Here is a 72,089-nt window from a genome sequence, read left to right on the forward strand (position 1 = left end):
CCTGAGCCTGGATGAGCCCTCACTTGCTCCCCACCAGCCAGACACTGAGGTCCTGCATGCCCTGAGGCTGACCGGCTAGAGTATGGCAATCTGTCTTGTTTCCTCAGTTATTAATGTCCCAATTAAATGTAATTGTTATTGATTTGTACTTTCCAGCAAATAGAACTCCTTTTGCTTCTGTAAAGCTCCTTCTTAGAGGGCAGAAAATAGGGATGAGGGAGTCACAAATCTTTCTTAAGAGAGAAAGCGTTACCCTAATCCCTCCTCTCCAGCCTCTTCTCATGACTTATTTTTTTCCTGTCTGGAACTCACACATTTCAATCCAAGTTAGATACTCATTTAAAATCATTTCGGGATTGCTAGGCAAGTGTCGCTATCAGAACTTCAGCAAGAAAATAATCAAGCGTGCTCTCTCAATAGATTTTCATATTTTAGGTCAGCATATTTCCTCTCATTTGGATGTGTGGAACTACTGTGGCATTTAGTGTGCAAAATAGGCCATTCACTACGACGGTAATGTAGACAGAAAGTCCTGTGCGACAACAGCTCGAGGAAGCAAGTGACTATCTGCCAAGCTCACTGCAGGCACCCAAGCGTGGCCCAGTTCTGCACTGGAGGAGAAATCACAATTCTCTAACCCTGTGCCCCCTTCTTTTGTTATTATGCACGAAACTGCACCCCCAACTGTTGCCCTGCACCTCCTCTTCCCCCACCCCTGCATTTCCAGGGCATGACCATGCTGTTTGATCTCACTTGTCTAAAAATACATCAGGCATATTCCAAAATTCTGAGAAGGGAAAAACACTATTCCATTAGGACATGTTATTTTCTGTTGTCACTTGTAACGAATCATTTACAGGTTCAAAGTGTTTTTTGTCATAGATCTTAGAGAGAAAAAATGCAGTTGCTTGTTAGGAAGCATTTCAGAGAGAATTTTATCCCCACAAATCACTAGTCATGTTTTATTGCTCTGACAGAACAAATGAATAAGAAGGATTCATTCCCACAAGCACACAACCCCTATTGCAAGAATGTTGAAATTTGACTTGATTCTTAGTGGAGGGTCTCAGCCCTAAAGTGGAAGGATTAGGTATATCTTTGAATTCTAGAAGTTTGGACAGTGTGCTCAAAGGAATTAAGAGGTGAATGTTTTTGTTTTTGTTCTTTTAAAGCAAGCTTTGGAAAACTGAAAAGGCTTATCCTGAGTTATTTTACTATTTGCTGGGTCACCCTTTATTGCTATGTAGCCTTTGGGGGGTTATAGTACTGACTAGTGTTCCAATTCACAGTTCCCACAGAAAGGTGAGGTTTCTTTTTTTGTTTTAAAGCTGATTTTTTTAAGTAGGGAGAGGGGGATACCCAACTCACTTTGCTGAGCCTTCATACATACATAAAAATACATATCCTCAGTTGGAGGGGGGAAATCTATTTTATATATTGATCAAAATCTGGTAACACCCCATAAAAACTCGTGGGACACCACTGCTCCACGCACCCAGGTACAGAATAACTGCCTTGGGTCTGGCTTAAAAACACAGCTTTCCAGGGCGCCTGGGTGGTTCAGTCAGTTAAGTGTGGGACTTCAGCTCAGGTCATGATCTCGGTGTTTGTGAGTTCGAGCCCGATTGGGGCTCTGTGCTAACAGCTCAGAGCCTGGAGCCTGCTTCAGATTCTGTGTCTCCCTCTCTCTCTGCCCCTTTCCTGCTCTCTCTCTCTCTTTCTCAAAATAAATAAACATTAAAAGCCGAAACAAAAAAGTGCACAGCTTTCCTTGGCTGAGGAGCACTGAGCTGTATTTGTGGGTAAGGGTCTTAGCTGACAAGCAAGAGGTGAATGTTAGTAGTGCATGGATGCAGCAGTAACTAAAATGGAATCACGTGATTCCTTTTTCAGTTCTCTTTAATCCTGATGACATCAAAGAGAAAATTCCAGTTTGGTACCAGTAAAGTTTCACCACCTCTCAGGAGTGCCGCAGAGAGGAGCAGGGAGTCTTAGCCTCAGAGCTTTGGGTGGGCAATCTCTCTAGTCTTGTTAGGATGAACATAATTGTTTTGTTTTCCTTGTGATTGTTTTTACGATTGCCTTCTATTTCTGACAAATGGCACTGGCTGTGTAGCACGGTGCTGAAGCAGGTGCAGCGGCTTCCCCTAAAGCAGGGGGAGAGGGAGAGAGGATGGAGGGAGACAGAAGCCAGTCTGTTTATCACCTAATCTCCGCAGTGACAGCCCACTGCTCTGCCATATTTTCTGTTTGTTAGAAGCAAATCACTGAATCCAGGCAACACTCAGGAGAGGGGATTATACAAGGGCATTTAGCAGGAGGCAGGGATTATCTGGGCGATCTCACAGGTGCCTAGCACAGGGACATATTGCAGCTGCCTCTTTTTCTTCTTTTCCCTAATGGATAAAATGCTCCATGGGGGTAGAGAGAGTATCTTATTTATTGTGGTATTCCTAGCACAGGGTACGGTGCCTGAAACTTAAAAGTATTCAGCGTTTCTTTTAAGGAAATAGGGAAGGAAGGGAGAGGAAAGAAGGAAGAAAGGAAGAAGAGAGGGAGGGAGAACCAAAGTGAGAGGATCAGAGTGTTCTGCTAATCCCTAGAGAGCAGGAGGGAAGGAAAACTCACCTAAAGGGACTCTGGGAATGGAGTTTGTACTTCCACCTCTTCCCTGGTCCTGAGCAGAAATAAGCCTCAAGGGAAATGGAGCATAGCTTCTGTGGATGGGGAACAGCTAAGCTATAAAATAGACTGAGTTCCCCGTGGAAGGCCAGCCCTAATTGGAGTCCTAATAGCACACATACAGGCTCTGCTGAAGGGGCTGTGATCACTGGAGGGTAGACAGGAAGAACTCCGAGGTACTTTTTCCCACTTGCAGAGAGCAGTGAGAAGTTACACTGAATGTGTATAGGCTGCTCTGTCATTTCACCTTAGAAAATAGAGATACTGCTTAGTTACAGATGCTTGGTAAGCGTAACGTACGGTACAGCTATAACTAAGCTCTTCAGCCACGACAGTGCTGTTGCATTTATGGGTTGTTCCCATTTGTCCGCTGTTACACACAAAGCTGTAATGAAGGTTTTTGTAAATCTGTCTTTTCCACAATTGTGAATATCTCTAGGTCAAATTCCTAGTGGGAATTGTAGGTAATGTATATGTACACTGTGTGTGTGTGTGTGTGTGTGTGTGTGTGTGTGTGTACCATCAAATTTCCCTCAGAAATGGTACACAAACTTTCATTCCTGATGTATGAGAGCACCGGCTACCACACACTTGCTGAGACCAGGTTTTATTTATTTTTATAAAGTTACCAAGCTGACAGCCGACAAATAATGGTTCATTACTGTTTTGGCTACCTGTTGTAGTTGTTAATGCTGCACACCAAATATTTCTGACTTCCCACCCCCTGATCACATAGTAGGATTGAATTGCGTGGCCTTTGAGGTTAGGTGACCTGTTCTGGTCACTGAGCTGTGACTAGACATGATATATATCATTCTGGACCGAGTATTTCATTGCCAGCGCAAGACCCTACAGAGCCCTCTTTCGATTGGGCTATTGGTTACCAGCAGTAACATCCCAGAAACTGGCCTCCTTCGAATAACTGATTAATATGGACAGGCCAATGTAATCAATTGCATGGAACAAAGCCTCCAGCTAAACCATGAAAAATATGAGCAAAAAATAAACCTCTGCTGTTTTAAGCCACTGTGATTTGGGGTTGACGAGCATTACCTAGGCCATCATGACTGATGTGTTAAACATCTTTATCTTACTGAAATGAAACACATTTTCCTAGGCTTCTTGACCACTTGTGCTTCCTTTTTTTGTGAATTCTCTGTTCGTGTCTGAGCGTGTTAACTTTTTAAGCTTAGGAAACTCAACCAGACATCTGTCAAGGGTGAACATGATCCCCACTGAGAATGAAGGGAGAAAAATGAAGTCTGAAATACAACATAAAGTACAGGTCTACCACAACAGCCTTTTTAAAGTGTTTTCAGTGATGTGCTTTCCTTGCAATGATAATGTCAAAAAATGAATACAAACATATTCTGGATCATTTGAATGGCCGCTTTATAACTGAGGGATGCCATTTACTTTTATGATCCAAATGGTTTCGTATGGTGTCAATAGACTAATCAATGAAGAACAAATGTGCACTCAAAACATAAATGATGTGTTTGCGCCAAGTGAGGAATAAGTGATGTCCCAATACATCGTCCACTTAAGATCAGAGGTGTCATAGCAGAATACGTGGAGAAAACAGAATATGTGGACGCACTGAGTCATTACACAGCCTGCATCAACACAAGCAGGATCACTTCAAGAGAATCTGGCACAGCACCCAGTACCATTTTTATGTTGTCATTTGACAACATAACATTATGATCCTTTGCTTGCAAACAGCAGAAACAGATGCTGGCTAACTCGAGCAATAAAGAACTGATTGGAGTAATACAGGAAAATGCAGACTTGAAAAAGAAAACCAGTCTCAGAAAGAAACAAACCGGGACAGCCCCAAGGATCGCAGTACCAGGAATTCCTGGAATAGGGACATTGTGGAGGCTGCCAGCAAAATGACTCAGCCCCGGGCACCTTCCAACTGTGTGTCTTTGTGTTCTGGATTCAAATTCCCCGGGTTCATTTGGGTCATATGCTCATCATTTTCTGGGGTCAGGGAAGGGAAGTCGTTTGGGACTCGGATGCCTGATGAAAATGAAAGGTTGTATACTCTCAAACTAAATGTGAGATGTCAAGGGCCCTTCCTAGAGGGCTTGAGGGATTTAATCCTCCCTGGGCAGGGGAGTACATGAGGCCTCTTCCTTATAAAGGCTTTTCCTTGTAAAGGAAAGGAAACAAATGAATATCCAGAGAGGCATTCAGGAAGAACATAAATTACAAAAGGACAAAAGAACGATCTGTAGACCTGAGGAGAATGTAAAAGAAGGAAGAGTGCTGCTTGGTAAAATGGATGAAGGAGAGGAGGGTGGCCTATTTCTGGCCGTACCGGGCCTCGTGAGGTCCTGTCTCAGAGTCACATTCAATGAAACAGCCGGTTTCAGAAAAATAAAGTCAAACGAAATTTAAATCTTTGCTTAGTCTTTTGATAAAACATTGAAGTTAGGGTATACTTTTAACATACATCAAAACTCTTTGAAATACACTTCAGAGACCTTTTTAATCACCAAATTCTCTTATGTGCTCTACAGAGACTTCCCCCAGATTCATGTTCTCCATTGTCTCTATTTCAGAAAACTCTACTTGATAAAAAAAATAAAATAAATAAGTAAGATAAATTAAAAAAAACAGAACTCGGGGCGCCTGGGTGGCGCAGTCGGTTAAGCGTCCGACTTCAGCCAGGTCACGATCTCGCGGTCCGTGAGTTCGAGCCCCGCGTCAGGCTCCGGGCTGATGGCTCAGAGCCTGGAGCCTGTTTCCGATTCTGTGTCTCCCTCTCTCTCTGCCCCTCCCCCGTTCATGCTCTGTCTCTCTCTGTCCCAAAAATAAATTAAAAACGTTGAAAAAAAAAATTAAAAAAAAAAAAAAAAACAGAACTCTACTTGACACTTTCCTTCATTTGTGCCTCAGTTCACTATCGTGGCTATCAACCAAGTGTTTTTGGATTTTTTTTTTAGGGTTTTGTTGTTGTTGCTTGTTTTTTGTTTTTTGTTTTTACTTTACCCTATTTCTTAGATTCTCTACCACAAAGAAGCATCTAGGCAGTGACCTAGAAACCAACCGAGGGGTGGGGTGGTGGTGGTGGCGGTGTGTGTGTGTGTGTGTGTATGTGTGTGCGCGTGTGGCCAGAAAATGGGTGGGATGTACAATTTAATCATTCCCCTATACCACTAACTGTATGTCACTAACATTTTTCATTTTCATTTAACTCAAAATATTTTGTAATTTCCCTTATCACTTCCTTTTTCAGGCTTATTATTGCAGTTATTTAGAAGTGTGTTGTTTAACCTGGCACTAATATAACACTATGTTAATTACACTGAAATTAAAATTCAAAAAATAGAGAAACACGCGATTTTTTTAAATTTAAAAAGCTTTGGGCGCGCCTGGGTGGCTCAGTCGGTTAAGCGTCCGACTTCGGCTCAGGTCACAATCTCGCAGTATGTGAGTTCGAGCCCCGCTTTGGGCTCTGTGCTGACTGCTCAGAGCCTGGAGCCTGTTTCAGATTCTGTGTCTCCCTCTCTCTCTGACCCTCCCCCGTTCGTGCTCTGTCTCTCTCTGTCTCAAAAATAAATAAACGTTAAAAAAATTTTTTTTTAATTTAAAAAGCTTTTTTTTTTTTTTTTAAGGAGCGTGTTGTTTAATTTCCAAATATTTGTAAAGGATCTTTCTGTTATTAATATCTGGTTTATTTCTGTTATGGCTGAAAGGTATTCTCTTTTGAAAGTGTTTTACAAAGTCATTTAGGTCAATTTGGTTGATCTTTAATTAACTGCACTAACTTCAAATAATATTATGTCCTATAACAACATACTCTGGATTCATGCCTCCCACCTTCTGTGCTACCATCATGCTTCATATTACTTTACATGTGCTGTATACAATTGTATGGTGATACTAATTTTTCTTCAGTAAACTGCTACAATTTTTGAGAAAATAGAACTTAAATTTTCATATTCACTTCATTTCTAGCACTATTTCTCTGTGTAGATCCAAGTTCCTGGCTGATATAATATCACTTCTATCTGAAGAACCTCCTTTAAGATTTCTTAGGAGCATAGGACTGCTTATAACTCATTCTCTTGGTTTTTTGTTTGTTGGAAAAAAGCCTTCATCTTTCATTTTTGAAAGATATTTTTGACAGTTTCGTTCTCTCGGCACATTAAAGATGTCGCTGTGCTGTGTTCTGGCTTGTATAGCTTCTGACAAGACGACTGTTGTAATTCTTCTCTTTGATCCCCTGTAAAATGTCTCCTTTCTCTGGCTGCCTTGGAGATTTCGCTTTATCCTTGGTTTTCGGTCGTTTGGGAGAATGTGTCTATATGCTGGTATTGTTTTGTTTATGGGACAGCTATGTCTTCCGGCAACACTTTTCAAATGTTGGTGTGCATATGAATCTCCCAGGGATCTTGTTAAAATACAGACTCGATTCCATAGGTCTGCTGCATTTCTAACAAGCTACCAGGTGAAGGCAATGTAGGCAAGGCATTAGAAGGCGAGCAGGGTAAGAGAGGAATTTACGTAGCAGCGATTTCTGATTTTTTGCCTCTCACTGGTGGTCAAAATCTTCCAGTGGGCTATTAATACTTCCCCATATTTCCCAGTGGTTATTACTGCCCTTTCAGGCAGCCACTGAGGAAGCCTTGCCCATCTCAAACCTGGGTGTGAAAGATGCTCCCACAGCTAGGGAGGCAGCAGAGAAAAGGCTTGATGCGGCCATCGGTGTTAGCAAAAGAGAAAAGGGTGACGAGAGCCACCACAGGAGTGAAACACAGCCAAGGCAAGCAAACAGCAAGGTCAGAGTCCTCATCACTCTCTGAAAGAAGCATCTCTTTTCAAAGTCAATCTTACTCATCTCGTTATTGGAATGTAAGCTTCATGAAAGCAGGGATCTCTCTGTGCTAGAGCCTTTAAGGGTGGTGAGCACCCAGTAGACAGTAAAAATATTGCCGAGTGAATATACTGTAATGGGACTTGGAGACCATGAGCTTCTCAAAATAAATTGGGGGCAGGACAGACAAAAAGAGGGGTGGAGAAAGAGACTATCTATTTAACCTCATCTTTCTTCCCCGATTGAAGTGTCGCTGCTTCAGGTAAAGGGAAGCAGCCACCAGACTGAAAGAGAGACAAAATAACCAGGTTTTCTTGGCCTTTATGCCGGCTGATAATCTCAGGGATTTTCACGGATAATTTTGACAAAGGCAATTTTTTTTTTTTTTTTTTTTTGCTTTAGGCACCGGCAGTAGAAACAGAACACTCCATTGTCAGATGTGGTTTCTCATGCTTATGAAAAGACTGGCCTATAGAGGGTGCCAGTTCACTTCAAAAAACCAAAGTTAGTGCCTAAACTTTCATTGGGTCCTGGAAAGAGTTTACAAAGCAAGCAGAGAGGCAGCTTAGCCAGAGCTAATGAAACACCTAAATTTGCAACATTTTGCTCCATAACCAAAGTTTAAGAAAAGAAGGAAAGCAAATCTGTGAAAATGCCGGACGCATTTAAAGACCTCCCCTGGGAGAAAGAAGTGGCATCATTTTCCAAAAGCAAAGAAGAGAAGCCTGGCCAGGAGAAGCATCTAGAAGAGAATATCATATGTATTGTGAAAGAGAAACCCGAGGCTGGAAGAAGCTGCAAGTCAGGGAGGCCAGGTGGGCAGGCCTCTGCCAAATCCCACCCTGCACTTCGGGCCAAGAAATGGGGCCTTGAAGGCCTGGTGTGAGGTGTCTGTAGACTCTGAATGGTGGGCAGGGGGGTGTTCTTCTGACGGCTGTTTAACTAAGTGCATCATTCTTGAAACTGACACTGGTGTCAGTGTTCAGCAAGCATTAGGGGGAGGAAGAACCACTTGAGAATTTTGAAATACGCAGTTGGTCACAGTAGGCTTAGTAGGAAGCACAAGCGAGCCGGGTAGGAGAGAGAAGCCTCTTCAAGGTTTGGATCTGCAAAGAAATCTCCAGGGAAGGAAATGGAACCTGCAAGTGAGTTCTTGTGAAAACTTTTCAGCCCTCTAGATGAACAGCATCAATTGAGGCAGCTTTGATGGCCCAGAGCTAAAGTCAAGATAGAGATGTTAGCCTTCATATTCCAGTGAACAGACGCAAATTTTCAAGGAAAAGTTGGACTCAAAACTCCGTGAGAGTGAGAGCTGTGACGCATCTTATTATGCATGGTCCTTTCAACTGGTGACTGTCTTTGGCTTTGTCAGTTCAAGGTGGATTAGTCGCTTTACTGTAATGTTCGATGGCTAAAATTTAAGCCAAATCAATAAAGGACAAGGAATGAGTTTGCAAAAATAATCAGCTACCTCCCTCAATTTAATTGTAAAATCAATCAAATCAGATATTTGGCACAGTGTAGGGAAAACATCTATTCTACCAATGAACAATCTCATGGATTCAATGATTCATTTGGAAGATATAACTACAGTCCAAGATTTAAATCTTAAAAAAAAAAAAGTTTCTAACAAATTTTCAAGATTCTGAAGTCAGCTTCTTTTCTCCTAAGGATTTGCTTCCTCTCAGATGCGCTTCTAACCTCTTTTGTGGTTATTTGTAACCATTAGCCATGTATTCAAAGCAGAAAATCTGTTTAAATGCTGAAAAGTCAGTGTAAGCCCACAAGCCTAAATACCAGCAAGTAAAGATGGAGAGGCACCAGTTACCGAGGCCTTACTGGGAGACACGTTATGTTCTATCTTATTTTGACCTCCAAACAACTAAATGAGAGTAGTACCGTTTGCTCCATGCCATGACGAGGGTTAAAAATTCAAGGCCACAGACCAGGTTGGCAATGTAAATGAGTGAATAAGCAGGTGGGTTAAGAAGACTTGTTGCCTTTTGGACAGGTGCAAACGTTTCCAGCTCCTATTTTTCAAGAGAAGCTAGAAGATTTATATGAGTCTCCTGATTTTCAAAAAATGGTGGTAACTAATTAAAAGAGATATTTCCAATGCTACACAGAGCAGATAAAGGAAATCTGAGGCTAAATCTCACCCAGGGACTACCATTTGGTTACATCTGGTATTGGGGTGAAAATAAGGCTTGGGAAGGTGATGATGTCACCATGCTGCACAGCTGTGGCAGGTGACAGGCAAGTTTCCCAGAGCCCAGGATTTCCTGACTGCACCGTTCTTAGCTACAGACACATGCTGCTGATGAGTTACATCTATGAAGTCCTTTTAATGTATGCAAATGTAGCAAAATCCTTGTTTTTTAATCACAATACATTGATCCAACTTAATAGGAGGTAAACAAAGGCAAGTAACCACTGGTTTCTGAAGGGAGTCAGCGTCAGGGCTGGGCCTCCTCTGAGGTATATCCTTCCTCCACCTGTAAAAGCTGGCAAACAAAAAACAAATTCGGGTTTGGGAAGGAGAGGCTTCCCAAACCTCAAAAGGATTCATTCAAAAGTATTATTGCAAAGGGGCAGGCAGGGACCATTGCAATAGGGAGAAAGCTCTGACCATAAGATCTGCAAGTGTCTCAAGAGTTAGTCCAAAAGTGTTTCTCTCTTACTGGGAGAAGGGTAAACAAGAGCTGGGTGTGGGGAAGTGAAGGGTAAGGGAGGGCTAGCGGGTCAGAGAATGTCCCACCCTGAGGCCAGCCTAGTTTAAGGAGGGGCCCTCAAGGAAGGGCTGCAGGATGGGCCACGATTCAGGGACCTGGGACTGGGAGGGAAGCTTAACCAAAGTTTGGTTGACAAACACTTTGTCCTGATTGATCAGTGGGAACAAGCTCAACTAATCATTTCTGAGGCAAAGAGTAAGAATTTGGGGGCTCTATGTCTGGCCTTGTGATAGGGAAGCAAGGGGGAGCTTCAGAAGTCTCATGCAAGTCACATGGGGAGGGGTGTTTCTTGTGAAAACCATTTCCTGACACAAAAGGGTGAGGGTCTTTCTTAACCTCCAGGTAAAACTCAACATTGTCAAAACATAAGCATAAGATGGACAAAGACTCATGGTAGGATCAGGCTTGTTGCCCAGGCTCAAGCTAGTTAAGCCCAAGCAAGGTCAGTGTTCCCCACAGGAAAGAGGGAAGGAAAGAAACTAGGAAGGTTTTAGTTTCTTGTGCAGAGGGGTGAGCTGTGGTAGGCTCAAGATTGCGGGCCCCGGGGAACACAGAAGCTGTTAAGGTTTGCTGAGGGCAGAGCTATGGCAGGTGACATCAGCTCCACCAATGTCCTATGAGCAGGTGCAGAACTGGAGGTGACAGGTCATTGGTCTCTGGTCCCCAAAATCCCTGGAAATGATTGGGAGCCATTTCAGAATCAAGGAGCCAAGAGAAAATGTGGGACAAAAAGTCTCCTTGGGTTTCATTCACAGCCATCTCCATGGCCATCTTGAGCCATTGAGAAAGACTCCCCCAAATTCCAGGAATTGGTGACAATGGGGGCCTGTGCAAAATAATAGTTTTCTTTTCGTTACCATTATCTTGTGCCCTCACTCTGTCTCAGGTTGATGTGATCTGGGACATCATGTTTGCTGTGTTATGTTTGTATAAATGGTCACATTCCTTGTATGAAAGTTGGCCACTCGGGAATAGCCCTTAAATCAACTTTTATTTCATCAGATTCTCCTCCTGTTTAACTTGGTTTCATCCCTACCATTCAACTCAGGATTTACTGTCCTTGTCTGATGTTCTAAAGAATGGACGGCTGTCTTTGAAGTGGACATGGGAAGTGTCACCCCAAATAGACTACCTATATATCATTGAAAGTTTAAAACAACAAACACAACAAAAATGCTCTCCGCTGTTCTAAACATCCTAGGAGGTCTTCCCATTGTTTAAGTGAGTATAAATTGTTGTCATTCTAGTAAATAAGTTAACATCTGCTGTCTGTCTGGCAATAAAGGCCACTCTCTTAAAATCCAAGTACACCCTAAACTTGACGTCCAGGGCAGCACTGTCTCATAGTAACATGATGCAAAACCCATGTCATTTTAAATGTTGTAGTAGTAACCACATTACAAAAAAAATAGAAACAGATGAAATTAAATTATTAATTTAATGATACATTTCATTTAGCCAAGTATATAAAAAATACTATCATTTTAGCAGGTCATTGATATAAAAATTATTAATGAGATATCTTACATTCTCTTTTTCTTCGGGCTAAGTCTCTGGTAGTATTTTACATTTATGGTACATCTGGATTCAGATTTGCTACTGAAGGGAATCAGGATATGCTATCCCCAAATATGCCACTTTGGTATAACGATTATTTGAACGAAAGGCTCTTGGGAATCAACAGATGCAGGAAGAGTTTTCTGTTCTCCTTTATCTGCCTAAAAGCAAGGGTATACATTTCCTTTTGTAAAGATGGGCACCTCCCTGTGCCAGGAAGGGAAGAGCCACTGTTATCACTGGAGATACAGAGATGAATTCACAACAACAGGCCTTACAAAGATAATCCTTATCTTCCATTAGTTCCCCCGTATATTTCCTAGCCATTTCTCCGTGACTTATGGTCCCTCAAGTCCAAACCCCCTTTCCTTTGTTAAAATGGTATATGAGCTCCCAAGTCTAACCCCTTCTTTGAATTTCACTTCCTTTATGGGAACTCTTGTGCACATAAACCATAATGCAAATTCGGTTGCTTTTTATCCTGCTAACTTGTCTTTAGTTAATTTATTCTGCAGGTCCCCAGTCACTGAACCTAAGCGGGTGGAGAAGATTTTTCCTTCTCAACACTACATTTCAAGCACTCAATAGCCACATATAGCTGGTGCCTACAGTTTCAGACAGAGCAGGTCAAGGAGAATGATACATAGCATTGTTCTAATCTATACCCCATTTCCAATATATACTTTTTTTTCTTACATAAAACCTCTTCTTGTCAGGACTTCCCATGTTTGCAGAAATTCAACATAAACAGTATCACAGTTTAGCAACTGTTAACAATTAGCTTAATTGAGACTATAACATCTCACTTTTACATTTTTAAAGGTTCTAGAGAAGGAGAAAAAGGTCAGTCCTTTCTTAGATTCCTTCATATTTTGGTTCTGAAAAAGCTCTTCCTAATAGCTTTCCAAAATGGAAAAAAAAAAAAAAAAGTTAGTCTTAATTTAAGAATTGTATGTGGTTTTAATTTAAAGACAAACAAAACAAGACTAAATCAAAGTCAGGATCAGATTCGTACCTTGCTGGGATTTTCTATTATGTAATCATATGTCAAGCAACTGTGGGTTCTCGCAGTGCTTTGTTCTGCATCCAAGGTAGGCAAACTCTTCAGAGCCCAAATAAAATAACCACACGTTCTAAAGTTAATTTAAAGTATAAATCATTACGTTATAAATAGTAGGATATCCCATTCAATGGCTTTAATTATTTCAGATCTTTGAAGCAACAAATGGATTTGATTCAAGTATAATTTGCTTTATTAAAATTGAATTGAGGGCATATGTCTTGGCACTTCTATTATGTTTCCCCAAATGAAAGATGTGCCCTTTTCTGCTTGTATATTTTTTGGTTTCATTTTAAAATGTATACAAGCCTTCAATATCTAAAATCTAAGCTTAGGATCAGGTATAAAATCACTATGTCCTTGTCATTTTATTCTTCCCACCACAACGCACGTCAGACATAAAAATTAATTGCCAGACCTTTCATCTTACTTTTCTCCCTTGCTCTGCTCTGCTCCAGAACATGTTTCCTCCTCTGCATGAAGACTCACGCTGTGGCAGTGAAATGAAAATAATACTCCTTTTTCTTTAATCTTCACCCCAAAGGATATCTTTTTTCATTGTACATTTCCTGGCAAAGGAGAAGATGAAAATTCACCAGGAATGGGCCTGGTTGGGTTTATGGTGGTATCAACTGAATATTTGTAAATGAACGACCATATGAATGAGCAGATGCATGAATGTGTCCATAACCCAGGATGTAACAAATGGCCAGGAAACTGGTGTCAGAATCAATACCCAGTTCTGGGAAGGCTCTGAGTGTCATCCACTGCCCTTGCCGAGCCTTCCAGGAGTACTTCGTGATGACTATACCCTAGAAGCTTTGTACAAAAGTAAATCTGCAAAAGGTTATGCGTGGTTTTGGCTGTTAGCACAATTTCTCAAAGGGCTTAAAGGCCCGATAAGATCTTGCACACCTCTGCACTCCTTAGACTCCACCACACCACAAACACAAAATCCCTGGCAAGCTGCTACTCAGTTTAGCTGTCACGTGAACTGCTTGCCTACAAAACTGGAACTGTCAAGAAAATGAGCGTTTCCCTTGAGTGACTCTTTTGAAAGTCAAGTCAACCACACTGTGATGTTTCTGGCCTTTTTTTTTTTTTTTTTTTCCTCCCCTATTCTGGCTCTATCTCAAGAGTTTTCACCTATAGACCACAGACTCCTACTCAAACCATGGCTTTGAAATCATGGCTGTGAACTTCTGGAAGTAATCTGCCTCTTTTCTTTTTTTCATTTTTTTCTGGAAAGAGTTTCTAGCGGATTCTTGAAAGAATCCCTGCCCCAAGCAGATACTCATAAACTGGGGATAGAGGAGAAGCACTGTCACAGTCAATCAACAGAGAAGAACCGATGGATGCTGACTTGCAAGCACCTTGCTCAGATGCTTTGCGCCAAGAACACAGACAATCCTGGCCTTGGTGTGTTACACATCAGGGGACCTCAGTCCACTCCATATGTAACTATAAAGCACACTGGGCTTTATTAATCAGAAATTTTAGCTACAAAGATCTTGCAGGAGCAGTATATAAAATGGCTGTGGCTGGGACTTTTGTGTACCTACACAGTGTTGGTCATTGAAGTTATGGGCATCATCTTTTGATACAAAGAGTGAAGGAGGAACTTGACCACAAGGTAACCACTCTGTCACATGGTGGAATTAGCCGCATGCAACAGATGGGTGAGGACATTCAACCATAGATTAAATGCAAAGTTTATCCAGGTTATGAAACCAAACCATGGAGGAAAAAAAAAGCAACAATTGTATTCATTCTTTTATTCCAAATGTTTACTGACTTCACAAACAAGAGCAATTTATCTCCATGAGAAGTTTTATGTGTCTGTCTTGGCCCATGTTCTTTTGATTAAAGAGGCAGAGAATGAGAACATACTTTTTCAGCAAAATTCAGTTCCGTTGCACTTTTACTCCTATAATTTAATTAATATGAAAAGCTACATGCTTTATTCTACATGACCTAATAAAACAGAGAGTGTTGAAGGGTGAATTATAACAGTGTATGATTTATTCCAGGAATGTAAGGATGGTTCTAAGACAGAAATAGCAATGTGACTCATGTTAATGGACCAAAGGACAAAAATCACATGCTTTTCTCTTATACATGCAGAAAACAATATTTAAATCAATTGTGAAATTTTGAAAAAGGTTGTCTAGAAAACTAGGAATAGAGAAAAGTTCCATCACCTGATAAATCTATCCAGTAAAACTCAGCAGTGAATTTAATATTTATTGAAGAAATATTAGAAGCATTTCCTTTAGGGTTGAGAATGAAACTAGGGTGCCTTTTCTCACCCTTACTTTACATGTGATATTACAAGTCTTGGCCAATAAAATAAATCAAGAGAAAGGAAAAGGAATAAAGATATAAAGGTCAGACAGTCAAGAGATTTAGTTGTCCTTATTTACAGATGATATAAATATTCACAGAAAACCAAAAAGAGATTAGATAGAAAAACTACTGAAAATTGTTAATAGAACTCAGCAAAAGGTCTTGCTATCTTTCTGACGGTATTAACCTAGGAACTAACCCAACAAATATGCACAAAATTTTGGAGAAATCTTTAAAAAGTACTTTCTACAAAAGTACTATTTTAAAAACATTTTTTAAGAAGTTTATTTTGAGAGAGAGAGAGAGAGAGAGCATGAGCAGGGAAGGGGCAGAGAGAGAGGGAGAGAGAGAATCCCAAGCAGGCTCCATGCTGTCAGCACAGAGCACAAGGTGGGGCTTCAACTCACTAACCGTGGGATTATGACCAGAGCTGAAACCAAGAATCAGTCGCTTAACTGACTGAGCCACCCAGGCGTTCCTGAAAGTATTATTTTTAACACTTTAATGTACATGCAAATCACCTGGGGATCTTGTTTAAAAAGCAGATCCTGATTCTCTAGTTTGGGGGCAGGGCCTAAGAGCTGGCATTTCAGAACCTCACAGGTGAGGCTCAAGCAGCTGGGCCACGGACCACACACTGAGTAGCACAGTACTGTAACAGTTAAAGGATAAAGGGAAATAGAAGGTATGCTCATGTGGGGAAACCTAACCATTACAAAGATTCTAATTCTCTCCAAACCAGTCTATGATTTTAATATCATTCCCACCAAAATCTCAATAAAATTTGGGGTTAGAGGGTATTTGCTCAATTTACATGAAAAAAAAAAATTCAATTTTTCCCAGAAAAAAAGAGCAGAGTGGGGGGGGAAGGGAAATTCCCCTACCATATATTAAAATATATTATAAAACCAAGGTAATTAACATGCAATTTAGTAATGGCACAGGAACAGATAATAAAACAATGGGAGAGAATAGAGTCCAGAAACAGATCCCAGGATCTTGATCTATGAAAGAGGAGGTATCAACACTTAATAGGGAGAAGATAAATTGGCTGGTAAATGATGTGGAGAAAACTGGCTCACCATATGGAGAGGATAAAAATTTAAACTCTGCCACACACACACACACACACACACACACACACACACAGAGCAAAACCCTGCAATGGTCTATGTTTCTGGTTGGAATTGATCTGGGGCTTCTGATCCAGAGCCAGAAGCAGAAGCAAGACAAACCCTTTCAGGCAACTTGGGTCCCCACACGAGCACATGATATTTACACTTCCCTCCTTCATTTACTTTGTTTTGGCCTCACAACTCACGGAAATTCCTCTGGGTACCCACATTGAGTCAGTCCTTGTATATGGTCCCACTACACTATATTGTGACTTTTCAAGTTTTCTTTTGTCTTCATAAGTATTTTATTATGAAGTTGAAAAAGCCACATCAGGAGCTACTAAACCAGATGCAGGTTTAACTACTACACTCAACTTTTTGATTATTGAGTCCAATATATTAGTACTTTTCCTCAACTTTGTATTGTCTACAAATTTGATTTTCATATCTTCTTTGTTTTCACTCAAGTTCATGATAAAAACATTTGAATAGATCAGGGTCATGGAGAAAGTTCTCAGACAAATAGTTACGAGATTTCACACAAAGCCAATATGAATCCATTGATTAATCAACAATGTTTGGGGAAAGCAACTTCCTGTTTCCTTCCCCTTGTATCTCTACTCTCTCTATAGCTGAGGCTTATAGACTTATTTCACTTCTATATGTGGGCTTGGCCTCCCCATACGTGTAGGAACACTCCTAGGAAGGTCTCCAGACCAAAACTCTGGAACTCAGCATGGGTCATGTTTTCTCCTAGTACTAGCCCTCACCCAAGGTGTAACAAGTAGGCTTCTGCCATGTGGCCTATTCTTAAAGTACTGCCTTGATAAGCTGCTTTTTAATTCCTATTATCCTATGAGTGGAGACCTGTTTAAAAAAAAAAAAAAAGTTAAACTTGCGATCTTTTCACCTACTTGCCACCTAAATCCCCATACAAAGATATACCCCTCCACCCCGTCTCAAGCTCCAACACAAAAATGGGAACCCTGTAACCTGTCAATTTTTCAGTGGTGCCGGCTCTTGCCTACTTAGGTTTCCAATTGTCACTTGTACCTGATTCCCACACACTGCCCATCTTTTAGTATGCCCTGCCATTTGTATTAGACACTTGACGCTTGTCAATCTCCTCCATGCTGATTGCCTGTATCATCACCTATTTGTTATCTATCACAGTACCTTTAATTTTTTTAAGTTTATTATTTTTTTTTAGGAATCTCTACACCCAACGTGGGCCTCAAACTCATGATCCTGAGATCTAGAGTCACATGTTCTTCCTACTGAGCCAGCCAGGTGTCCTGTCACCATACCCTTAAAATGCCATGACCTGCTGACCAGTCTTGTCTTCCTTCAGCATCTTGTCTTTCTTCAACATCTGTGTCTTCCCCCAATATTTTCCCAACTTGTTGATCAAAATATTATAAGCAATTTTATCTACTGTTTGCTGATATCAAGTATTTGATGTCCATGACTTTCTCTGATATGTAATCTACTAATTCTATCCAAAAAAAAAAAAAAGACTTTAGTTTGGCACACTCAGTCTTGTGAAGTCCAAAGTAGGTCCTACTGTTCACCATTCCTTTTTCTGAATGCTTCATATAAATGTTGTTCCATACTCTGGGACGATTTTATATGAATATGGAGATTTGAATGTCAGACTTCAGCAAAATTCTGGACACCAAAAACACCAATTTATAGTCATCAATGTAAACAATAGGAAAATATACTATCTCATATAGCAAGAAATCTAGGTAGTTTAGCTGCAAGCTGACTGATTCAGTGGCTCAGTAATATTATCAAAGATACAGATTCTTCCCAGATCTCTCTTCTCCCATCATCACTGTATGGATTTATCTTTGGCTGGGTCCCCTCATGGATGCAAGGGAGCTTCCGCAGCTCAAGTATCATGCCCAGCCAGAAATAAGGACTACTTTTCCTATAAGTTTCCTTCCAGGAGCAAGGAAACCTTACCCAGAAACTCCAACTGACATCTCATTGCATTTTATTGCATAGAACTGGGTCACTGGCCCTTTACAAACCAATCACTGGCAAGCTCAGACTGACCAGAATTTAATCCTGACAAGTAGGGAAGAGATAGAGACAAGCCCCTCAAACTGGTTCTTAACAAGACAGGAGAAATCGGGCAAAGGCTCTTGGCGAGGCAACCATACTGTCTTCTCCAGACAGAAGGAATTACTCCCTACTTTGAAGGACAGGGATATTTGAAGGCATTTAGTGATGAAGACCTATTAAAATAGAGTGGACTTTTATCTATTCAAAAGAGTTGAAAACAGGATCGTGTCCAAAACAAAGGGGGAGATTAAGTTATCTCTAAAATTTCCTGCCAACAGTTTAGTGCTGTGATTCTGTTTTCATTGTTTCCACTGGGAAACTGCTTGCAATTTGGAATTGTGCACATCAGCAATGTTTGTGCTGCCAACAAAAGTACACAGTTGCTGATCTGTGAGCATTTCCCCTAACAGAACATTTGTGGAAAACTGAATCATGGAGATTCTAGACACCGTGAATCCATTGCCCGAACAATTTTCTGAATGCCTTACATCTTAGATACCAGCAGCTTCCCTCTATGTACATAAACTATAAGGAAACAATTGACTTGCAATGAGGAGTTGGGCAAAGCAGGTTCCACTGACTGGTTTTTACTGGCAATGTGCCTTTTCATTTATTTGGAGCTGAAAGCAGATTGTGTTATATAAGGCAACAGATTAAATGTGGATGTCAGTGCTGAGATGGAAGAAAACTTGCAGAAAAGTTGACCTGACTCATTCACTCATGTGCAGAGTCATTACTGTGCTACATGGTGAGCTATTCATGTGAAACGCAATCCGTATGACTTCCACTGGGGCAATCTGAGCGCTAATTAGAGGAAGGGAGGGGAAAAATGGATGGGGAAGAAAGTTATTTCTGTGGCAGTCAAGGTATGATTACTTGTAGATCCATAAATTATCAGCCAAGGTTCTCTCTTCTCTGGCAATACGAATCAAGAGGAGTAGTTGAATGCAAGTGATACCGTATGGGGGGAGTGATCAGAACTCTACAACTGCCTGGATTTGGGGAACAAGAAAGAAGAGTTGAAGATAATGTCGAGCTCTCTCATTGGGAGATTTTAGCAATATCGTTGACTGATTGCTGCATGAGGGGTACTATGCTAAGTGTCAAATATGATTATTACGTCTCTTCTCCCAATAGTTCCATTAAATTAGTACTATTGTCATTCCCATTTTACAACTAAGGAGACTGAGGCTTCAGGGGGTTAACTTCATAAACGGCAGAGGTGAGATTAAAGTCAAGATCCTAATTCATCACTACCCTCTGCCTTTCTGAGTGAGGAGGAGGAAAATGAAAAATTTCCATACAGGCATACTGAGTTTTAAGCATTGGCACATTCAGTTGAAGATGTCCAGCAGGACATGTGAAACTAAGTTTAGAAAAGGGTTTAGGATGGATGCTACATCTGCCAGCCATTTGCTGAGAGGTACAAACTAGAGGCATGAGCTTGCCCTTGGAGACCCTGAGGCTTACTAACTCAGTTTTGTTGTGCGGGTATCTTTATGCACATCAAACATCAGGCATTAAAAAAAAACCTGATTGACCCATAGGCTCCACTTATTGCTATGACTGGCCCACTCACTGTCTGTGTGACTTTGGTTAAGTCGCTTGACCATTCTGAGCCTCTGTAAAATGAGGTCTCTTCCAGGACAAATGTGTGAGAGAAAAAGATGAATATATGTTACAATAAAGACAATTAATTGGATGCCAAAATGTGAGAGCAAAGGAGAGATAGTCTAGAGTTTAGGACAATTAGCACCATTAACCAAGGCAGGAGGGGAGTGGTACCACAGATTTTTGGAGAGATGATAATACCCTTTGTTTGGGATATGAAAAATTTGAGGGGTTGTCCACATGGCATTTCTTTGGGTGCTCATAAGAGAACTGCTGGGCTAGAAATATTTATTATATATACACTGAACACAGATTTGGAGTAAGAGGATGGAGTCAGGCGACTTATTAAATAAGCTTTCAGATCTCTTCCATCTCTCTGCCTCTCCAACCATAGTCTCCATAGCAACGTGACTTGCTGCCCATGCTGGATTACCTCACCGTGGATCAGCTGGTTTCTGTGTTGTTTGACAAAGGACAAAGCACCCTCAATATTTATGAACGAGTGGCAATGTGGTTCAGGGTATGTCAGCTATTTTCCCGTACCCTAGTTTATTACATCTTCCTATTGTCTTTATACCCCTTTCTAATAAGCCTTGCCTTTAACTTTTCCAATCATTATCTGCCTTCCCTTAATTTTTCACTTCCCCTCCCCCCGCCTCAGGTGCTTGCTTCTTTCATGGGTAGCTCTTCACTTTTTTGTGCATCTTTTTTCTCCGTTGCCTCCAGTTTCATTCATGCCCTTTCTCAATCCCCAGGAAAAGCCTCCTGCCTCCTTAATTACCAACCAAAGTTATCCTACCCGTCAGCTTCTCACATCCTCATCCTTAGCTTGCATCCTTATCATCATCTTTAGTAGCTAATATGTCCCAGGCCTTGAATTCATGTTCTGCATGCCTTAGCTCATTTAATTGTTATAATAATTCTATGTGGTAGGTACTCCATCCTGTTGTACAAGAAAAGGAACTGAGTTTCCTTTTACATTACTTGCTGAAGACCCACATGAATGAGGGAGCAAGAATGGACCCAGATGGTTTAATGCCAAAGCCCAGCGGTGACCACCATGTGTCCCAGCCTTCTCCAGCCAAGCTCATGTTTTTTCTTTCTTACCTTTTTCATTCCACTTTTCTTAAGTGTTTTTAGTATTTCCATTAAGGTAATTAATACAAAAATTATTTAAGCAACTACTCCTTAAATGTGGTTCTGTAAAAATCCTTTACGGTTTCTGTTTCTCTTTACTGTTCCCAAACCAACCAAACCTACACATCATATTCTCAGAAACATGTACACATGAGGCATTCACATGCTTTTATGAAATTTCTTTTCCTGCTTACCTCATTCTGATGAGGTTAACAAGAAGATTTTACCTAGTAGGGGAGGGAAGTGTTACAACAGATGAGATCCAATTTTGTTACCAAAACAAAGCAAAACAAAACAAAACAAACAACAATTTGTATGAGATAGAAGATGTACACACATAGAACAATTAAATAAAAGTAAATAAAAGTGAATGATTAAGTGCTCCAGTGAGAAATAAAAGCAGTAAACACTGCAGGAATCCATGGAAGAAGACCTTAAAGATGAGTGGGATTTTGTGCTTGGAGGGCAGGAACCAGAATGAAGACAGAAATTGGCATCTTCACCACTGATAACTATTTATCAAGCACCTCCATGGATTGAACATTAAAATTATCAGGATAAAGAGACTTATAAGTCTCCCAAATATTTGGTTTTTGAAGAAGGCCTAACAGATAGTGAAATAAACAGACAACCAAGAGGCACATCATACACAGAACAAGAGCTGAAACAATTCTGAAAATGAAGGGAAACTTACATCCATGAAAATGATAAGTCCAGGACTGAGGGTAAACTGGTTTGCGTGGAGCAAAGGGTTCGCTCATTATGAGAGCCTTCTCTAAGCCAGGCAGTGAACACAATGGATGCTAAGAGCTCAGAGCCAAAAGGAGGAACCAGGAACTCTAATGTGACACATGGGGGCATGCTATGAGGGGAGAGGAGGCATCAGAGAAGGCTTCTTGGTGGAGAGAAGTGGCAGTGGGGGTCAGTGGGGCCAGAATGGGCAAGCTGGGTGGGAAGATGACACTTAGGAGCAAAAGTTCAGGTTAGAAGATGTACTCAGTGTGTAGAAATAAAAAACAGAAGCTACAGGTCATTCAGTGGTGCTGAAGTACAAGTGAGAGCATGGAGTACAAGGCCAGGAGGGGTGAGATGACATGGGAGCCACGGGAGAGGCTGGATTGGAAGGGCCTGGTGGTGAGTTTGTTACAATCACTCTTCCTGCAGGTTAGAAAATAACTGGGCACTGGATATTCCAAGAAGAGAGCCCAATTCGAAGCAGAGCTGCAGAATTATCAGCACTGAAGAGCAAAGGATGCTGTTAATGGATGACTCAGTATTTAAAAAAAATTTTTTTTAATGTTTATTTATTTTTGAGAGAGACAGAGACAGCGCTCGAGTGGGGGAAGGGCAGAGAGAGAGGGAGACACAGAATATGAAGCAGGATCCAGGCTCTGAGCTGTCAGCACAGAGCCCGATACAGGGCTCAAACCCACAGACAGTGAGATCATGACCTGAGCCGAAGTTGGACGCCCATCCAACTGGGCCACCTGGGCAACCCGTGGATGACTCAGTATTTTAAAGAGCTGTTAAAAAGGTAAGATGGCTCTGAAGTCCAATTTCAAAACCTAGACTGTCTCTCCATCTGTATCTCCCACTTACCACTAATTGTGAATAGGTCTAGAGAATTCTTCAGTTCCTCCTCTTCTCCCACTTTTTCTTCTCCATCACCAACCTTTTAGCTCCCCTTGGGTCTTTGTCCTTGGTCCCTCCTGATGTATCATGACTATTGGGTCATAATATGGAGAATGCAGAGTTGAATACCATTACTACCCACTGTGTGCCTGCTGTGTCCCAGGCATTGTTTGGGGCACTTTAAAGCATTATCTCATTTAATCCTCATAACAGCAGTAAAAGGTGAGGGCCATTGTACAGATGAAGAACAAAGGGCACAGATAGGATATATAAGTTGTCCAAATTCACACAAGTAGTAATGGACAGAGGTAGGAGTCAAATTCATGTATGAATTTGAATACGCCCTTCTGTTTCAAATACTGGGTTTGAAATGATTTCCCAATGCTGTTAGGATTCAACACAAAGTCTTTGACATAATTTCCAAAGATTTGCATGGTGATTCCTCTCTCATCTTACAACCAAAGCCTGGCAGCTGGCAGCCAGGATCTGAGGTCCTGACCACTCAGGTACCTATCTCTGGGTGCCGAAGCAGTCCATTTAAATTCCTTTATATACTACAAGTTACAAATCATACCCTGGGAGCTTCTGATTTAAGTTCTTTCTTACCAAGGAGATGTTCAACAAACAGAAAAGAGCCTTTCAAAGAATGATTCAGTCTGATCTGGGTTCCCCACCCAGGTGTATTGGAGTTCTTCATTGTGTCTCTCCCTCCTCTGAGGCTATCCTGGTCTATGGCAGAAAGCTGCCTCCCCAAATGGGGGCTCTAACTTCCCACTTGCAGAAAGCTTATGGTCTTTCTCTCTGCTGAATTTCGCTTTATCATTAAGTGGCTCTGAGCTCTTCACATGGTCTAGTGTTCTTAGCCTCCGCTTCCTCATGTGTGCCCAACACCGCAATCAGACTGTCACTTTCAAAGTGTTGCCCACTTGAAAAGCTTCGACTTTCATGCAAATAGTAGAAAAGAGAATTCTCAAGTGCATTAACTAGGACCCTACTTGTGCTATTGCCCAGTATAATTTCTTAAACTTTCTCTCTCTATGACGTTTATCATTACTTCTTGTAAATGATGACTGATGTGAAGGTCACAAGTTATTTAGTGCCTTTAGATCTCATCCAAAGGTACTTTCCAGCTGAAAAATTCCATGATTCCACTGTGTATCAGTTTCATGTCAGGCAGGATCAGAGGCTTGGTCAATATTATTTTTTCCACACTGAAACTGGGTAAGGCAGGACATCTTACTTAAGTTAACAAATGTGTATCCTTCAAGTGGAAGAACAAATAAAACTATAATTTATGAATCTGCTAAAGGTTCCTTCCTGCTAGAAAATATTAACCTTTTCTCTTCTTTAGCAAGAACTTGATACATATACATAGTTTAAGATCAACATGTTTGGGGGGTGCCTGGGTGGCTCAGTCAGTTAAGTGTCTGACTTCCGCTCTAGTCATGATTTCATGGCCCGTGGTTTTGAGCCCCATGTCGGGCTCTGTGCTGACAGTTCAGGCCCTGGAGCCTGCTTCAAATTCTGTGTCTCCTTCTCTCTCTGCCCCTCTCCTGCTGGCGCTCTGTCCCTCTCTCTCAAAAATAAATAAACATTAAAAAAAAATGTTTGGGAATGTTGGTGTCTTACAGTGATTTTCTACAAGCGTATTTCCCATCTCCAAACTCAATATTCCTTCTCCAAATGTTCTTGAGGCAATATTTGCATGTATTCATCATCATGGAGATCTCAGCTTCCTTTCTGCTCTTCTCTGACCTCACCAGTATTTCTGTATTTCCTAAGTCATTATTTTCTACAGAGAAATCTCCACCAGATATGTCAGTATTTGAAAGTAGCTGACACCAATAGAGAATTTGCTTTCTGTTTACTTGATAAAAGGATCTACCCCAAAGTAAGACCTGACATATTTTTATCTCCTTACTTGTGGGGGAAAAAAATCAAATTGTAATTAAGTTGCGATAACTGCAGCATATTGTATCTCATATGTTGCCGTAACCAAATTGTTTCTAAACATTAACAGGAAAAACTATAGTACAAGTAACTTTTGGAATACCCAAGTAATCCAAAGAGGAATGACTTCTCAAAAAATATAGGGCGCAACACCACACATTTCAGTCTTCAGGCTGGGCAGGGAAACATTCACAAATTACCCCTTCCAATTTTGCTATTAACACAGATTGATGTAAAACTACCTGCTGTGGGTGAAACACTCAGCCTCAGCAAATGGTCTCATTTTGAAACTATAGGTGTCATGGAAATTATGCTTTCCTTCTACAGCTCATTGAAATGGAGATGGGATGGAATGGAGCGCAGGGATCTGCTTTCTAATGAGGCAAAATGAGATGCATCTGAATTGGGGCATGGACTGAAATGAAGGGAAAATTCAATCAGTGCCTCATTTTTATATCCTTCGAAAGGCTTTGAGCAGCTGGGCAGAGCAAAAAGACACCCATGCTCAAAATGTCCCAAGTAGGATACAAAATTCATGAGGAAATTATTTTCAACTTTCACGCAATGGCTCTATTGCATATATTATCAGTGTAAAGGAGAAAAACGTCTAACCTCAGAGGCACATTTTCATATTTTTCATCAACTTAGTTTCTTTGATACAAACATAAGAAATCACTCCAATCATCCTAGAGTCCATTTGCCATCTCTACTATCCATAAGATTTATCTGACAGAAGCAAAAATATCAGAGCAAACACACACACACCAAATGAAAACAACTACAACAACAAAATCTTTATAATAATCAATGAAAAATATGTATTCTAAAGAATTGTGATATTTGATACTATGCAGCTAGACTATATTCTCATTTCTACCATTGGTGTTTATAAATTAACCTACTATTGCAGAAGGAAGTGAAATTTTACACAATGGATTATGTGAAACACAAACTAATGAAACCAGCCAAATGTTGAGTCCTTTTTTTTTTTTTTTTTTTTTGAGAGAGAGAGAGAGATGGAGAGGGTGCAGGTGAGTGAAGGCCAGAGAGAGACAGAGAGAGAGAGAGAGAGAGAGAGAGAGAGAGAGAGGGAGAGAGGGAGAGAGGGAGAGGCCAATGTGGGACTCACGAACTATCAGATCATGACCTGAGCTGAAGTCAGATGCTTAAGGGACTGAGCCACCCAGAGGCCCCTGAGTCCTTAATTTACGTAGAATTCCTCTTAATTTTGTCTATTTCATCATCTTAAATTTCAGAATGATAGCATTCTTAGGTTAGTGGTTCATAGACTTAAGTTTTTTTAGGACAGTAAAACTCCCAAAGCAATGGAGAGAGCTAATGAACAGTTGACTTGCCAAATTGTTCATTTTGCCAACATCAACAATAACAAAAAGCTACCATTTCCAACATTTCAGAAAGGAAAGGATATTTCAACACCAAAAGCGTAGGAAGTTCATAATTTCAGAACAAAAGAGAGCTCTTCCCAAGAAACACTATTGTTAACCAGAGATAATTTTAAAGGATACATTTATGATTTTCTGTAAATACAGAAACATTTACAACATTAAATTTTATTTTATAATACCATGTATGTTGTGTTTCCCTGGTGCAGGTTTTCCTTTAATCAGGTAGCACTGTCTGTATGTATTTGATACATTTGTGTGCGATTGTATTATGAGGACAGGCTATATCATGCAGCTTGTTTTGGTGTTTCATTTTTATACCAGTCACTATCAAAAAATTCCCTTCTATATTGAGCACTAGTGAAAATATCAGTCTGAATACTGTTGTGATTAATTTGAAATAGTCTAGGCAAACCCTGATGCTAAGGAACAAGAGCCCCCATGTTCCCAAGCCCTTTTTTCTTCCACTTTGCCCACTGTAGACAGGTAGGAAAGCTGCTGAGTGGCTGGGGCCCAAAGGAAGCAAGCTGAGGGTGCTCTCCACTCACTGCTCCTCATTTTAGGACAGAACCATTTTGGCCCTCCCTGCCATTATGGAGGGAAGATGGACATTTCTTCAATCTGGGTTCTAAGGACTCCAGGTTCAAAGGAGTATAAACTTTGTCCCTGCCAGGGGTTGGGAACCCCTGCTGTGGGTGGGTAGTCTTGGAATCTGTCAATGTCACATGGTCTGAAACAGCCCAAGGGTCAGTGTGGTTGTAGGTTGAGTTCACATCCATCAGAAAGCATCTTTGCATTTGCAAATTAAGCACAATGGAAACTGGTGGTGAGAATGCCACTGTGCTTAATTTGCAAATGCAAAGGTGCTTTCTGATGGATGTGAACTCAATCTACAACCACACTGACCCTTGGGCTGTTTCAGACCATGTGACATTGACAGATTCCAAGACTACCCACTCTGGAAAACAGTGTGGAGGTTCCTCAAAAAATTAAAAATAGACCTACCCCATGACCCAGCAATAGCACCACTAGGAATTTACCCAAGGGATACAGGAGTGCTGATGCGTAGGGGCACTTGTACCCCAATGTTTATAGCAGCACTTTCAACAATAGCCAAATTATGGAAAGAGCCTAAATGTCCATCAACTGATGAATGGATAAAGAAGATGTGGTTTATATATACAATGGAATACTAGTTGGCAATGAGAAAGAATGAAATCTGGCCATTTGCAGCAACGTGGATGGAACTGGAAGGTATTATGCTAAGTGAAATAAGCCAGGCAGAGAAAGACCGATACCATATGTTTTTACTGATATGTGGATCCTGAGAAACTTAACAGAAGACCATGGGGGAGGGGAAGAAGAAAAAAAAAGTTACAGAGAGGGAGGGAGGCAAACCATAAGAGACTCTTGAATGTTGAGAAGCAACTGAGGGTTGATGGGGGGGGGGGTGGGGGAGAGGGGAAAGTGGGTGATGGGCATTGAGGAGGGCACCTGCTGGGATGAGCACTGGGTGTTGTATGGAAACCAACTTGACAATAAATTATATTTAATGTAAAAAATAAATAAATATCGGGTAGAAAAAATTAAATTAAAAAAATTTTTAAGCACAGTGGAAAAAGCACTGGCTTTAGGGACAGAAATGTTGCCTTCCAGTCTCTATTCAACATTTACTTGATTTCTTGATGTTTTTTGATGTTTTTCTCATGCCTGAGCCTGGGGGTGTGGAGTTTTGGTAGGAAGAGCACAGCAGTATAGGGCTATTTTCATCACATCCTATCAAGGATACATACTATCAACACAACTTTATCACTGTTGATATTGACCTTGATCACCTGGTTGAAGTTGTGTTTGTTAGATTTCTCCTTTGTAAAGTTATTCTTTTTTCTCCCTTTCCATATTGTGCTCTCTGGAAGAAGTCACCCTGTGTAGCCCACACTTACGTGAAGACATATGCACCCAGAGGGTGGAGTACCAAATATAAATTATTTGGAATTCTGTGTGAAAGATTTGTCTATTCCCCTCCATTTATTAACTGATTCATCCATTTATTTATGTCAGTATGTTGTCACTCTTTTAATTTTAACTGTTCTAACTGTTCTAATATGTATACAGTGATAGTCTTAAGTTGCATTTCCCTTAATGACTAATGATACTGAACATGTTTTCAAGTGCTTATTAGCCATCCACAAATCCTCTCTGGTGAAGTCTCTGCATGTTTTTTGGCAGTTTTCCAGTTATAACTTTCTGTTTTGAGATTAGAGATTTCTTTATATATTGTAGATACTAGTCCTTTGTCCGATATGTGATTTGCAAATATTTCTCCAGTATTTTGCTTGTCTTTTCATAACAGTGTCTTTTGCAGAGCAAAACTTTTAAAGTGTGAGGAAGTCCCACTTTTCAGGTTTTTTTCTTTTATGGATTGCACTTTTGGTGTCATATCTAAGAACACATCACCAAGACCTATGTCCTGAAGACTTTCTCCTATGTCATCTTTTGAAAGTTTTATAGTTTTACATTTAAATCTATAAGCCATTTTGAATTAATTTTTTTATAAGATGTGAGATTTAGGTGAACATTTATTTTTTACTATCAATATCCATGGAGCCAAGAATGTTTTTAAGGAAGTGATATCAATGGATATGGACTCTAAGCTAGACAAGGAAGAAAATTAAGATGAGAGGAGGCTTGTAGATCATTCTTTTTAAAAGGCAGAATTTAGGGGTGCCCAGGTGGCTCAGTCGGTTGAACATCTGACTCTTAATTTTGGCTCAGGTCATGATCTCACAGTTTGTGGGATCAAGTCCTGCATTGGGCTCTGTGCTGATAGTACTGAGCCTGCTTGGAATTCTCTCTCTCCCTTTTTCTCTGTCCCTGCTCTGCTCATGTATGCTCTCTTTCCCTCTCTCAAAGTAAATAAATAAACATTAAAAAAGAAAAAGCAAAACAAAAAAACATCCTACCCTTCAAGAAGCTGTGGGGAAAGAAATATCCTCTGGAGATCTCTGGGTTTCTGTTAAGGTTACAGAAAATATTGCATTAGCTGATCACCAAGTGAGGGGCAGGGGGCAGCTTCAGAGTCCCAGAGGTGCTGTCAGCAGGGAGCAGGCTTTGTGTCCGATTGCAGTGACTTGAGTGTCATAAAACTTGGGGGGACACAGTTGTTGAACAAGGTCTGGAAGTCAAGGGAGGCAGTTTGGCGGGGGGGGGGGGGGGGGTCCTGAGAGAAGAGGGTGAGCAAGTGTTCAGGCCACTCAGTGAGTCAACTCTGTGAAAGCACTTTGTAAAATTATATCTTACGAAGCTGGAAATTACCAGCCATAGTTAGGTGGTGAAAGACGCTGTACAAAGCAAGTTAATATGTTTGATTCTCGTTGTCTAGAAATTACTTATGATTACATTTACATGCACGACAGTATTTTAGAATATTCATTGGCCTAGACATGATGATCCTACAGTTAGTCATAGAAGATAAATATATGAACACATACACAGACACAAACACAATCTAGCCAAAAACAGTAAGTTCCACAGCTATAAAATGAACAATCAGATATTTCACAGATTGTGTTTTAAGGCCCTAGTTGGATCAGCCCATCTTCTCATTGGTTCCTGCCTCTTCCTCCTTTGTTCCATTTCCATTTTCCATTATGTTTTGACAGGTGAGGTTGTTCGTGCAAAGGGATCCAACAAAAATACAGGAATGCCACCTTGGCCTCCTTATCCAGGATGGAGCAACCCTCCCTTTCCTCCTTGCAACAAAGCAGGCTAAACACACACTCTGTCAGCACCCCTCAACTGAGCGCGATGACGAAAGACGGTGGCACAATTGTTTTGCTTGCGGGGAGGGGATTTGTTTGCAGTCAATAGGTCACCCGCCCTCTCTGCTCAGGATCAGCTCTCCGCCCAAACCCCTGTGCCCTTCAGTCTTAGAATGCTTCAGGCTTCAGCCAGCACAAACATGTCACAGCAAGAGGAACAGGGATTGTATTTGCACATGCAGTTGGTTTAAGCACAGGCTTTCTTTGATCCTTCTCTATATAAAAAAAGCTTTATTATCATATTATAGCCAAAGGAATTTAACCTTTAACCTGTAGTTTCCCTACACTTAGTAATAGAAAGCCTTCTTTTCTGACAACAGCTGAGGTCTGGAATAATTTTCTTCTTTCCCCTCGTTCCTGGGGGTGAGGGAATTAACAACTGTTTTCTATCAATGAACATAATAGAAAGGGGTCTTTGGTAACATGGAGGGAAGAAAGAGAATCTTCTGGCAGAGCAATGCAGAGAAATACACAATACAAGTGACGAATATCTGTAAAAGGAAGATGTTTATCGTGTAGATGCTTTACCCTGAGACCATACCAGGTGAGCCATTTTCCTTTTCGGCCCTCCAGCAGGCAGAGTGGCTCAAGGGGAGCCCTCCCTCCACAGCCCATCTTCACTGAGGGCTTGGGAGCTAGGACTCCAGAGACCACTGAGAGGCAGAGGGCCAGCTGGAGAACAGGGGGAGGCAGAACAGAAAGTTGTACCCCATTCCTACCCCTGCTGCCCCATTACTCACTGAGGAGGAGGTTCTTATGAACTAATTGCCACCAATGGAAAAAGCCTGAAAATGGCTTTGCACCATCCTCTGGACCCTAGGTATACGTCTGCCTAATCATCCAATAGCAGGGTTTTGTTTTGTTTTCTCCAAGCAATGATTTCTGTATTAGTTTTCTATGATGTGTATCAAATGACCACAAGCTTCGTGACTTAAAACAACACATATTATCTCATAGTTCCTATGGGTTAGGGTCTCACAAAGTTGCTGTCAAGGTGTTGGCCAGAGCTGGGGTCTCATCAGAGGCTTGAATGGAGAAAGCTCTGTCTCCAAACTCCCTCAAGCTGTTGAGTTTACTCCCTTGCCACTGTAGGAACCGTGGTAAATTGCTTCTTCAAAGTTAGCAACGAATATAGAGACTCTAGTGTGAGTCTACTGGCAAGATGGTATCTTACACAACCTAACATAATCACGGAGTGACACTCTGTGGTCTTTGCCACATTCCATCGGTTAGCTGCACGTCACAGGTCCTGCCTACACTCAAGGGGAAGGGATTATACGAGGGTGTGAACCCCACGAGGCAGAGTTCATGGGGGCCACCTTAAAGCTTGTCTGCCTCAGTCTGTGTCCCCCAGCCTCAGAAATGTAAGGGTGTGGCTAGGGAGTAATGGAAGCAACATGTGTAGGGGAACCATGGAATGAGGAAAGATATTTTATACTTACACACATATACTCACGCATCCTCACCTAAAAATAAAATGAACTTAGGAAATTTTCTTGGTGGTTGATGGCGTGAGACTTTGCCACCATACAGCCTTGGATTCGAACCCCTGATCTATGGCTTAGTAGTTGGCAAACCCTCGTAAGCCTCAGTCCCCATCTTTAAAAATGGGAATAGTGGTACCCGCCTTTGGGTTATTCTGAGAATTAAGTTAGACAAAGTAGATAAAACACTTAGCACAAGAGAAGGGCTCAGAAAATGCTCACTACCGTATCCAGGTAAGAGCCTTGGGTACCTTAAACCAGGTAGAGTTTTCACAACATGCTCTAAACACGGAGAACTTAATCCTCCAAGTGGGGGCATCCTTCTGAGGCTTGAAAGGATTTGGCACCAGCTGGCTTTCAGGCTTCCCACAAAGCTGTGGGTGTCCCCTAACCTCCTGGGTGGTTGTGCCTGCTGTTCTTACCCCTTCTCCTGCATCTTCATCAGTGGAACGAGTAAAGTTTTGCAGAGCTGGACACAAGGTCCCTGCAGACCTCCAAACTTCACAACTGAAATGCCTCAGTAGGGGCCGGCCTCACTACAGATGCCTCCATCCACACTGTCCCTGGGCAGAAACTCTGGTCATAGTCTACCGTTCTGTCACAAGCTTCCCAGCTGCTAGTCCCACTTAGTCCTCGCAACCTGGCTCCCAAGGTGGGTTTACTTAATTACTCACTCACTGAGCCCTTACTCAATACCTACCACATGCCAGGCACGGGGCTAGTTTGGGGGAGGGGTAGCAGTGAGTACCGAACCCTTGGCCCATCAGCCAATGCAGAGGCAAGCCAACAAACTAAAGCTGACTCTTGACTCTGGACAGGGATATACCTGATGCCTTATATCAGTCCCTCGGTCTACAAATATAGGATGTTCAAACTGGCCCCTCACTTCCTCTACATTGCAGATTCACCGAGACTTGCACTTCTGGAATATGGTCTCACACCCCTTTTGTGTTTCCAAGTTCCGCTGCAATTTCATGTTTCATCTGATCAGCAATTTTCATGCTAGCTGGAGTACTTTCTCAAACAGTTTCACAAACCATGTTTTCCATGGAACATGAATGGGGGACTCACTCACTTCACCAGTCTTGGGCACCGCCCGGCTTAAAGTTCCACTTTCCATTTATCCCACTTGACTGATCACTTTCCAGCTAAGAACCATCACTTTCTCAGAGCTCATTACTTTTATCTGCATCACGGGCACCCGCTGATATCCTTTTTAAAACTTTGTTTTCACAAAGAAATGAACTATTTACTATTTCACAAGAGTCGCACTGCATACATCAGTGAATAGAGAAAACAGACATTGTTGAGGTTCACACCAGCCTCCTACACACCAGGTTTCTCACAGCCCAACAGGTGTGCAGCCAACAGCCCAACAGGTGTGCAGTCAAGCCTTGTCAGTCATTTACACCTTACCCATGCTCATACTCATACTAATACTCACAAATACCAACACCAACACTAATACTAATAAAGTTAAAATCTATCAAGAGATTACCATGTGCCAGGCATTTATATGTGTTAGGCTATTTAACCTTACAATCACCTCTTGAGAAAGAGACTGGTACCAGCACTTATGTCATCAGGACACTGATGTTTAGAGTTTTTAGGCCATCTGCTCAAGGTCACACAGCTAGTTAGTGTAGTGTGAGATTAAATCCCTAGAAGTCTAATGCAGTGTTGTCACCCAAGAGTGAAGAGAGATGTGTGGGCCTGAGAACAAAGTTAACTTACTTAGTAACTTTGTCCAAGGTCATCCCTGGCTTCAAGCCCAAGGAGAGGAAGCATGATCAGTAGTCACAAAGACCAATGGTTAGTCAGTCACCTGTACTTCAGGGTATCTGTCGCAGCCCAGCTCTGGATATGAGCAAAGAAAGGACAGCAATGGATGTCTGTGCTAATGGGAGCCAATGTGGAATAATCAAGAACAGAAGAGGGGTGTCTGGGTGGCTCAGTAGGTTAAGCATCCGACTCTTGGTTTCCCTGCTTGGGATTCTCTCTCACCCTCTCTCTCTCTCTGCCCCTCCCTCGCTCACTCTCTCTCTCCCTCTCTTTCTCTCTCAAAATAAATAAATAAACTAAAAACAAAACACACAAACAAACAAAAAAGAACAAAAGAGAGGCAAAAGATGTAGGGTAACTTAGCTAGGAAAGACTAGGAAGCAGACACAACTTTCAGATAACTCTTTGGATTGAGGAATAAATGCCTTTCTCTGAGCAAAGCTTATAATTCTGTGTGTCTAGGGTCCCCAACAATGACAGGGACGGATGGGTGTGAAGGGCACTAATCAAAGGCATAGTAGACTTGTGTTTACACTGAGAAGGACGGCGGACCTGGAATAGGCAGGCCTTTGAAGCCACCCTTGCTCACGCAGATCATAACGCACTGTGAAGAAACGTCTTCAAAGAAAAGGGGGGAAATTGAAATACACATGTCTAGCCAGTTATTTCACTAAGGCACTTCAAAGAAACATTTCCTTTGATCATTTTGACTTCTCATTAATAATGAATGTGAATATATGACTCATAGAAATTACTCAGGGAACTTGGGCTAATGGAGGCTTTGGTTTGACCCACCACCGGTGCATGGGGGAGGATAAAGTAGAAAATGGCACGCGGGCTATAAATCTTCTGCGGGAAGTGACACATATCCCCCTACTCATACTTCACTGGCCAGAGCAAGTCACACAGCCCACTTAACTTCAGGGGGGACAAGGAAATACAACCTTGCCTATGTTGGTAAGGGAGGGCGGGACACCGACAATATCTGGTGAACAGTGCTGATGACTAACACAAAGGCCAAGTGATAAGTAGGTATTTTTAGGAGGTCAAATGAAGAAGTATGTTCAAGAGAATAAGGCACTTATGAGTTTTGTTACGTTTCCATAATAATTTCTCAGATAGAATATCCCCATAACAGCCTTCAGCATGAACTCCACAATTGTTTGTGGAAACAAGGTGTCCTGATCTGACAAAACCACCAAGGAAAAATAATACCCCCCAAAATGTGAAATTTATATAATTGGGACAAGAGCAATTTTCTCACGTGTAAGAGGACGATGAAACTAGCCATCTGCCATCCTCGATCACTGGTGGGACTGCTAAGAAATATCATTGTAGGACTCTGCAAAGGTGAACTACCAAAATTTGGATGGCACCATTAACCTTCTCTCCCTTGAACATGCCTATTGTCTTGCTATTTCTCCAAGGCATTTCAAAGTAAACTTCAAAGAATTTTATTGTATACCATCATATCTGGAGCTTCAAACAACGTGATACCGACGGTTTTGTCTCATAATGAAGACTTATTACCTCATTCAACAAACATTTGTTTTGAGGGCCTACTACAGGCAGTATACTTCCCTAGACCCTAGGGATGCAAAGATAAAACACAGTGCTTACCTTCAGGGCACTCACTAATAAACCTAATGTGGGAGAAAGAGCAGGGATTAGAAAATTATAGGATATTGTGTAAGTGCAGTTATAGAACTATGCACCAGATACAGTGGGAGAGCTGTCAGTATTGATATTTATGGTGACCATCACCTGCCTTGGAAGGGGACAGTGAGCCTGTGTGAGCCATCCAAAACACAGGGCCACCTCTTATGAGTTGTGTAAGATGTTTGTCGCAAAACTCCAGGCTGCATTTTCTTGCAGGCTTCTTAGATTTGTATGGATGCCGGTGTGGTGTCTTGAGCCAGAGGCTCCTCTGTTTCCCTCCAAAGTCATCGTTTGAACTAGCTACAGAACTGCCAGCATCTAACCAACATTAAGTACTCTGCAGTATTTTCATTATATGTTTACTCTTATTTTTACTAATATTGATGTAATGGTAATCCTTAACTCATTGACTATTTTTTTCCTGAATAATCATCGATTATACAGCTAGAATGACTAAGAGTCTTCTAGCCACATTGGAAGTCCCAGATGAATAAAAGCCACTATCCTTGACCTCAGAAATCTTTTAAACTAACTGAAGAAGGACAAAAGCACATAAATCAATTAGAGGTTAATAATTTCTAATCTGTGTAACATGGAGTCTAAAAACAATCTCAGGTGTGAGAACCAAGAGATCAGCCTTGGATGGGATTTCACCTGGAGCTGGAAGGAGGTTGAATATTTGGATAGACTAGGAAAAAAAGACTGATGAGAGTGTATAATTCTATCAGTCTTTGTCCATTCTACTCCAAACTCATTCCTTGCTATACAGATTGGAAGCTGCCCCTGTGTTATAGCAAAGAGGGCAGCACAGCTGAGAAAGTTAGTGAACTCTGCTCATCTCCCACCCCCCACCCTCACACACCTGCTGTAGCTCCTTTCAGTGCATCTGTTTACCTTGTGCCATTCCCCCAGGCTCCTCTTGGACAGAGCAAGTCACGGGCTACTCCACTGATTCTCTAAGTGTGGTGCCCAACGGCCACATGAGCATCATCTGGGAACTTGTTAGAAACACAAATCCCTGGGCCCTACCCCAGACCTAGTGAATCAGAAATTCTGACAGAGCCCTGCAATCTGGGGTTCAGAAAGCTCCCCAGGTAATTCGGATGCACACTGATGTTTGAGGAACACTGTGCTCGTCAGGCATCCTGGTTTCAAACTCTAGTACTGTGGTACTCCACAGCTTAGGTAGATGGTTCATTTTGCTAAATTATACAAGGGTAAAATAGCATTATCCACCCCCTTGGGGTCATTGTAAAGAATAAATGAGTTACTGTGCATAAAGCCCTTAATGTAATCCTTGACAATTAGGAAGCACTCAGTAACATAGTACATTATCACCTGGCAGATCTTCTCTTTACTTTTAAGTGATAGTTTACTTTTTCTTTCTTTCTTTTTTTTTAATTAAAAATTTTTTTAGAGAGAGAGAGGGCTCAAGAGGGGAGAGGGGCAGAGAGAGAGAGAGAGAGAGAGAGAGAGAGAGCAAGAGAGAGAGACGCTTAAGCAGGTGCCATGCTCAGGGCAGAGCCTGACACAGGGCTTGATCCCATGGCTCTGGGATCATGCCCTGAGCAAAAATCAAGAGTCAGTCACTTAATCGACTGAGCCACCCAGGGACCCCAGTGATAATTTACTTTTAAATAATATTCGTACCACAATATGGAAAATCTTAGAGCTGTGTTTCTTCACTACTCATCCCCTTCACCGCCCTCACCATTCTCTCTATGTATATATACATTTTAATAGCATAAAACTTACCATTTTAACAATTTTAAGCATATAATTCAGTGCCATTCAGTACACTTACATTTTTTAAGTGCAATTTACATTTTTCTGCTATCACCACATCCTCCAATTCCAGAACCTTTCTTCATCCTCCAGAACTGAAACCCCAAGCCAATCAAACACTAACTGCCCACTCCCTTTCCCCTCCAGCTCCGGGCAACCCCAGCGCTACTTTCTGTCTCTATGAATTTGACTACTCTAACTACGTCACATGAGTGGAACCATGCACAATGTGTCCTTTTGTGACTGGCCGTTTCCTTAGCACAGTGCCCTCAAGTTTCATCCATGTTGTTGCATGAGTCGGAATCTCCTTCCTTTTTAAGACTGAATAATACTCCAGTCTATGTATATGCCATATTTTACTTATCCACTCATCTGTCAGCATACACTTCCACTGTCCCCATGTTTCAGCATTGCAGACAGTGCTGCTGTAAACTTGGGTGTACAAATATTTCCTCAAGTTCCTGCTTAGAATTCTTGTGGTGTCAACCCAGGAGTGGGATTGCTAGTGATCTACTAATGTTGGCAGTTTCCCATCTAATAAAGATGAGCCTTACTTTCTCTCTGTTTCGTCTGTCAAGCTGGTGTGGCCATGGTTACCAGACAGCAGCACAGTATCCACCTTCTGTATCCAGAAAGATATTATAGGATTGCCTTATCGTCTTTCAAAAGTGGAAACTAGTGAATAAACAGCTGGGCCCTTCTCTAAAACATATCTCCTTCTATCCTAGACTCCATTTCATCATAGCCAAGGGTTTTCCGCCCTACCTACAAAGTACCTAAAGAGAAAACTTTATTTTCTTCGAACCCCACTGGTAACAAGGATCAGAGAATAAAGAGGGATTATAGGGTGGACTGTCTCCAATGATAACTTAGTCTTCCTCCGGTTGTTTGCAGCCAAGCACACAGTGTCATTAACTTTGACTGTGGTCATCACTTTGGCTTCAGGTTTAATTTATTTTGACTAGGAATATTGTCCTGGGAAACACTACAATTTCCTGAAGAGACTGCAAATCAGCAGTCTTGACTAAAATCATACATGGCCATTATCTTTCCTCTGCTTGAGAGATGTACGAAGACAGTATGTTATTGTGAGGTGGGAGGTTTTCTTTATTTAGGTCTGCCTTTTGGCTGAGCTATAAGGTAAGGCAATTAGATACCCGACACTTATAACAGATATGTTTAACTTCCCTGATATGTCCTGCAGAGGTTAAGCGAACACAAAGATAATAAGCTTTAACTGGCAGTTAGGTAGTTCAGACTTCAAACATTTTAGACTGTATAAACTATAATGGCGAGACAATAAACAATGTGCTCATTGAGCTCAAAACCACCTTGAGCCAAAATATTTCATGTAGAATCATTCCTACCTGTGAGGTCCACAAGAAATGGGTACTAAACATCTTTTTATGCAAGGCTTTTAGTTTCTTTTGTTTTGTTTTTTGTCAAGACTAAGCTAAACCAACGTGACCCCTCTAGGAGGCAGTATTGGGTAGTGGAGAGGTGGTCTGGATTCAGTTTGGTTAGGTTTCTTGTAGCCTCTTTTACTAGCTACGTGACCTTGAGCAAAGTACTTAAATTCTTCATATCTCAGTTTCTCCACCTGAAAGGTATAGATACTAATAGCATCTACAGGGTATTTCTTGTCATTCAAGCGTAACTGACATCTAGAAAAGGTCACTTAAAATGAATACACCAAAATGTCATGGAAAAAATAGGTGTTTTGGAGCATTTTCTTGGAAAATGAACTAAAAACTATATAAATTATAAAACTGTCTTACATTTAATGAACTCCAAAGTTTTAACTGTATAGTTTCAGGAAAAACTAAAACCTTGCAAATAAGTTACTTAGGAGGTTTTTGTTAAATGTTTTCGAACAAAACTGTATGAAGGCACCACACGATACTGTTCATTTCATATTTGACCTCAAAGGAACATTATCAGGATATACACTTTGTAAAAATATTCTGGGTGTAATCGGTTTGCAATGGCCTCTCCTGCTCCCTTGATGTGGAATGATTCCTTCGGAAGAACTTGTCGTTTTCCGGTCATTGTTTTCTTCAACCATCAGCAGGTTACATCATGCCAAATCTACATTTGCCAATGGCTTTGCAAGTAATTCTAGTATCTCCTTTATCACTTTCCTCAACTCCACGAAATTCTAAATATTTAGCAAATTGTGTTTTTTCCTTTTGTGATTCATCTGCTTTATAGTTTCATTGTACAGTTTCATTGTAAATCTCTAACAATCAGTGCAGTTATGAGCGACAAAGGGGACTGACCCATGGCCAGATGTATCGCAGAGTAAAACAGGAAGGGATAGTTGAATGGAGACTGATTTTAATAAATGGCAGCTCATTACAACAATTTTTGCCTTCCTGACATCTTTTAACTACAGAGATTTGGAAAATGAATACTAAGGTAGGAAAGACCCCAGGTTTCTCATTAAATTGCTACACCCACACCACGCGCTCAGCATAGTCCCTGGTGAACAGCATGTGCTGAAGAGGATCTCCATGTTCACAAAGGTGTTAAAGGCATTTAAACCATGTTAATAATACAAGCTAAGAAGGTTATCTCCCTTAACTCAATTCCCCCTTTCCATCAATAAGTAGCACACTTAGAGAATAAAAGAATCCTTCACTCCCCAACCTACCTGCATTGCTTGCAACCCTTCCCCCTTATTTCATTTTATCTTCTCTCAGTAATACTTATTCCCATTTGACGTGCTATATATTTACATCTCTGTGTTTTGTCCATCTCCTGCCACTAGAATCTAAACTCCAGTGGCCAAGGACTTGGTTTGTTCCTTGGTGTATCCCCAGCACATAGTAGGCACTATTGGCACATAGTAGGTGTTCAGTAACTATTTGTTGACTGGATGATGAATGGAAGATTCCTTTCATCCTCATCAATTCAGGGCCCCAGTGGCCAGGGGCCATCACAATGATCCCACAATAAGGGAGCCTAGTACACAATGGCCTGAAAGAGCCCCTGATGTGAATAAGAAGGGATACTGTTCAAATCCTAGGAAGAAAGGACAGTGCAGAGATCCCAAGAAGCACACAGTAGAAGGAAAGGTTATGGATAGTCACTGTAAATGCAGGCCTTCTCTGTCCCTAGACAAAGATCCATTCTAGTTCAATTTGGAGGGAAGACAAGAGAGTTCTCCTGACGGGCAAAGCAAGGAACTTGGATTTCTCCCTTTTACAAAGGAAAAGATTTGTTGTAGTAAAAGAACTATCCCATGGGGGTCAGGAAACCTGTGTGCTGGTCTCACCTTTGACACTAATAGGGTCTGTAACTCGAGAAAGTCACCTCAGACCCTCAGGCCTTTACAGTTTTATCTGTGCTGAGGGAGTGTAGCTACATCAGCATTTCCTAAACTGTTCCTCAGAACGTTTGACCCTCTTCTGTGCTGATATGGCAGCCACTAGCCGCATGTGACTGTTGAGGACTTGAAGTGTAGCCAGAGCCACATTTTAAAATGTGAAAACTGGGGCGCCTGGGTGGCTCAGTCGGTTAAGTGTCCGACTTTGGCTCAGGTCATGATCTCACAGTTCGTGAGTTCGAGCCCCGCGTCAGGCTCTGAGCTATCAGTTTCAGATTCTGTGTCTCCCTCTCTCTCTGCCCCTCCCCAACTTGCACTCTGTCTCTCTCAAAAATAAGCATTAAAAATTTTTTTAATGTAAAAACGAAAGCAGTATACACAGAAACACTGAGAGTGGCAGGAGAGCTACAGAAGTTCCACGGTTGAGAGGACACGCTTTGTGTCAGTGAGTCAAACCCAGATCAGGAAGGCTGGGCTGCCCCACACTTGCCAACCTCTCCCCTGCAGGCCTCCGGGGAGTGGCTGAGGAGAAACCCTTAAGGGCCTATCTAGCTAGATAAAGCAGAGAAGCCACAGCCTGTAGACTCTGACAGAGATTGCTGTGAGGGTGATAAGAAACCTATTTCTGGTGCCTGACATTTCTGCCTGTGCTTCCAGACAGTGTCCCAAGTTGTGCGCTATATTGCCTAGGATTGCTGGGGTTCCATTACAAATACAAGTTTTTCCTGGGTGAACCTCAAAAATTCTCCTTTTGCTTACCAGCTTCTCCCTTGTCCTCTGTAACTGCCAAAACATTGCCTTATAAAATGTGCTGCTTTTTATAAGCTCTGAGCATTTATTCTGAATTAACTGTTTTTACAGCTTTAGATATAATTTATGTATACTAAATTTCACCAATTTTAACTGTAAATGAATTTTAGTAAATGTATAGCCATGCAACCACCACAATTACATTTTAGAATACTTCCATGACCCCCAAATTTTCTTTGTGCCCCTCTGCACTCAATTCCCCTCTCTACCCCTGGCCCCAAGAAACCACTGGTGTGCTTGTTGTTACTATAGTTTTGCCTTTTCTAGAATTGCATGTAAATAGAATCATATAGCACAGTATATGTGATATTTTGTTTTTGGCTTCTTTCATTTAGAGTGATGCTTTTGAGATTCATCCATGTTATTGTATTAGTACTTGGTTCCTTACAGTTGTCAATATTCCATTGTATATGACCATTTTATTTTTTCTTTGTTTTTCTTTTTCTTTTTCTTTCTTTCTTTCTTTCTTTCTTTCTTTCTTTCTTTCTTTCTTTCTTTCATGTTTACTTATCCTTGAGGGAGAGAGAGAGAGAGAGAGAGAGAGAGCGTGAGGAGGGGAGGGGCAGAGAGAGAGGGAGTCATAGAATCTGAAGCAGGCTCCAGGCTCTGAGGCATCAGCACAGAGCCTGATGCAGGGTTGAACTCTCAAACCACCAGATTATGACACGAGCCCAAGTCAGATGCTTAACTGAATGAGCCACCCAGGTGCCCCTGTTTTTCTTTTTAAATGGGTATTTGGATTGTTTCCAGCTTGGGACTATTATGAAATAATAATCCTATGAACATTCCTGTGTAAGTCTTTCCATGGACCTATGTTTTTATTTTTCTGAGGTAAATATCTAGAGTGGAATTGCTGGGTCATATGGTAAGTGTATTTTAACATTTTAAGAAACTTCATTTTTCAAAATGGCTCTATCATTGTGCATTCCCACCAGCTGTGTATAAGATTTCCAGTTGCTCCATATCCTCACCAGCACTTGTTATTGTCAGTCTTTTCAACCTTTGCTATTCTAGTAGGGGTGTAGTGGTATCTCATTGTGGTTTTAAGTTGCAGTGCTCTAATTACCAATGATGTTGAGAGTCTTTTTGTGTGCTTTTTGACCACCCATATATTTACTCAAATATTCAAATATTTTCCCCATTTTACTATTGTTATTATTGAGTTGTAAGAGAACTTTATGTTATCCAGATACAAGTTCTTTTTCAAATATACACCTTACAGGTATTTTCTTTTAATTAATGCCTTTCCTTGTCATTTCCTTATATGTTTTGACAAGATAATGTTTTTAGTCTTTTTGAAGTCCAATTTACTAATTTTTCTTTATGGTTCAAGCTCTTTGCAGTCTACATAAGAAACTGTACCTAATCCAAGGTCACAGAGATTTTCTCCTACATTTTCTTCTAGAAAGTATATGGTGTTAGCTCTTAGATTTAGGTCTATGATCTGGTTTTTGTTTGTTTGTTTATTTGTTTGTTTTAGAGAGAGAGAGAGAGAGCACAAGTGGTAGAGAGACAGAGAGAAAGGGAGAGAGAGAGAGAGAGAGAGAGAGAGAGAGAGAGAGAGAGAGAGAATCTTAAGCAGGCTCCATGCCTGGCGCTAAGCCTGAGGCAGGGCTCGATCTCACAAGTGTGAGATCGTGACCTGAGCTGAAATCAAGAGTTGGACACTTAACCAACTGAGCCGTCCAGGAGCTCCTGGAAAGATTTTTTTTAAAGAATTTTTTTTTTATACAGTTGAGCCTATAACCTGCAGCTTCCAGCCACTAAACATATACAAATTTATTCTTTCTTTGAGACACTTTTTAACATGCAGAGAAGTACCCAGATGATTCATAGATCCAAAACCACAGCCTAAGCAGGACACAACAACAACATTTCCTTCCTGAGCATGGTGCTAAGAAAACAGAGAACAGACCAACAAAGCCAGAATGGATCCCTGGAGTCAGCAGCAGACAGACCCCAGCTAGACCGTCCTGGACTGACAGTCCTAATTTGGAAAGATCCTCAGGGAGCAATATTTGGCAGGGTCCCCTCCCTCCACCCAAATTTAATTCAGAAAGGACTTCCATATACTTTTTAAAAAGGCTTTAAACTGTAGTTTTTGTTTTTAATCTTGGAAAACCAGGTGTAAAAAAAAAAAAAAAAAGAAAAGTAACAACATGGTGTTAATCTGAGAAGTAAAGTACCTGGAGAACAGGATGAGGACGGGACAGATATCGGAACATGGAGGTGGCTCCAGCTCTACAGCCTCTAATTCACGTGGCATGTAATCTTCTTAAACAATGATTACAGATACCAAATGTGCATTTGTGGCGACTGGAACTGTCATTAATTACTCTGCAATATCCCGTTGACCAAACTCTCTCCTCAAGTAAATACATGTAGCTTCCACTGAAATTAGTGGGTGTCACTTACAGGTAACTAAAAGGAGAATTTGGTTCTGTGACCTTACAAGGCACTGTGAAGACTGGGATCTACAAACGATGACTAAGGGAGATTTCTACCAGAAGCAGTCAGCAATAAGGAAGGAATTAAATATCTTTATTTCGATGGAGTTAAAAAACAAAACAAAACAAAAACCACCTTCTGTCTAGACTTTGTTTGGGGCAAGATGCTAGGTACTGCCGGAGGAATCCAAGCTAAGACACAGACGTCCTGCCTTGACCTGCTCCCACAGCTGCAGGGGAGAGACCTGACCAACATCTCTTGCATCTAGATCATTCCCTCAGTCCTCAGCCTAAATGTCACTTTCTCCAGATGAGATTAGGTCTTGCTGGCAAGATGCATCATGTTTGCGATTACTTGTTTAATGCCTGTTTCCTCCTCCAGCTCCAAGAAGAGAGGGATCACATTTATCTTATCATAGGGTCTGTGAACATCCTGGTAAGAACACAGGAGTCGGACCAGCAGCCTGTGTTCAAACCTCTGCTCTGTCACTCACTCTCTGTGTGACTTTGGGCAGAAGATGACTACTTTAGGTCTAAAAATATTCTAAGGCATATGAACCAATGATCTAGATTCTAGACAGAACTATTACTTTCTTTAGAACATAATTTTGAAGCTCCTTAAGAGAGATTGGAAAGTTGAGAGACTACTCAAATCTTTCTTTCTCTCTCCTCCTGAGAAATAGCCAGGTTCAAATGTTATTTTTCCTACCACCACATCACTTTCCACCTGTCCTCCAGGTAGTCAGCTTTAACTGTAGCACACTCCTACCTCAGGGCCTTTCCACTTGCTGTTCCCTCCACCTAGAACACTCTTTTCCCAGGGAGCTGTATGTCTCACTCTTCCACCTCCTCAAGGCTTATGCTAACTTATCACCTCCCTATAGGACCTTCTCCAATTACCTTAGCTAAAATAGCCCCTTCCCATCTCATCACTCCATCTGCCTTTTTTTAATGATATGCATCCCTACCTGACATCTGTACATTAACTTATTTTTACCTATTTCCCTCCACTAGAATGTAAGTACTCTGAGGGCGGAGGTGTTGCTGTGGTCACTGCCACATCTCCAGCCTGTAGAACACTCTGGTATATAGTAAGTCCTCAATGAATAGTCAGTATAGAATAAACAAAGCTCAGTCTTCTTTTCTCATTGTGAGACACTTGACAATGTTGTTCTCATGCAGGACACATTCCCATGCTGGGTATGCAGATCATGGAAAATCTTAAAATTAATTTTTTGTCAGGTAAAATAAGTGGCGCCATTTTGCTTTTAGATAGGAAGGGGGCATGGAATTCAGAAGCATTTGACAGATGTATGAGTGATGAAATCACATGCTTCAAGATCCCTAAGCTTTTATAAGCGACAGTATATCTGCATCTTACAAGAACACAGAGCAAATAAAATATAAAATAAAAAAAATTTTAATGTTTATTCATTTTTGAAAGAAAGAGGGAGACAGAGCATGAGCAGGGGAGGGGGGCAGAGAGACAGGGAGACACAGAATCTGAAACAGGCTCCAGGCTTCAAGCTATCAGTCCAGAGCCCGAGGCAGGGCTTGAACTCATGAACTTTGAGATTGTGACCTGAGCCAAAGTTGGATACTTAACCGACTGAGCCACCTGGGCACCCCCAAATTTAAAATTTTTAAATGTTATTTTGTAAAAAGAACCTTGATTTTTTTTCTAGACTTCTACTCTATAGGTAATATCGTAAGTCAATATGCTTTTCCTTCTTTACATCTTGACTTAGATAAAACTTCCTTCTTAAAAACTTCTCCATGACTCCCTCCATTGAGCATTATGTGCTCCCCCCCATATGTCCCCATGGAACCCCAAGCTTACCCTACTGAGGCTCTTAACACCATATATCATAATACATGTAAATATTGCCTGTTTACTTATTTATGTCATTTACTCACCCCCACCCAACACTATCGCCTCCTCACCTCCAACCTGCAGGTCACAAGCTTTAGGGCACACAAGACCAAGTTACCTCATTGAGCATTTTACACACAGCACATACTGTGTGAATAAAATTTGTTAAATCAACTAATAATGTAAGTTCTATTTAAGACTAGGCACACACAAATCATTGTTTAAAATAGAAAATTTATCATGTATGGGGCACATGGGTGGCTCAGTCAGTTGAGCATCAGACTCTTGATTTTTGGCTCAGGTCATGATCTCACAGTTCATGAGTTCGAGCCCCGCATTGGGGCTTGGGATTCCCTCTCTCCTTCTCTCTCTGCCCCTCCCCTGCTCACACTCTCTCTCTCAAAATAAATAAATAAACTTTAAAAATCCTAAAAAAAATTTATAATGTACAGATTTTGATAAATAGTAAAAAATGGTGGTGTGACTTTTCAGGCACAACTTTATTCTGGGTGCCTGTAGTTTGGAATCATGAGAATTCAATTCTAGAATACCATCCTAGTTTTCTTTTCCTTCCTCTGCATTACAAATTTGCCCACAGATAAAACTGAAAAGAAAATGGAGTGCTATATCAGCGAGCACACACGCCAAAACAAAATTTACAATGTAGGTAAGGGAGAGGGGAACATTCTGGAAGCCCAATAAGTCACCTCATACTCAGGGAGAAAGAATTTTTTTTACAAAACTGAAAAAATCATGAGGTCACAGCTTATAAGCACTGCAATAATTGGTTATTGCCACTCCTGTGAGCATTAGCAAGTCACTTGCTGAAGGGTGTGACTTTGACAAGGACGCTTCAGGTTGGCTACAATTTCCAGCTGTATAACTCTCTCCCACTCAAGAGACCGTATCAAAGGCAGTAAGCAAGAATGGCATTATTGCAGGAGTAACCCTGAGTCCTTGGCTACTTCTCCAGAAATATAAATCATTTGCGCACTCGGTACCTCACAGCTTATCATGGCAATCATGGCATGAGAAACGCGGGTCTAGAGCTGTAGCTCTCCCAGTATCTTGACTGGGGACAGCTTAGGCAGGACAAAAGTTTCTGTGGTCCATGTATTCCACTCCTTTCTACTTTCCAATCAGGAAAACAAAACAAAACAAAACAAAACTCAGTAATGACAAAGACTACAAATGCAAAAATTCAAAAAAACTAGTTAAATCAAGGACAGTAGCAATTGAAAAGCATGACTGACTCAAGGCAGACTCTTTTGTTCACTGATAACAAAGACCCTTCATAAACGCAGTGGGAAGTCCAGCTCTCTCTGCATATGTGCACATGCATTGGGAGTTTTGCAACACTGGCAAGTATTACCTGTGAGCAAAGCTATCTCAGTGGAATAGTCAACAAACTCAACAAAAATAGGAATACCTATAAACTCACTTATTTACTAGTACGTAGGCTGTAGTATATCATAATCAACATCCAGGAACTCCCACATTGTCTAATTAGTTCATTCAATGCCCATCAAATGGATCTTTTCAGACCTTACATGGACCATGGAGTATACCTTGAGAAACATTTCAGTAAGACAATTACACAATCAACTATTAAGTTTAGCTTCCAATATGTGCCTAATACAGCTTACTGCTTGTGACAAGGATAAAAAATATGAACAGGTCTGAGGAGCTTGTAGGTACTCAATAAATATTTAGAAAAATCATGTATTAGAGATCAAAGGAACACATATGACTAGTATTGCTGGAAAGAATGAAAACATTTTCATTATGTACAGTATTTCATGTGCAGTAATTGAGAGTAAATGCAATCCTTTCGACACTCTGGTCTCAAGATTTGTTATACTGTATCTAAAACCCATTGGCCTGCATCAGCAAGTCATCCATAACACGTGCAAGATAAATTGCAAAGGGAATACCATCTCGGAGACCAGCTAGGAGTCTGGGGTAATAAAACAGGCCCAAAGTCTGGGTTTCCAGTTAATTTGGCAACAAGTGTGGATAAGCATGAACCATAATTCTATAATATGCTCGAGGCTTAGGAATACATGTATGAGTGAATAAGTAGAAGTAGCTGTGAAACACAGTGAGATTTGATTCAGCCTTTGAAATCTCGTACACCTGCTATGAAAATATCTGCAGTGAAAGAAAATCAGATACCGTAAATAATTCACAACACAAATTCTCTCGTGTGGGTGGGAAGTGAGTGGTGTTTGCCTTTGTCTCATTTTATATCATTTGTGTCAGAAAATCCACAGCTACAATGTAGACTGCTTTCTAAAATGGCAAACTAAAGATTCTAAGCTAACAATAGGCAACTGCAGAGCTGATATGAATTTGCCGGTTGCCTGTAATACTATCAAAAGGTACAGTGGGCTGCAGAAATTCTTTTCTTGGTCATTGCCTTTCTTTTTCTTTTCTCTGTGCAGGCTGTAAATAGATTGTAAATTGTGTGATACTGTTGAACCTGAAAAATAATGCAAGGCTACTTTTAGCATAATCTACCAGAGCATAAAAATTTTGCTTTTCTACCAAAAACTACTTGACCAGTGTACTTGACCTTGATGCCTGTGACTTCATCTTTTTTTTTTTTTTCAGAGAAGCTTGAAGGTCAGAGAACCAGGGAATGAGAATAGGATCCCAATAAATGTATTAATCGTATTTTTAAATTTTTCTGTATCTTATGATGTTTTGACATTTGGAGAACATTACAGACCCAGGAGAGAGTGCCCCTCCCAGGGCTAGCTAATTCCTAAAGATGACATCGGACCATTGATCATGACTTTCATGTGCAAACCAGTCCATCCTGAATCCATATCCCTTAAGCATCTCCTTTATCTAACCCTCATACACCAAGCCAAATAATTTGTCTTCCCTAATGCATCTCATGGCCAGGTACTAGGCAACTACCTCTTTTACAATCCAAAGGCCACGAGAATTATTCCAACTAGCCAATCTTAGCTGTTGACTCTACTTTACCTTGCCTTTTCTGCAGAAACCCTATGCTTTCCTCTCCCTCCTTTCTGCCTCCTGACTGGAACTGGGGGACCTCTTGTGGCCCTGCATGACATGGCATGCCCCCTCTTAGGAAACATAAGGATTAATTCTTCTTTCAATGGTATTGGCTTTTCCATGTTGTCACTCAGTCATCCATAATCAGAGTCCCATGGGTACAAACAAGGCCACGGGCTTTTGTAGTCATTTTTCGGAACATGCTTTCTTGGCCTCAAATCTGGCTCAGAGATGACCTAATTTCAAAAAGATAACACAAAGTCGGGTGCCTGGGTGGCTCAGTCGGTTAAGCGGCCGACTTCAGCTCAGGTCACGATCTCGTGGTCCTTGAGTTCGAGCCCCGCGTCGGGCTCTGGGCTGATGGTTCAGAGCCTGGAGCCTGCTTCCGATTCTGTGTCTCCCTCTCTCTCTGCCCCTCCCCTGCTCATGCTGTGTCTCTCTCTGTCTCAAAAATAAATAAACGTTTAAAAAAAAAAAAAAAAGATAACACAAAGTACTATAACCCCCATCCCAGGATGGGAGCCAGGCCCTTTCCTCATCTCTGCCTATTTCCGGTGTGGTGCGGTGATGTATGGGGAATCACACTCTCTTACTGACTTTCTGTCATGGCACCAAAGTCCAGAAAACTTGTGTGACCTACCGAAAAAAGTAGGAATGTAGATCTGTACAGGAAGTGAAAAAGTAGAGCCCCGCACTCCTGATTCCTCAATGTCGAGCCACTGGAATAACACCACTGATCATGATGACAGCTGTGAACATTCGTTTACTGAGTGGCTCTGTGCCCAATGTTTTACACGCATCATGTCATTGAACCCTTACAACGAGGCTATGAGGTAAGTGCTATCATTATCCCATTCTGGAGATGAGAATTTAGGCATGAAGGTCATTAGTCCAAGGTCATGTATCTAGTGACTGGTGACCTGGGACAAGACAAACCAAGTCTAAACCACAGCCCAGGCTCTAAACCCTTACCCTATACTACATCTGCCAAAGCTGAACAAGGCTCCATTTCCCTCATGACACAGAATTCAAGAACATAATTCCTTTCGTGAATGAAACATCGATAGTCTGAAAACCTCAACCCCTAGTTGGCATCTCTAACTGACCGGTAGATGATGCCATATTGCCTTCCAAACCAAACATACTTTTGATAGATATTCACTAGCAGGGGCAGGGCCAGGAAACATTGTGAAATAGGCAACCTCCTGATTTCTGGTGATTGCTTTTCCTAGAATTCAGGGATCTCACTACTTTTGCAGGTGAACCAAATGACTCCACACCCCACATTGTCCTCTGTGGTCTATGCCTTAGGCTCCAAAGTATTTCTGTGGATCTCAAAACCTGTCCGAATTCTCATTCTCTCTTGTGTTCTCTAGAATCCATTAAGGGTTCTAGATTCAAATGGACCTGGCTTCTAATTCTAGCAACCTCCCATTCTATACAACTTTTAGCTGTGTGACCTTGATCTCCACTGTCATCTATAAAACTGCCATTGTAGCATGGACTTCCTCAGTTTTTTTTAAAAAAGATAAAAATGATACATCACGTGTGCTGTGCCAAGATCAATTCTTATCATGTGACTGATATTCTATAATGATAGTTCAGTCATGAGGAATAGTTCCCCAATTTTCATATGTACTATTTCAATATAAAGTAATAACATTGGTTTCTAAGAGCCACAAAAGCATCAGTCTCTTTACAGTATAGACATACTTCACAAAGATGGCTTAATAAGCCAGCCATGAAATTAAGCACTGACCTAGCATATCTGATAGGAATTTGAAAGAAATACAGGAAGTTCTGATAAATATAGACAGTAGAATAAATGAAATTTAAGCCATGGGTCTAAGAAGAGAATGCAGTCTACTTTACAACATTGCCAAATGTCTGCAGTTCTTATGTCATAACATTCCAGGAAGAATGTAATACATTCAGCAGAACTAATAAAAGGAAAAAGCAGGAAGGCAAACATCATAAGTCAGAAGTCTTCATCTCTGTTCTGCCACTCGTTGGCCATGTGACCTTGGATATATCTCTACGGATGTCAATTTCCTTCTCTGTACAATGACAGTGTTGGGCCAGACAGTCCTGGAGATTGCTTTCAGTTGTACCATTCTATGAGGTGATGAGTCTGACTCTACCATTGTCCTCTCCCCTTGTTCTTTGGAGATATTGTTACCACAATAGTTACTGTTGCCTCCCAAGTAACATCACGTAGCAAAGTCTAGTCACGCACAGGAATTCTAGGCACTGTGACCGTGAATCCTAATCCCTCTTTGGTCACACCGTCATTGAATGACCTTGCGCAGGGCACGTAACTCCAGCTAACTGCCTCAGATGCCTCACCAGACAAAAACCTCCAGGGATTTACAGGATAAATTTCCAACTCATTGCACTCTACAAGCTGCCCTCCAAATGCCTTTACAATGTTTACCCTGGGACCACCCATGACAAATCATGAAATTAGGCTGTTTTCCTGAATAATTTTTTTTCTTTCTTTCTTTCTTTCTTTCTTTCTTTCTTTCTTTCTTTCTTTCTCTTTCTTTCTTTCCTCCCTCTCACCCTCCCTCCTTTCTTTTTCTTTTCTTTCTTTCTTCCTTTCTTTCTTTCTTTCTTTCTTTCTTTCCTCCCTCCTTTCTTTTTCTTTCTTTTTCTTTCTTTCTTTCTTTCTTTCTTTCTTTCTTTCTTTCTTTCTTCCCTCTCTCCCTCCCTCCTTTCTTTCTCTCTTTCTTTCTTTCTTTCTTTCCTCCCTCTCACCCTCCCTCCTTTCTTTTTCTTTCTTTCTTTCTTTCTTTCTTTCCTCCCTCTCTCCCTCCCTCCTTTCTTTTTCTTTCTTTCTTTCTTTCTTTCTTTCTTTCTTTCTTTCCTCCCTCTCTCCCTCCCTCCTTTCTTTCTTTCTCTTTCTTTCTTTCTTTCTTTCTTTCTTTCTTTCTTTCTTTCTTTTTCTTTCTTTCTTTCTTTTCAGTAGGCTTCACACCCAGTGCAGGGCCTAACATGGGACTTGAGCTCCCAATCCTGAGATCAAGACCTGAGCTGAGATAAAGAGTCAGATGCTTAACTGACTGAGCTACCCAGGCACCCCTCCCTGAATAATTTTCAATCATGGTGTGTCTCCACCTTCAACATAGAAACCTATTTCTCCCTATTCAAACCATAACCATCTTTCAAGGGAGGCTAAATTTAAATGAAAATTTAAAAGGCTGAAAAACTGGTCAAATTTGTGGCAAACTCAAGGCTAGGAAGGAGGGCTGATATACACTGTACAATAGAACCACCAGTATTTCAATAGGCTGAAATAGAGAGTGGAAACCAAGGAGAATTAATGCCAACTTTCAGCAAATATTTTTGAGCAGATGTGTCTTATAATGGAATTGGTGCATAATCCCCTCCCAAAATTTAGTGGATAGGAAGTTCAATATTTCTATAACAATAATAAAATGATGATAGCCATTTATTGTGCAAATTTTATGTTTTAGGCATTATGCCAAAGGCATCACATACCACATCCATTAGAATGCTTTCAGCTGCAATTTGGAGTACCCAACAAAAATTGGCAGAGTAGTAAGGATTTTCTATCTTACAGCCATAGGTAGTGAAGGGGCTGGTTCCAGGGTTAGTTGCTTAAGCAGCATAACAACACCATGGAAACTCATCCTCCAACTCTGCCATTCTTGCAGAGTCAGCAACATCTCTCCTTGTGGTTGCACAATGGCTGAAATGATTCCAGGGGCCATATCTCAACATATAGAAAAGTACACCTCCGACATGTCTCTTTTTACTATTTAGGAAAACCCTGCACACAGCATCCCTACAATTTCCCTCACATCTTATTGTCTGGAATCAAATCACTTACCACACCTAAATCTGTCAATGCCAAGGGAAATGGACTGCCAATACCATGTTAGACCTATCATGATTCACCCCTCACTCACCTTCCTTGAACACATGGCATGGTGTCCACCTTCCCAAACAAACCTCTCCACAGGCAAAGAAGAGAAGGATTGGGCTGGAAAGTAGCAAATGGGTAGATAGTCAACAGTGTTTACTACACATACATTATCATTTTAATAAATCATCTTCAAATGAGTTATTACGTTCATTTTATAGATTTAAATAACTGAGGCTCAGAGAAGTCAAGTAAATTGCCCACAGTCACACAGATAGAAGTGGGAAATCCTACATTCTTAATCATCATACTGATGGTTCTGAAATGTCAATGTACGTAAGAAACATCAAGAGTTAGTGAAAATGTGGGATGCCTGGATGGCTCAGTCGGTTAAGCGTCAGACTCTTGGTCTGGGCTCAGATCATGATCTCACAGTTCATGAGTTCGAGCCCATGTCGGGCTCCGCACTGACAGTGCAGAATCTGCTTGGGATTCTCTCTCTCCCTCTCTCTGCCCCTCCTCCACTTTCTCTCTCTCTCTGCTTCTCTCTCAAAATAAAAAAAAACTTTAAAAAATTTTTAGAAAGATTAAAAAAAAGAGTTAGTTAAAAATGAGGATTTCTGGACTCCACACTCAGAGATTCTGAGGGTAGAAGCCCTCATTTTTCATTTTTAACAATTTCAGTTAATTTGGATGCAGGGTATCTACGAACCACATTTTGAGAGAGAGAGAGAAAGAGAGAGAGAGGGAGAGGGAGAGAGAGAGAATGGGATTAGCTATCACTTGGGCAGAAATCCGAGTTTTTTTTTAAAAAGCCCCGATTTTCTGGAAGCTTCAGACCCACCATCGAGCAAAAGCTATTGTTTGCACAGGTCAGGCCCTCTATGGTGTCTATGTCTGGCTCACTAATTTAAGAAGAATGTAGATAAAACGTGAGGGGAACAAGGTTCAAGAGGGACCTCTAAAAGCTGGGTCTTCTAAGTAATCATTGAAGAATTTGGGAAAGTTTAGAGTGGAGGATAGTCAACTTTCTGGCTTAGGGGAGAGAGGAAGTCATCATAAACCTTCAAATATCAGCTAGGTTGTCACATGTAAAGGATGTTCAGAGGTAGAATCAATGATCAGAAATCAGGAAGAGGCTCATTTTGTTTTACTATAAGAAAGAATAGCCTAACAATTAACATTGTGCAATAATGCAAAGGAGTCTGCCTCATTCAAGCAGAGGCTGGCTGACCCATGACCAGAGCTACAGACACGGTAGAAGGGATTCCTCAGTTGAAAGGAAGGCAAAGCAGATGGCTCCTAAGATAGGCTGTGGTCCTCCAATCTCCTTCTCTGCAAACTGACTTATGTTAGAGTGCAGAGGAGAGGGGCAGAGGGAGAGAGAGAGAATCCCAAGCAGGCTCCAAGCTCAGTGAGGAGCTCAATGTGGGGCTTGATCCCACAACCCTGGATCATGACCTGAGCTGAAATCAAGAGTCAGACACTCAACCAACTGAGCCACTATGGTCATTTCTGCTGAACACCTTGGAGTGCAATTTAGCTTCTATTTTAATTTTGTTAATATTAGTTTTATTAGCATAATTAATATAAAATGATTTTAATACAACATATTAATAGTAATGTTAATTCATAAATATATTAATATAACTTCTATTCCAGGTTATATTTCTATTTTAATTTCTACATGTGTAATTCATTTAAAAAATGAAATTATTATTTAAAATGAAAAAAATTTTTAATTTATAAATATCCTGTTTGCCCTAGTTGATAGGACATGTCTGACTTTTCTTTGTGTCCTTGTGGCATCGAACTTATAGATATCTAATACATAGTTGGCAAATGAAAAAGGATGGCCTAGAATGGTGGGTGAGCTCATCCAGATTGTAACACTGCACAACATGAGTAGTGAGTAACTTTTAATATTTCTGCCCTTCTTACTACCATTCTTCCCCCTTTGGGCACTGAGCATTGTGGTTATATTTGCAATATGTACCATCCTCTCTAACCATCATTGATTGGGCCAGAAGTTAGCACATGCTGATAATTTCTTAAAAGGTGGCTATACTTATATGCAGACTCAGAGCATGGTCTACTGAAAAAGAATGAAGTCAATGCAAGACAAAGAGTGAGTTCTCTGGCTTCTCCACCCCTGGATTCCAAGGTCTTCCTGAGGGCCAAGTGTAAATGTGCCCTTGGTCTCTGTGAGAAACCTCTGTGTCTTTATAAAAGTCCTTCCTTCCCTTCTTCCTTCTTTTCTTCCTTCCTTCTCTCTTTTCCTTCCTTTATTCTTTTAAACTTTATGGAAGTTTAAATGGTTTTAGTTCGTTTCGGCCAGAATCTTGAATCCAAATGAATTTGTCTCTAGGCTTGCTGTTGAGGTGACTGATGACAATATCCCATGTTCTGACAGCTCCAGGAAAGCTGAGAATTTAAAGAGCTCAGATGATGAGAAAGCACCTGTATGATGCCAAATATTTTGGAGAGTTTGAGATCAGAACTACTTCAGGCTGATTTCTTTACCACTCCAGCCTTGAATCTGCAGGGACATCAAAGCCCCTATGAAGACTCCACTGCAGACCACAAATATCCTTTTAACAAAAATTCCCCCCACAGGAATGATGAGAAAGGAAACAACCTCTAGGACAATGAGGCCAGACCAGCTCAAATGAGAGATGGGAATATCTGGGGGTATCTACAGCCTCCTTGTGCCACAAAGAGCTTCTCCATGCAACATTTTGGGTCTGCATAAGGCAATCCATCTGTAAGGTACAAGTAGCCTTTCACAATCACATTTATCAGTGAGTAATCACACGAACTTTGTATTTCAGTTTTGTGGCAAAATCGTTTCACAATATGCACGTGTTTTCCTCATTTTGTACCCCATGGCTATCAGGCAGAACATGTTGATGTCACATTGATATACTCACTGAAAAAAACAGTGCCTGAACAAATCCAGGTCACACTCTTCCAAAACCCCCAGTTTCAATGTAGATGGCAAAGCAGCACTGGCTGTAAATGAGGGGCAGCGGGAGATGTGCGGTAGCAGAGTAGGCAGGGACATCGTTGAGAATTTTTTCTCTCCTGCGATGAAGATCTCTTTTGTGTTGGTCAAAGTGGGCAAATCATTAACACAGGAGTGCTGAGGAAGAAATGCTGCTTCCTGGCTTTCCTATTCCTTAATTTTTTTTTTTTCATATTTCTTTATTTTTGAGAAAGAGAGAGAGAGCAGGGGAGGGGCAGAGATACAGGGAGGAAGAGAATCCCAAGTAGGCTCCACGCTGTCAGAGCAGAGCCCCATGCAGGGTTCGATCTCACAACCCATGAGATTATGACCTGAGCTGAAATCAAGATTGGACGCTGGGGCGCCTGGGTGGCGCAGTCGGTTAAGCGTCCGACTTCAGCCAGGTCACGATCTCGCGGTCCGTGAGTTCGAGCCCCGCGTCAGGCTCTGGGCTGATGGCTCGGAGCCTGGAGCCTGTTTCCGATTCTGTGTCTCCCTCTCTCTCTGACCCTCCCCCGTTCATGCTCTGTCTCTCTCTGTCCCAAAAAAAAAAAAAAAAGATTGGACGCTTAACCAACTGAGCCACCCAGGTGCCTCTGGCTTCCCTATTCCTTAGTCTTACTTAAAGTCCAAGGCATTTGTAGACCCTCTTCCTTGGGTCCTTTTCATCCTCCTTACTGCTTTTTGATTCTTTTGTTTGTTCCCAGGGGTAGGAAAGGAATCAAAGCACAATGATTTTCACATTGAAGACTGGTTTAAGGAACAAAATTTGCCGTGTGTCTTGAAATGACTGCCCCTATTTCTATAAAATTATTCCTCTTACTGCCTTGTGGATGCTGAACTGGTTGCAGGTCTGAGAATATGCTTTAACTACGCAACACTTCTGTTCAAATTTAGCCTAAGAAGTTGAGTTGGCTTCCCTTGATCTACTTTTTCCCCCTTTGATCTATTTTTTTAGTTAATAGAATTCAGGTTTTATTTCTGAAATGATATTTATAAAAGATATTTTTTTTTAATCCTGAATCCTGGGGCACCTGGCAGGCTCAGTCAGTAGAACGTGCAACTCTTGATCTCGGGGTTGTGCATCTGAGCCCTATGTTGGGTGTACAGATTACTTTTAAAAAATCTTTTTAAAAACATAAAAATAAAATAAAATAAAATAAAATAAAATAAAATAAAATAAAATAAAATAAAATCCAGAATCCTGTCAAGGTAAATGCCCTACAGCGGCATCATGTTTGAAAATGTTCTGTTTCCGTTCTTCTTTCCACACTTACCAGTTGGCATTCATTTGTATTCTTTCCCCCCACTGCCATCATTATTCTTTTAGATGCTCCAATTGACCCACATTTGTCCAAAGGAAGCCAATAGAATCTGGTTTCTGTATCATTTTGACATTGGCTCTTTGATTCTCGAGCACTTACTTTCTAGCAAAAGTGAGTCTAGGCTCACTTTGTACTTTTTCTGTCTCAGACCTAGAATCAGTTATTTTTCCAAGGAGTCTTGTTATTTTCAATAAATAATGATATTTAGAAACCAAGATCTAGCTTCTAGGTGTGCTCATTGCTAATGGGATGTAACTGTATACAGACTCTTTCAGTATGCAGAACTAAGGAATGTATTTTTTCAAGAAATCGTGGGTTCTTACTGATACCTCCCATTCTAATCCAATATCATAGAAATCTTCCTCTCTTTCTCCTAGTTTATATTTTTATCTTCCCTCACATTGAGAACTTTATTTGCAAAAATTTAAAGATATTTTCTCATTTGCTGTATGCTTCAATCCATTCAAAATAATCTCAGTATTGCTTACCAAGACCACCACAAATAAATCTAAGTTAAAGGAAATATTGTTTAAAGTTCTTTCTGTTCAAAGAATACATCCTAGAAAAGTGTATTAACACTGTGCCTGAATCAATTCCATTTTTTTCTAGGTTTGCCTGGGTGGCTTAGTCGGTTGAGCGCCCAATTCTTGATTTCAGCTCAGGTGTGACCTCACAGTTCGTGAGATTGAGCCCAGTGTTGGGCTCTGCATCTACGGGGCAGAGCCTGCTTGGGATTCTCTCTCTTTTCTCTCTATCTGCCCCTTCCCCACTCTCTCTCTCTCTCTCAAAATAGATAAGTAAACATTTTTTGAATTCCGTTTTTTTCTATAGTTATACTTGATGTACAATTTGATATGCAGTTAAGATCATTTTTTCTGTTTATATTTTTTTTAATTTTTAAATGTTTTTATTTCTTTTAGAGAGAGAGAGATTATGAGCAGGGAAGGGGCAGAGAGAGAGGGAGACACAGAATCCGAAGCAGGCTCCAGGCTCTGTGCTATCAACTCAGAGCCTGACTCAGGGCTCAAACTCGTGAACCAGGAGATCAGGACCTGAGCTGAAGTCAGACGCTTAACCAACTGAGCCACCAGGGTGCCCTTGTTTATATTCAGTTTTAATGTTTGCCTTTTTTATTTTTTGTATTTAATTTTGTTTTTTATTTATTTTAATTTTATTTTTAAAATATGTATAATTTTTACATGGTTCAAAAATCAAAACTGTATAAAAACATAAACTCAGAGAAATCTTAGTCCCATTGCTATCCTTTCCACCCTAATTGCTTCCAACCCTCTTAGGTAGCTATTTTTATGAGTTTATAGAGTCTTAATATTTTTATTTTTGCAAATCTTTTTATTATTTTTTTATTTTGATATTTAAAAAGCTTTCTATTTTTACTATAGTGGTTATCTTTATACTAACTAATACTTTGTAATTTTTAATGGCCATAATCCCCCTTTTCCTTACATGGACTTCTAAAATTGGTTTAGATCTTTAAGTAGTATCTTTTGACTCCCACTTATGACCTAAATGCCAGTCAGTGGTTTTATTTTACTTCTCCTCTTCCCTTTCTTTTTCTTTTCTTTTTTTTTTTTTTTTTTACATTTATTTATTTTTGAGAGACAGAGTGAGACAGAGTGTGAGCTGGGGAGGGGCAGAGAGAGAGAAGGAGAGACACAGAATCTGAAGCAGGCTCCAGGCTCTGAGAAAGAGTTCAGCACACAGCCCAACACGGGGCTCGAACCCACAAACCGTGAGATCATGACCTGAGCTGAAGTCGGATGCTCAACCCACTGAGCCACCTAGGCATCCCTCCTCTTCCCTTTCTCTTCTCCAATATTGTCAGCTGTGCTATTTCTAATGTAGAAGAATGTGCAATATTTACAGGCTATTCTTCCAACTTTGTTCACAGTCTTAGACCTCAAGTTAAATACAGTCGGTGCTCATCGGCAGCATTTTTGCTGCTTTTTCCTCAGTCATCTTCTAGTGGGATACAGTTCATCATCTAGCAGACTTCTCAGGATGAGATTATGATTACATATACTCTGATTTCTTGCATGTTTAAAACTAGTTGCCTATAGTCATATTTAAAGGACAGCTGGGCTAGATAACACAACCTTGTTTTAAAAGTGGGAATGGAAACAATTCAAGTAATCAACAATCAAAGATGTTTAGTTAAATAATGAACCCTGGTCCACACATCTATCACACATGCTACAACTGCTGTAGAAAAACAGGAAATGATATATAAATGTGGAATGGCCAAATTTGTGTTTTTAAAGTATAAGGATTCTATAAGTATGTGTATGGGTGTGTAGCAAAAAGCAGGTCAGAGGTACCTTAAAAAATTAGCAGTTATTTTCTTCGATTAATAGAATTATTGGTGATTTTTAGATTCTCCTTCATGCTTTTCTCCCCCCAGTTTTTCAAATTGTTCAACTTGTGGGATGGGAGAGAACACAGTATTTTTTTTTTTTAAAGCAAGACAAAGATCTAAAGTTTTCAAGGCTTATTTTTAATGTGTTGGTTTTCATCAATCCCACAAGACACAGTGTACCAAAGAAAGAGCAGCATGATCTAATTAGCAAGCTCAGGACAGTCTAGGCTGGTCTCGGTGCTCTGCCTGTCCTAGGTACTTGATCGATGTTGGCTGGTGATTAAGAAAACTACAATTAGTCAGCTCTGAGCAGAGTCATTTTAGGCAGTAATGTTAGTGTTTTTGAGTCAAGCGTCTGCCCTCCCAGGACTGTGGTGAGGACAGAACCAAGTAGTATATAAGTAAAACTGTCAGTGTTGTGTCTGGCACATAGTTCTCCTGTCATTTCATCTAGGAGGGAAATATATATTGTTGCCCTCTTTTTCTCAATAACTAATGGGGATGTATTCGCATTTACTTATTCTGAAGGATGTAAAAATAAAATGGACAGATAGCCAGTTTAAAGAAAAAAAAAAAAAAGCCTGAGGCAGCCTATGAGAGTGTTCTAGAGAAACAGAGAGGAAGAGACAGCTCAGAGAGCACACAGAGAGCAAAAAAGCAAGACAGAAACTAATTTCATTAGAAATTACAGTAGTTAGGCCTTCTAAGTAAGAGTGGCTTGTGGGCTTATAAGTAAGAGTGGAGGAAACCTGTGTCCCTAAATCATAACTGTATTGTTATGGTGGAGTATCCACCTGCTTTGCTAAGTAATGATCACAGGATAGTAAACTTATCACAGCTCTTCCACCGGCTTCCCCCAGTGGATCTGACCAAGAACAGACAGCACCCCAGAGCGACTGAATCAGAATCTGAATGTGAAATGCCAGGCCTAAAAGTTTTTTCTGAACACCTCTTCCAAGGGATTATGATGACTAACTAGGTTTGGGAGTCACTGGCCTATATATACATGAGCCCACCATGCATCCCATCCAGCAGGACAGTCCCAGAATAAATATTACAAGAGCCCCTCCTGGTACTCCTGGTCTTTCTCTCAAGAGATACACATTACGTGCTCTCCTACCTGGACCTCAGCCTCCCAAAGGCACTTTTGTGAAGGCGGCCTCACCTCTATAGGGACGGCCTTGAACCATTACTTCCACTCCATGATGGAAGACAAGACGGAGAGAAAAATCACCCCTTGAACTTAAAGTCACATTAAAATGTCAACCAATAACCATATTCTACCTGAGAGTGGAAACTGATGAGTGGAGAAGACAAAAACATTTTAGCGGGGAAGGAGAATGGGAATCCTGAGCACCTCAAGAACAGTTGCTTCTGCTACTTCACCATTTGGTCCAAGTCAATCAAGAAGGTCAGAAATAAATATGGATTTGACTTTATCTGCTGGTTATTTAAGAGCTTTTGCTCATTTCTTCTTTACCTATTTTTGGTCCCCAGTTTCTAGAAAAGTCAAAATAACCAAATCAGTGGACAGTGATGTCATATTGTATTTCGACTGCTGAAAAACCAATCAACACTCCTCATCGTGTTAATGTGTCATCCAATTTTGAGTGTTGTTACCTTGTTCTGGATTAATCTTGATCTGTTGCTTGTAAAATAAGGACAGGCAAAGATAAACATAAAAACCCAAGTGTTCCTAAAAGTATTCATGTTATAAAAATGTAGGAGAAAATATTTTAGGTCCCCTGGTGCACTGAGTATACTCAGTGCCCTCCATATTCCCCCTTATATCTGCCATCATGTCCCTGGACTGCCCACCTTCCCCAGCCCCACACAGCTCCCCTGGCCCATACACTGTGGGTGTTTTCACCCTTCCTGTCTTGGCTTATCATATTTCTAACTGGGGCCTTTTCCATAGAAAGGATTTTTAGTTACTGGACTCCTCGATTAATATTCAAGTTACCAAAGTTACCAATTTAAAAACCTGGGTTGCACTGTTTTCAGTTCAAATGACAACTCTGTTTATAAGACTAGTAATGGAAGAAAAGTATTTTCAAGTTTTTTTCTAATTCTCCAGAAATTGCAGCGGACAGACTGACCTGCTCAAACAATCAGTTCCATCTACAAATTTAATCAATTAAATAGTCTTAATTTTAAGCTGCATTAACAAAAGTAAGACACTGAAACTTATTTCTAAGTGCTTCCAATGTCTTACAGGGCAAATTTACAACTATAACAAGCAAAAACTTCCCTTGCTACACTGTGGTGAACAGAGCTGTTGATTCACTATGTTTTACATTTGAAACTAATGTAACATTGTTGTGTCAACTCTATTCAAATTAAAAAATTAAAATCAGGGGCTCCTGGGTGGCTCAGTTGGTTAAGTGTCCAACTCTCAATTTTGGCTCAGGTCATGATCTCATAGTTCAGGAGATTGAGCCTCAAATCAGGCTCTGCACTATAGCATGGAGCCTGCTTGGGATTCTCTCTCTCTCCCTCTCTCTCTGCCCCTCCTCTGCTCTAGCACATGCACTCTCTCTCTCTTTTTCCCCCTCTCCCTCAAAATCAATAAATAAACTTAAAAAAAAAAGTCCCTAGCATTTAAGCTCTCTTATTGCAACTATAATCAAATAAACTTAAAAAAAAATCATAAATTGAGTTCCCTTAAGCATTCCAGTTCTGTTTATAAACTTAATCACCATCTCTTAAACCTTTCAAGAACCTTAAAATCTCAAGATTAGAATGTTACCCATTTTATATTGAAATCACAAAGACAATCCTTTAGGGTCAGAATATGTTACATTCTCTTGAAATAGCAAACATACTGGTCCTTTTTAGAGAAGCTTAATTTGGGTAGATGGAATTCAGCAACCCCCTGGCCTAGGCTGGATTCAACTAATCTCTTTGCTGCCTGATTGAACTCTGTATTCTTTTCATGTTCTTTTTGCCCAGCTCTGTCCCTACAAGCCCCCATCTGTCTAAAAACCATCAGCCTTTCTTTATGTTGTCCAAAATTTGACAGAATCAATTACTCCTTAAGGTTGATGTGCTAAATACTCCTTAAGGTTGATGTGCTAAAGCTAAAAATTCCTTTGAAATGCACACATACTCACTTAGATGGAAATCACATCATTGTTTTCACCTTACAATGCCACCATCACCACACACACGTTGGTTTAGATTACTCGAGAAGGGGCACAATGAGGTAACAGGCTTTTGTGCAATGAGTTTCAGTTGTCTCCTAAAAACATTTTTTGTGGTATTTGTTTTGAATGCCCTGTGGAAAGAACACAGGCCTCTTGGTAAGCAGTTTTTGAAAGGCTCGTCTCCAAGGCAGTTACAAACTCAAGACATTGCTAGGAGAAATTCTGTTGTATGAAGAAGGTTGGAGCTGGAAGGGGTCTGATGGTCATTTGGTCCAACGCCATGCTGTACAAAAAAGAAAACTAAGCTCTAAAGAGAGGGGACAAAGGAGGGAGAAATGCCTTTACTGAATGCCTCCTGTGTTCCAGGCACCGTGCAAGTTAACCTTCAATTAAGATGCATAGAGTGGTGCTTAATAATCCTTTCCAACTGGCTTCCCCCCTCAGATACACTGCAGTGCTACCACACTCCTCAAGTTCACCCATCTTCTGGCCCTGCGTTCTTAGCACACAGCTTGACCTTCCCTTCCACTGAGTCAGTGGAAGCAATCCACCATTGGCTATTTCAAATTTCAAACCCAGCCTCACATGTACCCAAATACCTTGTGAACAGAAGCCCAATTTTAATGGCCTGAGAGGTAAAAAGGAGGTGAATAACCAGAGAGTCTTCCCAGAAGTTTAGAGAAGCAGAAGGAGTAAGTAAGACTAGACAGAGCTGAAATATGGGTGCAGGGTCAAGGGAAGTCTGGAGACTGGAGGCAGCAAAGCATATTCACAGAGAGATGGGAAGAGGGTGCACATGCAGGTCGTATGGGAAATGATGGACAGAGCAGGAGCCCAGAGAAGGGGGATGTGGACGCAGGTTGAATTATTAAATTGGAAGGAAGGAGGGATGCTTCATTCTTCAAAGCATGGGGAAAGATGGGGGTGGACATAAATACTGCTCACAATGGCCCTAGGGTAAGGGGGAAGTGGGGATGGAGGAGAAGCCAGGCCAGGGATACAGACCGGGTACACATGGGAGAGTCTAAGTTCTGGACATCTCCATGAACTAACTAATGGCAGTGAGGGCATGAATGCGCTGGAAGGACATGGAGTTTGAGATTTGGGGATGGGGTAGTCCTGAGTGACAACACAGCACGGTAGAACTCCTGAAAGACCATGCCCTAGTAGATGCCAAGTAACAAACACTGGGCTTGAAGCCAAGGATCAGAGGAGCCGTGGCTCAGAGAGGTCATCCTCCTGGACACTGGATTGATGAAGGCTGACAGGTGGCAGAATTTGGGGGAGAGAAAGGTCATGAGTTTGTTGCCAAAAACCTTTTGTGAGTGCAGAGACGGGTAAGCAGGTGGACAAGATGGAGGTGACACAGGGATGAGACACAAGCCTCAAAGCCAAAGGGAATTTTGTATGGGAGGTGGAATGGTAGCCAGGCAACAGTTTTGGGGAGCAAGGGAGACACTGACTCCCAACTCCCAGCCTGAGGGGCAGAGCAGAGGGCAGGTGCCGTCCAGCAAGATAAAAGGGAAACAGGGAGCTCAGAAGAGACTAAGGCTCATTTGGCAGCAAAAAACCAGAAAAACATTTAGTACAAATGTTAAGGATGTAGGGATTCTGTTTACACGGGATGGAGTTTCAGATGGCACAATAGAAAGGTGAAGGGAGGGAGGCAGGGGAGAAAAAAAAGAAAGCATTCTGGCATGATCTAAATAACAGGATAAAGACTAAGGAGGTGTGTGTCTGAGGCAGCAACTAAGGATGAGAGGAACAGGAGGCAGAGGACCTCTGTCCTCAACTTTACTAGCCTTGTGACCTTAGGTGTGACTTACTTGCTGTCTCTGTGCCTCAGTTGCATCATTGTAAATGGGGAAAATGCTAGCATAGACCTCATAAGGCTGTTCCTGTGAGAATTAAATATACTAATACATGTAAAATGCATAGAAAATTGATCAGCATATAGTTATAAAAGAACCACTAACTTTAAAAGGAAAAAGATTCCTACTCCACACTTTTCCCTCAAGCGATGGTCATCCTGTTACATTAAACCCTCAATAACACATCTTTGCTTCCTATCACATGAAGCAAAAAACCAGCAGGCAAAAAAAAAAATCTGTCAGAGTCACTGATAAGATTCAATTTCTTGCAAACATATACACATATCCTGTGGCGGTTAACCATTATCCATCTCTTGAAAGGAAGGAAAGATGAAAAAGCTGTTTGAGGACACTAAGAATCTAGTTATAAATGTCTAAGATGGACAGTCCGTAGTCACCTAGTATATAACTCAGCAACAAAAATAAGTACCTCGTTAAGAAATGGGCAAAGGACTTGGACATTTTTCCACAGATGATATACAAATGGTCAATAAGCAAATGAAAAGATGCTCCACATTACGAATCTTCAGAGAAAGGCAAATCACAACCACAGTGGGTTACCACCTCACACCCACCAAGATAGCTACTAGCAAAAAAAAAAAAAAAAAAAACAAAACAAAACCAGAATATAACAAGTGTTAGTGAAAGACAGAGAAGTTGGAACTCTTGGCCACTGCCGGTGGGAATGTAAAATGGAACAGCTGCCATGGGGAAAGCTATGATGGTTCCTCAAAAAATTAAGAGTAGGATTACCATGTGATCCAGCAATCTTACTTTAGGGTATATATTCAAAGGAATTGAAGGCACTCAAACAGACACTTGCAGACCTATGTCCACAGTAGCATTACTCAAGAGGTGGAAACAGCCCAAATATCTGCTGACATATGAATAAACAAAATGGTATATACATACAAAGACATATCACTCAGCCTTTAAAAGAAAGGGAATTCTTGGAGTGCCTGGGTGGCTCAGTTGATTAAGCATCCGACTTTGGCTCAGGTCATGATTTCGCAGTTAGTGGGTTCGAGCTCCGTGCTGGGGTGATAAATAATTATTGGTTGTTGTTGGTAATAAATACTTAAAAAAATAAAGGGAATTCTGACACGCTACAACATAAATGAACGTTGAAGGCACTGTGTTAAGTGAAATAGCCAGTCACAAAAAGACAAATGCTTATATGATGTATCTAAAGTACCCAAAATCATAGAAACAGAAAACAGAGAGGTGGTTACCAGGGACTGGGAGGAAGGCGGAAAGGGGAGTTGTTTAATGGGTATGGTTTCAGTTATACAAGATGAAAAAGTTCTGGAAATCTGTTTCACAATGATGTAAATATACTTAACACTACTGAATTATACACTAAAAAATGGTTATGATGGCAAATTTTATGGGTTTTTGTTTTGTTTTGTTTTTTGGCCACAGTAAATAAAAAGGAAAGAAAAGAGAGCCATCTAGTATCTCCCCCCTCCCCGCTCCACTTTACTGATGAATAAAATGAAGCCCAGAGAAGAGAACTGACTCATTTAAGGTCACACAGCTCACAGAGGCAGAGTGAGGACCAGAACCCAGGACTCTGATCCCGGCTGCAGGGTTCTTGCTGTTCCACTGAGCTCTCGACGCGAGGTGCTGAGGTAGTGGAAAGATGACATACTTGATTTATTAGTCGTGACAGTGACATTCCACTGAACCTGAAAAGGATAAAGATTCTACTCAGTGCTTACAAATGCTCATGTGCCTGGGCCTTTTCTCCAGATCCCATCGGGATTATTCAAACCAGCAGGTCTGAGAGGCCACACTGGAAATCTTAGGATATTCACAGCTCCTCTCCCTAGTCTGCGGCAGGCCCCAAAGCAGACGAGAGCAGCTTTCCTGTGCCCAGCCTGTCCCCCTGTAATTTAGAAGTCCAGACAGTTACACCGGAAAACAGGAAGAAAAGCTCGGGAGCCCGCTTGAAAACAAGCTCAGTGTGGGGTCTCCAACGTCATGGAGTGAAGCTACTAGTTAAAACGTGCTGCTTTGAAATGGCTTCACTCACTCCTGTCTGGACTCAGGGAGGAGGAAGTCTTTCTCCCATTTAGGGAGATTTCCTTTCACTCTTTATTCCAAATTCCACACAGGAGACAACAGGAAAAGCTGGCCCCAGCTCAAGAAGCAGAGATGAAAACCAGACCTTCATTTTTGGTAAGGGTGATGTCAATAGGTTGCCTTCTATTTAACATCAGAAATTTCTTTTATTTTCATGGAAATGACGAGTATGGCTGAGAATCCCCATAGCACCTGGCGTGGTGATTCCAGAAATCTCCACAGGTTTACGCAGCTTCAGAGCTGAAGCCCAAGACCTCCCTGGTCCTGGTCCCTGTGCTCCTCTGGTCCTCAGGACACACAAACATCTCATGCATACAACACCCCTCTCAGCTCTGAAGGTGTTAGGCAAATCCTTCTTGCATTAATACACCCAGTGATGAAGAACTAAATAAAACATTTTGGCAAGGACATTTCTAAAGATCTTTCCACTCCAGAAATATTTTTTTTTTGTTTTCAGCAACCCTACCGAGGCTGAACCAGGATGCCTATAAAAAGTCTTCTGTGCTCCCCTAAGCACTCTTAATGAATCGTCAGGAAGGATGGAATAAGAGGGGGGTCAGAGAGCTGGAGCCCGAGCCAGATGCGGAGGCTGCCAGCTTGGCTCGGTGCTCTGGTGGCAGCGCTGAATGCCCATTCCCCCCACTCCTCGAATTGCTGTGGTCTCTGCCCATACTCCTTAAGGCAATTGGCTGTGCTCCTGGCTCGTCTCGCCTGTGTGTCTGCTAGTTATCGAACAAAGGGTAGAATTGCTCCCATGCCCAGTTTCCCAGATGCTCACAAGCACGGAGCCAAGGATCAGCTGAAACAGAAGGGAGAACTGAGCCGAGAAGCACTGTTGACAAGACTCGGCCACACCTGAGCTGTGGTTCCTGCCACAAGAACTCACCTGTCGTGTAAAAGCCAATGAGCCATTCAGGAAACATCATGCGCCTCCTGTTTAGAGTTGACCCTGGGAAACAAGAACTGTCTTGAGATGGCACTAAGCATGAAAGTGAGGGAGAAAAGCCACAAGGCCCTGGGTCCTCTGCAGCACCTCCCCCTCCTGCAGACAGAAGTCAGGAGGTAAGAGGTTTTGCTGGGTCTAAGCATCCCCCCCTCTTACCTTCCTTTCCTCCACTATGTGTATTTTCCCCCAAATCCAAGGACCATCTTCACAGCCTGAAACTCCAGAAGAGCTGGCCTTTTGATAAGACCTTCTCCCCACAGTGAATGCTGGAAAAATGCTTTCTCTAAGCTGAATGATGTCCACCTCTCGGCTCATGGCTAGCTTTGGCAAACCAAAAGGACCTGCAGAGTGGGTGTGCATACAGCCCCTAGAAACAGGAACACAAGTCTCTTATGACTATCTGTATCACCCAAATGTCCAGGGGCCATGAGACTATCTGAGACACCTCCAGCAGTTTTGCCTTCAGGAGCTAATTCCAGAAGAATTTAAAACACAATTCCTTACCACCATGTTCAAGGAAACCAGGATACAATATCTAAAGAAGACTGTAGAAATGGGGACCCCAAAGGACAACTAGATCTGATGTGAGGGTGTTGAATTTTTTCATTGACTGCTCCTTTGGAAGGCAGGAAAAATGAATTGCATCCATAATTACTTCATCTTCTTTATAAAGAACATCTTTATAAAGATGAGGTTGAAAAAACAAACTTGTCACTGAATCAAGACATTTCTTTTTTATAAAGCTGTATAAAGGCTTTATAAAGGTAAGGAGAACCCGTGTAGTGTTTTAATCAGTACTGACTTGGGAGTCTTCTCCTCTACGCAGTATTTACAGGCCAAATCTGGGAGTCAGGGATATGGAGCAGGGAGGGAACTTCCACTCACAGAGGATCTGCTCTTCTCTAGGTACCAGGCTGGGGGCTTTATATTCAGGACCTTTGAACTCCAGACCCTTATAAGTAGCCACCTCCCCAACATCCCCACTTGGATGGCTAAAAGCATTTCAAACTCATCCCAAACTGGGTTTCCGATCTTCCCCCAAACTCCTGTTCCACCCACAGTCTTCCCCAATCCAGTTGATGGCGGTTCTGTTCTTCCAAAGGCCAAGCCCAAAACTTTGGAGTCACACTTAACTCAAGCATGACTCTTCTATTGTCCTCTTACCCCATTCCCGATCTGTCAAGAAATTCTGTTGGTGCTGCCTTCCAAATATAACCCAGAATCTCTCTCTCTCTTCCCACCTCTAATGCCACCAGCCTGATGCAGGTCACATCATGTCTCACTCAGATTAGTGCAATGGTCTCCTGGCTTCTACTCCTGAACCTTTATCATCTATTTTCACTATAAAAGGCAGATGGATTTTTTTTTTTTTAAAACATGTGAATCAAATCATGTCACCTCACCACCCAAAATCGATGAACAGCTTCCTACTCTACTCAGAGTAGAGTAGAGCCAAGGTATGGGGAAGTATATTGCTCCTACAATAGGTATAGAACAAAGGTGTGAAGTATAGTGTTATCACGAGGCATGAAGAATTGGGACCAAGATTTCAATCTGCCACCCACGATTATATTAGTTAAAACATTACAATATTGCCATCTCTTATGTAGAAAATGGTCAAAAACTGACCATCTCATATGGCTCAATATGACACCATCTATAGAACTAAGATGTACACAAGGCTTTTGTCCAACAGCTACTAGAACTCCCTGGAAAGCAGCACAAACATGCGATACCCCACAAAGTGCAGATTTGCTAAGCACATAGGAAATGAGAAACATCTGTGATTGTCTGTCTCTGAAATAGCAGTTTGGTTCCCCTTGAGTAGAGTCATGATCCATTGGAATCAAGCCATTCAATAGAAGTTAGGGATTATGAGAAAGTAAACCTTCAAATCTGAGTCCCAGTCATATTTTTCCCTGGAGAGTCAGAGGTATCATGGTCCCACAGGATGACTATTTTAAGTAGAGAGTTAATTACATTTGAGACTTTGTTATAATTGTCCCTGTGGAGTAAACCTCTCCTGCAGAATCACACCAATAGCACATCCTAATCAAAATTTCCTAGTTTGTTATCCTCTCTTCCCCTTTTCAGCAACTACACGTATCTGCCCATGACTTGCTTCTTCTGCTTTGACCTTTGTTCATGCCCATCTCCTTGGAATGCACGTCATCTAGCTGATCTTTCCCACCCTTACTCCCTTCCCCATGCAGACTGGCTTAGATGTCTTGCACTGCTTCACCATAGCTATGTGGACATGCCTATAATGTTGTTACAAAAACATGTAGGCATACATCTATTCCCCCCCTGCCCAGACTGTGAGCTCTTTGAGTGAAGGGACTGTGTTTTATTTATCTTTGCATCCCTAATACCCAGCACTGCACTCAACAAATAGTAGGGGCTCCAAGACATTTAACAAAGGAAAGGGAGAGTATTAGAGTAGGCTAAATGCAAGTCCAGTAACAAAGCCCAGTTTATGCAAAGGCTCATGTGGGCTGCAGCATATGTGCCTGGATGCACAGCTCTCCTCCAGAAGGTAAATCAGGGATCCAGCCTTTTTCCAGCCTGTGACACTGCCATCTCCAACATGTGGTCTCTAAGGGCATTGCAAACAGGAAACAGGGCATGGGGAAGGTACAGTAGATACTAGGTTGGCCCAAAGTGACACCAATGACTTCCTTCGCCATTCCATTGGCTAAAGCTAGTCACATGGCACCACCTAGTCACAAGGAAGGGCTGGTCAGGCAAAAACTCACACAATGGGAAGAGAGTACGAGCCTTTTGGTAGTCTGTCTCTGCCACATGGAGAAGGAAAGAAGTGAAGGGGCAGGTAAGGAGGGAAGAACTTACTCAATGCCTAAATACACAAGCACTACCTTTTAAGCCCTGTTAAGAATTCTTTTCAAATTTCCTGTCAATTGGACCTTTAAAACCAGATATAGAAAGCAGTCGAACAATACGCTTAGAACACACTAAAAATAAAAAATCAAAATAAGAATACACCCATGACAGTTTCATGCTTAAGCATAGTTAAGAGGACGATAAGTTTCAGGAGTAGAGGACAAGGGTGTGTGTGTGTCTGTGTGAGTTCTGTGTCTCAACTGAAAGAAGGAGGGAGAAGAGGTGTTGGGAAGCTTGGCCCATGGAGAAGCATGACCGTGGGATTGCACCTACTCTGAAAAAGACTCAGTCTTCAGTGTGCAAAGTAAACCAAGGAATTCATCAGACATGAATACGTAGTGAGAGAATCATATTCATCAGGATTTGAGAGTGAGTGATGAGGAGGAGGCCACTACCTATGAGTAAAGCAACCACTTTCCAGGAGGCTGTACATAAGAGAAGGTCTGGTGTCAGAAGCCGGGGGGGGGGGGTGACAAGGAGGGGTAAGAACATTCATGGTGGAGACCGATAGCCGTTCACCAAAATCCCTTTCCTCTCCTTCTGGCACAAAGCCTTCCTTGCAGCCTGGCACTGCCACATCCACGGAGTATGAACAGAAATGACACGTGCCACTGTCAGACCTGGTCTACAAAGTCCTTCCTTCTATGATTTTTTGTCTTCCAGCTGGATGCAGATGGCAATGATGTTTTGGTGAAGCCATAGATGTTTGTCATCATTCTGGCCTACCTTAACGAGCACAGCATAGAGGTGGAACATTTTTCTGCCCCATGGCTGTGCTAGGATGGCCAGCAGACATGTTCCTTGCTATGTAGGAAAGCCAGTTGCCATCTGCAGTAGGAGGGAATTAGACCACACACAAGGAGCAGAGACAGACAGAAGGGAGAGAGAAAATTCCAGCTGGTTTGAGTTTCTCTCCAGGTTTTGAAACAGTGATTCCTAAAGCTTTCCTTTGAGCTGCTCTAGTAAGTTTCCCCAACTACAGGAATCAGTTAACTTCCTTTTCCTTTCTCTTTTTATGTCTGCATTCACAGAGAAAGGTCAAGAGAAGCCTGCTCCTGACTCTGCACCCCCCACCAACCATATGAGACAATGAGGAAGAACCCAGTGGCTGAGTGTGGGATATGCCATAGTAGTTTGTCACTGCTTCGAAATTGAGTTAGCTCTTCAGAGCAAAACAGTGAGAATGCTCCCCTGTACTCTCAGGAGAAAGCCTACCCTCCACCCAACCTGGGTCAGGCTAGGATGGAATGGAATGTCAGCAAAGACCGCCGAGTGCACAGTCCATACATTAGTACTTTTTTATTGGGATGCTTTTTACTGCATCTTCTGTGCCTGCCACGTCTCTACTGACAAACATTTCAAGGCTGAAGATTCTCTGTATTTGCTGCTCATTTCACGCCAAAGTGACTGAATACCAACTCTGGTAAGTGATGACATACACCATCTCATTTACTGTTTGAAACTGCCCTGTGAGGAAGGCGTCATTATTCTGTACTGTGGTAATATAGACGTAACGTAAAATTCCCTACATTAACGCCTTTTGAGTGCACGATTCAGTGACATCAGTATCTTCACTTTGTTGTGTGACTGTCACCACCATTCATCACTGGAAGTGTTCCATCATCCCAAACTGAAATTCTGCACCCATTAAACAAGAACTCCCCATTTTCATCTCCCCCCAGGTGCTGGCAACCACCATTCTTTCAGTCTCCATGAATTTGCCGCTTCTAGGTACCTCACGGAGTGAAATCACACAACGTTTGTGTTGCTTCCACCTTTTGGCTACTGTAAGGGATACAGTATTTGGCTGCTACAAATATTGGTGCGTGAGTATCTGTTTGAGCCCTGGCTTTCAATTCTTTGCAGTATATACTGAAAAAAGGAATTGCTGGATCACATGGTAATTTTATTTACAGGTTTTTGAAAAATTGCCAGACTGTCTTCCGCAGCAGCTATGCCATTTTCCATTCCCACCGTCAACGTACAAGTGTTCTAATTTCTCTACATTCTCGGAAGGTATTATATTTTATCTCCATATTACAGTCAAGGAAACTGAGGCCCAGAGAAGTGGTAACTTCCTCACAATTACACAGCTACTAAGTAGTAGATCGGTACATGGGAAGCTGAGATTCTTCAAGTTGTCATGCTTCCCCGGCCCCATGGCTGCCCTCAGACACAGAACAGCAAAACAGCAAAAATACAAGTCAATTGAAACCTAAAAGCAAGCAGACCCATCTCTGGGAAAGGATGTGTTTCTGGGAGTTACCAACTCAGTTCTCCTTTTAATAATGACAGTCCCACGGACGCAGCTGGGACTTCTTGGAATAGAAACGTGTGTGTGTGTGTTTCATTGAAAAAAAAAACCCAATCCTATTAACTTATTAGCAAGCGTTCACTCCTTCACTCAGCTGT

The sequence above is a fragment of the Panthera uncia genome, chromosome B4 (assembly GCF_023721935.1).
Source record: "Panthera uncia isolate 11264 chromosome B4, Puncia_PCG_1.0, whole genome shotgun sequence".
Classification (NCBI taxonomy): Eukaryota; Metazoa; Chordata; class Mammalia; order Carnivora; family Felidae; genus Panthera; species Panthera uncia.